Source organism: Myripristis murdjan, chromosome 24, assembly GCF_902150065.1.
Source record: "Myripristis murdjan chromosome 24, fMyrMur1.1, whole genome shotgun sequence".
NCBI lineage: Eukaryota > Metazoa > Chordata > Actinopteri > Holocentriformes > Holocentridae > Myripristis > Myripristis murdjan.
In genome coordinates this window covers 28472244-28544332 of record NC_044003.1, presented here as the reverse complement: position 1 = coordinate 28544332, position 72089 = coordinate 28472244, and the positions used below count along the sequence as shown (strand labels likewise).

Below are 72089 nucleotides of genomic sequence, written 5' to 3'. Positions count from 1 at the left end.
GAAATACAATGAGGGATATACATGTTAACAGTAACACATATAGTAGATTTTACTGCCATAACAACTGAGTGTAAGGAACCATGACCCTATCTCTAACCCAAACCCCATTTATACCCAGTCTTTATGCATTGGTTTAAATTTGCATTATTTGCATGAAAACCTTACTATAAATAACAACAGAGACCATTAAATTTCTCACAGAGACTACGAGCCTTGCCAATGGTCTGTTGAGTGGAGTATGAGGAAGATGTGAGGATGAGGAGGCTGCTGGTATCAAATGGATGAGAAAGTGAGAGAAACTTAGGGATGACAGGAATGCATGGTGGCGCCTGAAAGATGCTCACAGTTAGCATTTGGAGCATCCAGCCAGTAATATAGAGCCAGTAAAATAAAGTTGTTGTTTTTTTTTTGTTTTTTGTTTTTTTTCAAAATAGCTGAATTATGAACTTAAAAAGAAAACCAAAGCCATTGGGTAAAGTATGAGGTAAATAATAGCAAATAAAAACTCTCAATTAATTTGACAATATGACGAAGGAAAAATCAGTTACATGGCATTAACACTGTAATGTCATGTAAAAAATATCTAATCTTCATTTTTCTTCCTTTATTTCCAGCTCATTTCTTTCAAAGATGTGGGAAATAACATGAGCACACATTAGCAAAAAATTACTGGGAAATTTGTAAAATTAGTTACAAGAAAATTCCATGAAAATGACATAAAAAGGATAAAAACGATAGAGGAATAATGACATAAACGTTCAGAGAAAATGAGGATAAAATTATCTTTATTGTTGTTGTTGAATAAGACTTGAATAACTGAGTAATAATGAAAACAAAGTAAAAAAAAAAAGTCGACTATACTTAATTTATTACTTATCACTTAATAATAATTGAAATTACATATTTAAAATTAAATTACCCCACAAAATAGTCACACAAAAATGACAGAAAATTAGCATACAATTAGTGAACATATTAAAAAAAAAATTAACAAATTAATTATCTTAATAGTCTATGTATTTTCTATGAGCATATGTATGTGTGTATATATCGATAGATAGATGTAGATGTAGATAGATAGATAAAGATAAATAGATATAGATATAGATATACACATTTTTTTTTCCTATTGTGTATATATATATACATATCTACACAATAGGAAGAAAACAAATCTATGAATTTTGGGCTCATGTGCATCATGTACAGAAGTGCATCATAAGCAGGTATACAGAGGGCCATACAGATGCACACTTCGATGTATTCAGTTTGCACCAAACATATAACACCAGCTGTGCACTTATTTACAAGCTGTGCACATGATCAAACCTCTGGATAAAGAAAGGAAACGTGGTGAACGTGCCAGGGCCACGTCTGTGTAACTGTCATTAAAACACACGGTGACAAATTCCAGGCCGTCCTCCATCGCGGCTTTTAGTAGCAGGTTTACCGTTGGTGTGGTCTCCCTCTCGTTCCACTTAACACAGGCCACATGTGACACGTTAAGGGCTTAGCATTGACTTAACAGCAGTTAGTATGTACGCAGCAGAATGCGGAGGAGACTGTGGGAAGCTCAGCCCCATCGCTGCCTCCTCAGCCCAGAAACCTTAGCAGCAGCTACTGTATGAAGTTACCCGTGTTAAAACTGTGCCGCATTCGCCAGATTGTGTTCTGCATGACACGGATTCCTGACACAAAAACCCTCCATTGGTGTCTCAATAAAAAGTGAACAGCGCAGCCTGTGCCTGTAAACAAGGAATTTGGCCTTTCGGCAAACGAGTCGTGTTTTAATCGAACAGAACCGCACTTGAAAATGCAAGAGACGAGGAATTTGCGGCTTTTCACAGTTCTTTTCTTTGTTTCTTTTCTTTTTTTTTTTTTTTTAATCCAAAGAAGGTTATGCATGAGAATATGACAAATACAACTCTGTGCTCGGTTGTTCCTGCACACCTCAAGTGTCCACGCATATTGAAGTGAGGATGAGCAAGAATTGTGGAAATAAGCCCCCCTCACATAATCTATGTATCTGAAACAACTGCAAGTTTCAGCTTTCCTATATAAGACACATACAATACATTTTTATTGCTTATTTAATATTCTATTTTATGCTTATATTTTGTTTTGTGCTCTGTGTCTTTTCACGTGTTTGTTGTGACAACCCGGTTTCTCCACAGGGATCAATAAAGTGTCCTCCTCCAGTCATACAAGAAGAAGTGACTCAGTTAAGAGGGCGAGTAAATGTAATTCAAGAGCCTTCTTTGCATTACGAATCACTTGTCTCCTAAATGAGGCAGTTGGACGTCGGCTGCTCCATCTATAATTACCCACAGCCATGTTCGTTTATGTAACCCATGGCAAAATAGCCGCGTCTCCACCTCATCAAGAGCAACAGCTTATAAATAATCTCCTCAACGACACGGACGTAATCCCTTCAACTAAACACAGGAACCAGCGCTCTAACGGGACCCGCAAACTCGTGCTGCAACCTGCCGGCAAACATTACCAAACAGCAGTTAACATCTCTGATTGGAGTGGAGTAAACAGAAAAACTGCGTGAGCGGTGACGGCTGCCACGGCTCGGTAAAGAAAAAAACGCCGCGTACACGAGCAATCCAAAGAAAACGACAGCAGTCCCTCACAGTTTGGTGATGTGTGGGCAGAGAGAAAGCACCACACCAGCAGAGATGGAGATAACATAAAACTAAAATGAAAAAAAATAAAAAAAATAAAAAAATAAAAATAATAATAATAATAATAATAATAATAATGTAACAATACACCGTAACACTGTTTTCTCATTTCTGGCAATTTTCATTCTTTGAGGGTTTTTTTTCTCCATTTTTTTCCTAGTAACTTTTGTATCTTTTTTCCTGATAACTTTATTTATTTATTTTATTTTATCTTTTATTATTATTATTATTATTATTATTATTTTATTTTATTTTTATTTTTTTTTAATTTATGCTTTGGTAATTTTCTTCTAATTTTTCACTAGTTTCTTCCTAATTTTCTGGCCATTTCTTGCTAATTTACTCAATTGCCTTTTCCCCATGCTTTTGAAAAGAAATCGAGTGAATTTGCTCAGGTTTCAAAGGGTTAAATGCACCTTCTCGCTCTCTGTGCACCAAGGGCCTGCCCATATGTTGAATCATTATTAAGTTAAAGGTATCAGTCGGTGAAGAAAATAATAAATTGTCTTGTATTAACATGAAAATGCTGCAGCGATCATCATTCATGCATTGAGACGAGAAGCTGAAACCCCCTCCAGTGTGGCAGTGAGAGCCGTGATGATAAGCGGCAGCACCTTTGGGTGACTGTGTGTGCCAGTAAGTAAATCGTTCAGGAATCAGAGACAAATGTGGCAATGGAAAAGAGCAGGCAGGCCTCCCAGCCCTTAGAGCCATCTATCAGCAGGACAAGACATAACTTTTAATGTGATATCTCACCTCGCCAACTTGATCAGGTTTCAACTCAGTATTTAGAAAAGACCTTTTATGTGTGTGTGTGTGCGTGTATGTGTGTGTGTGTGTGTGTGTGTGAGCTTAGGATCTATGACAGGCGACAACTCTTGGGTTAGCCAGAGGCCATCCAACCACCATCTTTAGGGATGAGGTCAGACTCTGTTTCTCACTGTGTACGTGTGTGTGTGTGTGTGTGTGTGTGTGTGTGAGTGTGAGAGACACCTGCCTCCAATGTGACAGCTCTATGAGCGTCCTCATGAATCACAGAGTCATGTGGCTCCCCTCGTCTCGTGTACCCAAGTTAGAAACGGCCCTGAAATCTGCTCCTGTGTGTGTGTGTGTGTGTGTGTGTGAGAAAGAGAGAGAGAGAGAGAGAGAGAGTGAGAGAGAGTGACAGGCACCAAGTTAGAAGCAGCCCTGAAACCTTAGTAGGGCAGCTGAGGAACACGGGAGGAAGAAGGAAGTGAAGGATGGAGGAGGGCTGTGTGTCTGTCTGCATGCACCCTTATTCATGTGTGTGTATGTGCATGTGTGTGCGCATGCGTGCGTGCGTGCATGCGTGTGTGTTTGTGTGTGTGTGTGTGTGAGGCAGAGGTCAGGTGAAGGTTTACAGGGAAATGAAGAGGACACTATTGGCTGACCACAGACACACCCCCCCACAGTGGACAACACAGAACTGTCCTCATCTGTCTTCAAGAAAACATCCAGGTTCATCCGACTTCTTAAGCGGCTCCATTAATGTCCAAGTGCCAAAAGCACTGCTATTGCACTGGATTCTGTTCAGTGCTGATTCCAGCTGGTCGCTCATAATTTCCACAGGTGATCCAGCAGAGAGAGAGATCAGTGAAAGCACAGATGGACACCAGTGTTGGGGACGCTGCCTCGACATTGCAGCTTGACCGGCAATAAGCTGCTCTTGATTTAAAGTAGCTAAACCACAGCCCAGCTACTTTGACAGGAAGGTAGTTAGCTACTCTACAAGCTACTCAGAAAATGTCACGAGCCACACTGAAGCTGTCAACGATCAAAACAAAATCTGTGACAATCATGGTTCAAGCAAAGTAAGAGCCTTTTTTTCTCAAGGCTTCTTTTATTTGGACAACAGTGTCAGACGACCCGAACTGAACCAGGATGTCATAGTGATGAATGGAGTCGTTTGCAATTCACTGATTGAATTCTAGCTCCATTTAATGTCTACTTCAGTATTTGCTCGTGCACAAAGTGAAAGTGCACGAGCAGATCCGTTTCCTCTGCAGAGAAGCCTTCCTTCTTACCTGGAAAATCCACCATTATAATGGCAATCCACTAAGGTGTGACACACCTGACTTTTAAGGGGATTGGGAGATGGCATTTCCATTGTTTTTTTTTTTTTTTTTAATCTGTTAAATACAGTCCTTACAGAACAGTGTCACTGTCTGATATAGGCCACTTACACCATGTTGTTGAGTTTTTATTTTATTTTATTTTATTTTATTTTATTTTATTTTTTTCTCCTCTTTCTGCTTAGTGCTGGTGATCCCTAGCCCTGGATTAGCCTGTATTGTCTTGTCAGCCTTTGTCTTTGTGAAATGGTACCCCTGTGTGTGTCTATGTGTAATTGGTGTCCTTCTGTGTTTGAAACTTTCTTTATGCTGCCATTTTGACCAGGACTCCCTGGAAGAAGAGACATTGTGTCTCAATGGGACCTTCCTGGTAAAATAAAGGATAAATAAATAAATAAATAAATAAATTACTGCATGTTACGCCCAAAACACGACAAAACATGACTGATAAAGACACTAAGTACAACCCTTTTGAACCAGGCTCCTGGTGCAACGACCGTTTTTTCTGCCGTTAAAATAGCAAAAGTGGACACACCCTAAATGCACTTGTGCTCTTCAGGCCGGGCGCTTAGATTGTTAAAACGGAGCCCTGAGTGTCTTTCTGACGCAGTGTGGTGTTTCTCCTTAGAGGGAAGTTGGGTGGGTTTGTTAAATGTTACCTTTTATCAAATCCATGAAACGAGCGGTTGAGAGTTGCCTCTGATGATGTAGCGCTACGTCACTACTTGGCTGCAAAAGTAGCTCACTACAAGGAAAACTGCATTGTTTTAAAATTGCTAAGCTGGTTGTGTTGCTACTCCCCAACACTGGTGGACAAATATGGATATACAGGGTGATCCAAAAAAAACTTATTAACAATCCAATAAAACCAAGAGTGATGGAAGAAAAATATTTTATTCATAGTAATTGAAACCTGAAAACATGCCATTTAAGAAACAATGATGGAATTTTCGTTTTTTTAAAAATTGTGCTGCCACTTGCTCATGTCTGCCAATACGCACTTCAGAAATTCCCGTTTTTTTGGGTCACCCTGTATAAACTGAAATCATAAAAAAAAATATGTTACCTTAAGAAAGGGTTTTCTTTACCTAATATAAAATACTGTGCTAAAAATAAATTAATTAAAATAAAATTAATAATTTATCTATACCATTATAAAATAATGACTACAGAGAACAATAGAGTGAGGCTGAACATGTTTTCAAATAAAAATAAAGTCAGACAAATAGTTGTTTGTTTTTTTTAATCACTGACTTTATCACTGACTGTGAGCATTTTAGCAGACTAGAAGCTTTCAGACCTCTGTAATTCCAACTTAACTCAATTGCACTTTTCCATGTGCCCAGTTCAATGGAAAGGTCTGTCAGGCTAAACTTTATGAACAATAATTACTTAAGGCCCTGATCTGAAAGATTGTTTCTATGTAATCACTGCATGACGGTCACAGGAGCTGCAAAAAAACAAACTGCAGAGAGGACGGCGATGTGGCAGTTCAGCGGAAATACCACTGTGAATACATTAAGCACATGATTAGCATGATCCTCTGCAGATTCCTGATTACAGCACATACCTTTTTAATTATCCGTCCCCCTCCACATCTACTCACTCCACCCCTTTCTTCTCCAGTGTCATGCCTCTGACTAACCTGTCATTGATTAGCTGAATGGCTCTTCCAGATAAAGAGAGCGAGCAGCCGCTTGGTTCTTGTTACCAGGTCGCAGGCTTTGAGGTGGCAGCTGGGCGGAGCCAGCACTTGTTGGGGAATATATTCCATCACCTGGGAGTCCAGCTCCGCAAGCCAGCGCTAAGAAGTCATCCAGGCCATTCAAACAGCACAAACCAGTAATTATGCAAGGAAAAAGCAAAGCATTTGAAAAACATTTCTGACATTTCGGCTTTGCTCCTTTCCGCCGTTCGGATGCTAAACTGGAGCGTTTTTGTTTTGCGTGCTCCTGACTCCCCGCGCCTCAGCATCACCTCGCAGCATCTCGTTAATTTGAACAGCCTCGTTAGCTAGATCTTCCCCCCTTCTTAATTAAGAATCGTTTTTTACCCTCTTTTCATTGTCCAGCTGGAGAGAAAAAAAGACCTTTCTTTTCTTTTTCTTCTCCTATTTTTTTTTTTACCCCCTTCACGATGAGGAAGGTTTTTTTTTTTTTTTTTTTTTTTAAAGGTTTTCTTTGAATGGTCAGATAATGCTGGCGGCTGAGGGGATGAGAGCCGAGGTAGAAGAGGGAGAAGAACGAGAGGGAGAGGCCGGGTAATGAAAAGATCCGCATTCACCAAGGACCCAGAGACACCTGATAAATTGGCTTGTTAAGAGGAGAAAGATCACTATGTGACGTATTCCTCCCATTCATTCACGGCGACACAGGTGCAAAACAGACAACACACAAATGCGAATCAATCAAGTCATGCTAGCTGGTGCTTGTACTGGTATACAAACACCGACGGCCACTCAGCGGGGAGTTGATCAATTCATTTTTTTTTTAGGGTTGTGTGGATTCAATTTAGTAGATTGTTGCATATGCAAAATCACACACACATACACACACGTGCGCGCGCGCACACACACACACACACACAGGCCGACAGAAATCAAATGTTTTACAGGGCAAAGAGGGTCTAACACACAGCCATCCCAAGGCCAGCGTCTTGTGTCTTGTCAATGAGAAAGTGCGGACAATGTAGAGCTCTGTGAATAAAGGCTGTGTGCACGCGTGTGTGTGTCTACATGTACACACCTTATTATCCGCACACAGCCAACATTGTATGGGATGATGACTTAACGCGGTGAATGCAGGAGGACAGCGAGAGCAAGTTTGATCTCTGTCAGGGCTGTTAGAGAAAGAGGAAGCATTAGTGACACAAGGAGAAAAAGACAGAAACAAAGAGGGGCCGACACGAGGGGATACAGGAGGGAAAAATGGGGGGGTTGGATGGAGGGATAGATGGATGGATGGAGGGAAATATATAAATGACTGGACAGGACTTCTTTCTGTCAGTCTCCAAGCAACTCACAATAGAAGGTCAGGACAGGAAGAGATGGGGGAGACGACAATACGGAAATACAGATTACACCTTTATTCATCTACAGACAGGCAGGCAGACACACAGGCATGCACGCATGCACACACACACACACACACACACACACACACACACACACACACACAAAGTGGACTGTTAGACAGGGCTAGGGAAAGCCTTGTATTAAACCATTTAATAAAACAGCTCAGGAACACATCTGTTCTTTAGTTTCTGTTTTCCATTAAAAGCAATTTTATTTATTTATTTATTTATTTATTTATTTATCACTTAACAGGGATAATGCACAATTATCAAGCAGCTAATTTTCATCTGTTGTACCTGGGCATAGCTGCTGATGATGTGTAATTTCTGTAAAGATAAGATGTATTAAAACACATGTCAAGGATTAAATTGCAAAAGCCAAACACAACTACAATATTGAAAGTAAAAAGTTCTTAATGCCAGTACATTTACCTGTGGGTAACGGTGGCATGACTGATTTGCTTTAGGTCAGTTTTTAAGGGACTTCAACAACAACAACAACAACAAAAGAAAAACAATTAGTTTTCTAGGCCTTTAACATGACATTCCCCTCTGGTGGAGGCTTTTGTGGACCTTAGCTCACTTTTATAGGTTGTTACAAACAGTGTCAGTGGAGGTGGGGCAGTGCTGTGGAGGATAATGTAAAATAAGGGTAATCATGAATACAAAACTTTAAAATGTTAGAAGATTGTCCTTCTAACACCATTACAGTAGTGACAGGAACAACAAATCACAGATGGCAATCAAGAAAATTTCACTGAAAACCACTCTGACAGATGCCAAATCAAGCCTCAGACAAGGTAAATTTCACACAAATGTCTCAGGGTCATTAGGAAACAGGACAATGTAATAGATACAATAGATGTAAATAAACCACACACTGACATGTTGGATGGTTAGGAAAGAGACGGGATTTACCAGTTGATTCTGTTGCTTGTTCCCCTGTAATATTGTAGCCTGTGATGATGATCTGATTTAAGTCATTACCCACTTGAGTTATGATAAACTGAGTCTCTTGTGTGTTAAATTTATGAATGAATGTAGGTGTCAGATCAGTATTTTAAATATGTTGTAGGCATACCGTATTTCCCTAATTAATAGCCCGGGCGTTTAATACGCAAAATCAACTTGGACCCCAGGCGTTTAAAAGAACCAGGCGGCTATTCGCTGCAGGCCTTTATTTATTTTTACACAGACCTGCACCAGGCCATTATTGTGATGACAGTTACTGTCCAACATATTTTTTGGTACAAAAGTACTGTAAGGCATAAGGTAAACATATCTGTACATACAAACTTAGTGCAAACCGCTCGCACCGTGAGTCGTTCCCTCTGACACTTCCGTTTTCTGTCAAAATAAGAATTACTCGGTCGATTTAAGATTACGGTACACCCTTTTTTCTAATGTTAGCTAGCTCTCTTATTTTGACAGAAAACGGAAGTGCCGCACAGTTATTGTGCGGCTAACTGTTTACTTCTGCAAAAATAAGGTGAATAGCCTTATTTTGGGTTTACCTCAATATAATGCAAATAATCGCCCCGGCGGTTATTCGGGTGGGCGTTTAATACGCAAAATGGGTGCAGACCCCAGGCGTTTAAAAGAACCAGGCGGCTATTTGTGGCCCAGCGATTAATTGGTGAAATACGGTATTTAGGGCTCTAGAGCAGTGTTCCCCAACCCAGTCCTCAAAGACCGCCTGTCCTGCATGTTTTGGTTTCAGCTCTGCTCTTGCACACCTGACCCAATTAAGGCCAACGCATCTTCCTGCACACCCTGTTCAGGTAGATCTGCTTCAACCAGTCAGCATGAAGCCCTTAAATGGATCAGGTGTGAAAGAGCAGAGCTAAAACAAAAACCTGCAGGACAGGCGGTCCTTGAGGACTGGGTTGGGGAACACTGCTCTAGAGTATGCAGTTGTCACATAAATACTTAATATATTGTCTGGTATTCAATCTGCTTTCTGATCTGGTTATGGCTATGTCCCTGCGATCCTTCAAGTCTTCAGTGGCATTACCTCTGTGTTAGATTCTAAACAATTTTGTGCAGGAATCTTTATTAATCAAGCTAAGGCCTCTGGTACTGTGTGTCATTCGATCCTTTTTGACAGGCTGGGCAGGATTGAAGTTTCTGGTCATTCATTGGCATGGTTTTCCAACTACCTCATGAATGGGGTCCAATATATTAAATCAGAGGAACTCCTCTATAAACCCCTCCCTGTCACTAAGGGTGTACCCCAGGGCTCGATCTTAGGTCCTACTCTATTTTCTGTATATAAATGACATCACTTGCTCTGTTCAAGGCTCATGTATCCACCTTTTTGGTGATGAAACTTCCTCAAATGCAGTTCTTACATCACTTCAGGATAACTTAGGGACAAACAGGCTTTCTCCACCATAAACCTCCTGTTAAATATCACCAAGACCAAGGTTATGAGGATCAATAGGACCGGTTCTGTGCCCCTCGTAGCCCGAGACATCACTACTCTCGACTGGCTATTCCAGACCAGGTCACTGAATATAAATACTTGGGCATCTGGATAGATAGCACTTTGTTCTCACACCATACTAGCAGGTTACATTCTAAGATCAAATCTAGAATTGGTATCTTGTACAGAATATGCTCTACCTTCACTCACTCCTTGCTATATTGGACTATGGTGACCTTATGCAAGGGCTTACTCCAGAAACTTGATGTGCTCCAGACATTAAACAAGTTAATGTCTAAACACAGGAGGGTCAAATCCTCAAGTCAAGACTCAGCAGTTTACCTGCACCTGAAGGAGAAGGGACACTCCTTCATCATAACGTTCATACTTTGGACAGGGAGACAACCTAACATGTTGTCCACTCATCTCTTCCCAGGAAAATGAAGCATTCAGTTTCAACCTCTTGTGATCCTACCAACCGTTGTTCACTCCTGGGCTCAAGCATCTCCACTGATGCTAACAGTAATGGTCACAACAGGGAGGAGCAGTAACAGGCCAGTGATATCAATAACCTGGATAACAATCCCATACAGGTTTAAATAAATGGGGCAGTAGTCCCCAGTAGTTTCTCAGAACTGAGGAAACTTCTTCACCATCTTCAAGAATCTTCAAACAGGATCAGTTGCCCTTGTTTCAACTCTCCTTGGATGTTGTCAATCATTCTGTTCTCTGGTTTGCTGTTAATGCCTCTTTCAAAAGATATCACTGCACTATTTATTTCTCTGTCAACTGGCCATCCTTACACACCTGTTGAAATATTCATTGCTTCTTATTTACATAACTCTCCTTGGGTTGTCTGCTTACTGTTTGTCTGTTGTTATATTGCCTGATGCTGTTGTCTGTATGCTATCTGCACAATGCTTAAATGCTACAATGCATGTCATTTATGTAATGCATGATTTTTTATGGAATAAAAAACATGCATTACATAATACTTGTTGTCACATGAATGCTTATTGTGATTGTATCTATGTATGTATGTATGTTAGCCCCTACCGCCTTGCCTCAAGAGGCTTTACTTTTTGCCAGGATGCCATTGTAAATAAGAATTTATTCTTAATGACTTGCCTGGTTAAATAAAGGTTAAATGAAAATAAATAAATACACTATCGGGCATTAGTGAGAGTGTACTGAGTGTTATAAAATTTATTAACTTCAGCATTAACACAATTTGCAGTTATCTGCCAACTTACTTCTGTGGCCTTGGCTGTGGCAACAGTATTGCTTTTAGACACCAATGTTTAAATTCCTTGTATCCTTCAAGGATTTTTTTTCTCATGAAAAATGAAATAGACAAGATAGAAATGGAAAAGCTGCAGATTAAGTCAAACTTTTAAGACCCAGTCCTGCCACTCATTAAACCCTCAAAAACTCATCTCTGTTCAACAAAATTATATGGTAAAAGTTTTTTTCCATGAAAAAGAAATCCCTTCATGCCTTAAAATGAGTTAGATATAATTCTACAACAGGCTTCAACAGGCAACAGGTTGCAGTAGTTGCACTAATTAAAAAATCAATTAGGAGAGACTAATTTGAGTGAACAAAATCAGATACTTTGCTGAATAAAATTAATTCCCCCTGTTTGTATCGGGGGAATTGGATGGACTGTAATGGGCAGATAAGCTGACAGGTCGCTGTAGAAAGTAACCTACAGGGGAGCTGACTTTCAGTAACCCAAGGACCCCCATTTGAAGTGAATTTGCTTTTAGGGACCTTTATACGAAGAGATATTTTGTTTTGTGTTCAATATTAAATGCTTTTAAACAAAAGAAACCTACTCCAGCATTGGTCATTGGGCTTTTAAATATATCATTAAAAAAAAAAAAAAAAAATCAGGTTTAAAGTTTCAAGTTATTTTTTCTGGTAAGTTTTTGCTACCTTTCTGGCAATTTTACTTGTTGTATTTATTTAGTTAGTCATTCTAGTTTTATTATGTCCCAGTATTTTTATTAATTTGCTCATCACATTTTTGTCCCATGTTTTTGAAAGAAAATTGGTGAATTTGTGCAGGTTTCAAAGGGTTAAATTCTTTAGATGTCATACTTCATCACTGACAAATCGTGGTGAGATTAGCCCAGACAGAAAATGTTAAAATGACCTCTCATACATTTTTCCTGAGGAAGACCCTCAAGGACCCCTGTGGGTCCCCGGACCCCACGTTGAAAACCACTCTTCTAAGGTAATGTGGTAAAAGTTAAAGGAACGAGTGAAGAGATTGCAGGTAGTCTCCCTCATTGAACTCACTTGAATGTTAAACAACTTTATTACACATTACCTATGTGTGGCAAAAACAACATGAAACACAGTTAATAGGCCTGCTGTAAAATAAATGTTTGTTCATTTTCTGTTTTTGCAAATTTTTTTGTAAACAGTTTTTATGCAAATTTCTTTATGTTCATAACATTATTTTTTTCTTTTAACTAATGGTCCAGTAATTCTTTTGGATATTTGCTTCTCATATTTTTTAACCATGAATCTGAAAGAAGTGGGTTAATTTACTAATAGGCATCACCACAACAAAAATATGTATGAGTGATTTACACCTGAACAAACTAAAATATCTTTTTCATATTAGAGTCCCGAAGGCAAAATCAGTTCAAGTGGGGGTACGAGGCTTAATGAAAATACTAAAGGCTCAACATCAGAGAGGTTTTAAACACCCCAAACCAATATATTCACTTTATACTCTCAGGTAGCATTTGGATAAGTATATGAGGTACATCAGCTAATAGATAAATAATATTTAATCTTAATATTTTGTAACAGGAAGTTCAGTTTCAACAAGAACCATACTGCGATTTTATGGTACTGGCACTTCACTTGAGTTAGTGATGCACAGTATATTGGTGGCAGATAAATTATCCTCCAATACATGAGAAAACTCAATCATTGTTATTGTTGCCATAATGGAATTTCAGCAGATGATTCCTTTCAGAAATGTGAAGCCTTTTCTCCCAGCAGCGACGGTCCTTCTGTGGCTTTTTACCGTCACATCTCAGACACTGCATTAAAGACAATCATGTAATTCATTAATGTCTATCTGGTTTGCCTGGCTGTCATTAGACGCTGTTATTTTAACCAGGCACCACATGCTGGGTGTTATGTAGGCTAGTGGTTTCAAAGTGAGGTCAGGGGACCCCCAGGTGTCCTTGAGGATCTTCAGCAAAAAGAGAAATAGTTTAATTTCATTAAAACACACCTTTTCCAACTCGTGAGTAACTGATTCTTTTCATTTGTTTATTAGATTTAATTTTTCATTTAAATTTTTTTAGGTACTTTATGTATGTTTAATTTTAGCTTTCAGTTTTATCTCTTATCACTTGTGTGTTTTTTCATATTTTGTCTGAATTTGGTTGTTTCATCCTGTACATTTTCCATTTGATTTTCTTTATGCACTTAGCAACAATTCTTAAGAAAAGTACTATATAAATCAAGTTATTATGACTGTTATTATCATGATTGTACCATGACTGAAATTTTTCTTGCTTCCCTCTCAGCAAAGCGGTTGGAGGCTCATAGAATTTAGTTTCCATCTGGAGAGAGCAGCAGAAAGTCTTCAGTTGCAGTGGAGCTGGTGGTTTTCAGACATTTATTCACTCCAACTCAAAGACGAGGCTTCTCCTTCCTAAGTGGCAACCAGTGTCCTCTCCACTTCTCAGATGATGGAAGAAAACATGCCTGTTGTTTGCTCAAGGACAAATAATACTAAACTGTACTTATTTCTTCTCTCGGTGAATGAGTTGTGTTAAAAGGGAATCATTTCTATGGGATATATTTGAAAAAGTTGCATTTTTTGTATTTTCTTATCACCAGACGGTCAGTTCAATATCCATTAGCAGGGCAGGTTGAAATGTATTTTTGATGCATTAAGTGGCATTAAGAAATGGAAACAACTTGTTCAAGGTTCAAGGAAGGAGTTTTTTTTTTTACAAAAGAATTGTCCACCATTAATGTGAAAGCCTAACAAACAATGGGAGCCCGCAAACATTTTTTGTATTTTTTAGATTTTTTTTTTTTTTTTTTTTAATGTGTGTGAATGAATTGTATATGTGCGTATGTTTACAAAAGTGTTTGCCTCAAATTGCCCCTTGAGGGACAAACAAAGTGTTTTGAATTGAAAAAACAAGACTCAGTGTCCTCGGACTCAATATTCCTTCAAGTGAATACCCCATCATTCTTTTACTCTGCTATTCAGACGGACAGGACAGTATGTACAAGTGTCAGTTCAGCCCTGCAGTCACTTTTAGCCTCTCCATCTTCAACACAATGCAGAACACAACTGACGGAGAATGAATGTCGCTTAACGCAAACTATCTCTGGACAAATGAAATGTGGCAGTAATTAAGTGTCACTGATATCTGAATTCTGTCCCCTGACCCCTCCAAATAGAGATGTCTGCATGAGAAAAACATGGGCATTCAACTTTAAAGCTGCATTACGTGATTTCTGAGCACCAGAGGGTGATGGGAGCTCAAACCCCATTTGGAAACAGAGTCAGTCCGGCTTCTGGGTTCACAGCAGATCACTTGTATAAAACCAAAAGTTCAGGCTAAAAAATGTGTTTTTAGGATGGAAATCAGGGATACATTTCACTCTCCCAAGGATCTATGTTGGATGACTTTTTTGCCTCAGAGCTCCAATTTTTATAAAGTGGTGAAGCTGCAGATTTTCATCAACAAGATAAACAACTGACAACTGCACAAAATTCAAATTTGAAGGACCTGTCCTGGCCTGTTTACTATAGTTTACCCAGATTTTACATTGCAACAAACCATTTTGCAAATCATGTGGGAATGCTAAAGATTTCACAACATGCAATCAAAAACCATTGATTTTGAAATTTGAATTTTGGGTTGAAACAGACACCTTATATTTTTTGGCTTCTGTGGCTGACACAGTCATCACCATCCATAAACCACAGAACTGATAATCGGCTTTGGAAAGTAAAATGTTTCCCTAGGGAATATTTTCAATAGTCCAATTTCAAGTCATCAAAACTCAACAGTGCTGCTGCTTTCAGGAAAACTAATATGGATGACTTTGTTATGGTGATGAATAATTATGTGAAGACAGTTTAAAGTCTCTGAAAGTTCATTTTCATGTGCCATTTCTAAGAGGTAATTAACCTCCTGCTACATAACAACTCTCCTAGAATGACTTACTGTATGAGGATGCAGGGTCATTGGAACATGATTACCAACATCAGTGTCATGGCTCAAAACATTTCTCTGTGTTGACTGGTCACTAACAATGATAAGTGCTTTTTGATAAGCTCAGACATGTCTGTTCTGGCCAATTCAGGCAAATAGACAAACAGACCATGTTCAGTATTTCCAAGGGATTCTGAGTTCTGTAAACTCATTAATGAAAACAATGGAAACAAAACAACATTTTTACATTTTATTTAAATGAAATTAGCAATGCAAAATTTGAATTGAGGTGCAGGCCTCGATGATGCTGTAGTGTGGGAAGGCACACTGATCACTCACTCCTGTATGACAGCCATAGAGTAGACCTCCCGGGCTTGCAGAGGGAGGGGTGGGGGAGGGATGGGCAGGGGATTCTCTTGGAATGCCGGTTTCCTGACTGTTTTTCAAAACCAGCTGGCTCTCCCATCCTAGATTGCTTGATCGATTACTGTCAGCCAGGAGTGAAATTTTTCATGCATCAACAGCTGCTCCATTTGCGACAGTGCAGAACAATAAAAGAATTTAGGACAAGAAACTAAAACTGCATACGTTTACATAACGTTACAATCACTGAGGACAACGCACAGTGCAGATATCAAGGTGCTTCAATGTACATTTGATCTGGGATTTATGATCCACATTTCATTTTCATTTTAGGATTGACAATACACAAAAGACTGTTTCAGTCTGACCCTACTGAAACGTGAAACCTTGTATCTCCGGTTTGACATTGGTAGATGTGAAAGGGATGCTGCATGCCTAAAAGGCATTAATGTACTTCTATGGGTTTCTGCAGGAGAATTCCTATTCCAGTATTGCCCAAAATTTGATGAGTAATTGATGAATTTTCTCACAACATTGCTCTGTTTTTCCATTTATGAAGAAATGAATGTCCAGAGTTGGGATGTGATTTGGAAATGGAGGAAAAGGAAAAGGACAATTTATTCTATTGTTCATCTTGGTCTTAATAACATAAAAGAAGTTGAAATTCTTATACTAAGTACAAAGACAAACCAACAGCTGTAGAGAGCCGTCACTCCCAGTTAGCCACTCCATCGAACAGATATATCATATTCTGCCTGCAGAGGAAGTGACACACAGTGAGAGGTGCAACTCAAATAATAAATATGAGAAATATAAACTAATAAATAGACCTAATTATTACAACAGCCATTGGTAATAACCGAGTTCATGTGAAGTCACTGTGTAGAATCATTTCATTTGCTCTGGAAAGCTATCCATGTATGCTCCACACTGGATACATAGTTGCATTAGTGCAGTTGTTCTCAAACTATGGTACATGTATGCTCCCTGCTGGTATGCCAGGTAACTGTTTTTTTTGTTGTTGTTGTTGTTGTTGTTGTTGTTGTTGTTGTTGTTGTTGTTGTTGTTGTTGTTGTTGTTGTTGTTGTTTTCAGCACAGGGAATGAATGAATGAAATTATTAAAATAATGAAATCCTTTTTTATATACCATTTTCTTTATCAAGATATTACATTTTGTATTTTATTTTGATTATATGCAGCTTACATCATCAAGACCGAATTGCCCACTTCCGCCGCCACTGGTGGCGTAATTCAGAGATCAGTTCACAGTTGACAGGCGCGGTAACTTAGCTAGTAGTCTTTGAAATGACTGAAATGAATGAAAAAGCATCAAGCCTTATATCATAGCTGAAAGGAGTCATCCAAAAGAGTGATGCCAGCCTGGAACCAAGCCAGCCCAACATTATCACCGCTGCTGCAAAGGCTGAGTCAGAGACAAAAAATGTAATATAGAGACAGTACTCCCTACCAGCTTTAAATGGAAAGCAGTCTGTCATTTTAGTTCCCTTCCAAAACCTTTTAGTAGTGAGTAAGATCATTTTCCGCTTTTTATTATAAATATTCTTGGGTGGAATATTCAGTGGGGAAAGATGGAATGTTTTGTTTCACTATGTCTTTTACTCTGAAAGGCATCAGCAAGTGGAGAAAGCTGGATGTGAAATTCACCAAATTCAGAGCATCGAAGGTCCATCAGGACTGCATGATCAAATGGGGAGCGTTTAAACAAACTGGATCATCTGGGTCAACAGCAACAAAACTATCTGCGTCCCACAGAGCCACTGCTTAGAAAAACAGATCATACCTGAGTGAGGTTGCTGATGCAGTGAAGCTACAATATCATCTGGGATTATTCTTTCTTGGTTGCCGGGAGGAAGTAGACTCAGATTCATGATGTAACTTCCATGGATGTCCAGTCAAGTCACTATAATGAGACCATCCTGATCAGCAGAACAAAATCACTTGCACATTTAGCTGGTACTGGAATTGCAGGGGCAGTTGACAACACTGACTTTTTACTGTAAATGCGGCTGAAGTGATAAGTCCTCTAAAACTAAGCAATTATCAGTGTGCTTGAGATATGCAGATAAACTCGAGATCAAAGATAGGTTTTGTGTGCTTCACTGATTGGTGGCTGGTGTTGTGGACTGTATTTAAAAGGGACTGGACACAAGTGGTTTTAAATAAATTTGCCAATTGTTGCCCAGTGTACATGCACTGCATGGTGCTAAGTGCTCAGTATTTGCAGAACCATCAAACTACCACCTCTTTATCAAAATGCAAAAATTGCATGAAACTTGCTGAATGGCCCAATGGACACGCAAGTGCCAATGCATCAGTGCTGTCAAAACACACCATTTGGCAATGACTGGCAGCCTAAAAGAAATGAGGGGTGGGGGAGAAAAGTGAGGTTGAGGCCAGTGGTCTTTCAGAAGGAGCTGTAGGCCACCAACTGTACATTCACAGATGCAGTCATGGTTACCGACAAGCTCAAAGCCATTCTGCAGGAACAACAGTGTGTCAGTACCTGAGGATACCCAAGATGCCCGGGTCCCCTCGTACCAAAAAGAAAGCAGGTGATAAAAACCCCATCATTCCTTGACCAGTTTGTGGTCACTGCTTCTCTAAAGAGAACAGTTGACTCAGAGACCAAGATGTTCTATCATTGACACCATGACTGCTGAACTGGGCCGCCGATTCTCAGGAGAAGTGAGTGTTTGCGTGCAATGAAGATGGAATTGAACCTCTTTCGCAAAGGTATGCTTGGCCACTGAGGATTGAGCAGCTCCTTGTTGGAGCAGGGATGGACCATTGCTAAGGCCTCTGCCACAACAGTGTCACTTGAATATCTCCCAAATGCCGTGAAGAAGACGGCCTAGACAAGCTGCTACAGCTGATGAGATGACGTTGACTCTGCCGCCTGGGTCTGCTACATTGGAGAGAAGCTTTGAAGCAATGAGGAGAATTTGGAATTGGCTGCATTCAACTGTGAGCGAATCAAGATTTTCATCACTTGCGGTGCTGCACATCAAAGGGGATCTAATGGCAAAGCTGTCACCAGAAGAGATTGTTGAGGTCTATGTGGGTTGACGGAAAAGGTATTTACTTCTAAACTAGATAAGTCATTGGTTATTTTTATTCTAATGCTGCTTGTGAACATTAATAAGCAGCTGTGCTTATAAGTGACTCAATCCATGTGTAATTTCACTGTTTCAATAGTGCTGTCACAATGTCCGTGTGTGTCCGTTGTGTGTGTGTGTGACATTTGTGTGAGTTGCCTACTCTAATTTCATTGTGTCAGTGGGTCTATGCCTAACCCTGCCTGTGTGTAATTTCCAATTCAGTGCTTGTATGGGAACTTGTTTCTCCACACTGTATTGTGTCTGATAGTGAGGTTGTCTAACTATGGCAAACTCATCTGACCTTTAAAGTGCTGTATCTTTGTGTGACTTAAAGTCCTCCTCCAGCCTATAATGTGTTTTTCTTATGTTTATGTCCCCTTAAGTGTCCGACCTTGACTTTATTGACTTCATACTGACCCTGTCTGTGCAAAGTCTGTCACTAGAGAGGAGTTTTCACAATCCTCTACTGAAGGTGGAGGTGTCTGTGCACGCCCTTAAAATCTGAGATTCAGATGAACCCAGGGCCAGCTAGATTTGGTATATCACAAATCCCATAGCCAATCCTGTCAACCGACAGGATTGGCTACCGTGTTGCTTTCCATATCATTATCAGCTGTGACAGAGTTGGACTGCTGGTGGTGTTCTGCTTTCTAGAAAACCAACAAGACCTACCCGAATTGGCAGCTTCACATGAACAATATTAGTGTAACAATGGGATTCACAAATTTTTTTTCATGGTTAGATTATCAATTATGGCACAATTTTCACAACAGAGCAGAACAGAGCTCTGCTGATGGGCCAGTGTGTGAGCAGGTAGCGTGCTGGGCGGGACTTGCATATTCATAGATTTATACATTTTTAATGAGGCCAAGATTTAAAGTTACATTTAAGACCTTTTAAAGCACTAAGGAATATTTATATATATTTTATGAAAAAAAAAAAACTCGTAAAGATGAAATATTGATGAACAGAGATGATTTTTTAGGGGCTGAATTAATGGACTGAACAGGGAGGGGGTTAACCAACTTACCCTGATCTTGTTGGGTGTGTGTTTGAATTTAAGCACAAAGAAACTTACTGACATGTAATGTTTGACTGTTGCCACAATGAGGTGGCCTGTTGCAAATGTGTGCATGCAGTGATGTGGTTGTGGGTCACATATATTTTGCAGCAGCTGTTTGTGACCTTATAGTGAGATTGTGGGGGTTACCTGGTCCAGGAAGTTTGAGAAATACAGTAATAGCACATAGAACATGTTTGTCCAAATCACTGATTTATTTGATCACTTGGACATGTGGAAAGGCAGAAAAAGCAAAAGAGAACTAAAGGACCATGCCGGTGATTTTGCATGTTTAGCCTAACATCTATAAAATGAATAACCTTCACGTTCTTGCTAATCTTTTCCCAAAGCAAGCAGTTGTATTTTCGAACTGTGATATCATTTTCCCTCCCTTTTATCCGGCCACTGGTTTCCATTCATTCCACTACGAGATGAAAATGAACTTTCAGACACTTCAGTTTTTCTTCACACCAGCATTCATCACTGTAATAAAGTTGTCCACATTAGTTTTCCTAAAAGCAGCAGCACTGGTGTGTTTTGATGACTTGAAAATGGCCAGAGTGAAATGCTCCCTCCGCCAGGGAAAATAGTCCCTGGAGAAACATTTGCTTTGCACAGCCAATTATTATAAATTATTAGCCACAGAAGCAGAACATTATGAAGTGGGTGTTTCAACCAATTTAATATAATTTATGTATTTCTGATTGGGTAAATTGATGATTATTTTTTCTTTTTTCTGTTTTTCTGTTTTATACTAAGATCTAATGGCACCGGCAACAGTGTTTTCAGTGTCACAGTCTTTTTCAGGCCTGTGTCGAGGTTTCTTGTTTAATGGATTTACATGTCCTTGTAACGTTGCTGATGTAAATGCTAATGGCCTTTTTTTTTATGTCGTATGACCTTTCTGTATTATCAAGCTCCAAGCCCATATTATTTACCATGATTTGAAAGACCTGATTTCTATAGTATATACAAATTGGTTATCGAGCGTTTTTTTTTTAATCCTGAAGAAGGTATTATGTGCTGAAACGCTGGTCTTTAATAAATAATACTGCATCAAAGCCATGAGTGAGTGGTTTCTCTCTCCTGTCTACAAATCCTGCAAATGCTGGAGACACTGGGACATCTGAAACCTGGTCTGTCGCAGGGAAACCATGCAGGACCGTCTTTTTTTTGTACGTAGTTCCAACGATAAACATGCTGCATTAGGTATGTAGAGCTGAGGATATTTCATTTTTAAAATGCACTCTAAGATGTAATCTACAGGCTTCCTGATAAAAGCCACTAACAGTTTTTCCTTGCATTGGAGTCTATCATACATTTCACTCTCTGCTGCTCATTACCAAACAGGGCAAAAAAAAAATCACCATTAAAAACTAATGTAATCATTTCAAAAATAAAAAGGTCCGATGAAAGCAGATCAGAGCAGCATGTGTGGAGTGAAATCCATCACTCGTCATCCAGCATTCATCAGCCTCCTGCTTGTCCCACAGCCTCTCCTCCCATTCAAAGAGAAGCCAAAGCACTTTGACTCCAGCAGAATGAATGGCACCAGCTTTTAAAAGCTCATTAAAGGGCGGACGTCTTGTTGACGGCGGAGAGAACGAAGGCTTTGCGCAAAGTCCTTGCTGGAGAGGGTAGAAATATAATATAGAGAATGAAGAAATACGAAAAAGACTGTGTGTGTGTGTGTGTGTGTGTGTGTGTGTAAGAGAGAGAGAGAGAGAGACAACGAGAGAGAGACAGAGAGAGAGTAAAACCACACACTGAGAAAGCTGGAGTGTGTATGTTATATGTACACATCCTCACTACATCAAGGTTGTGATGCACAGAGACAGAACTTGAATACTTGTGATTTTTATCGTGTCCTCCACTGGTGTACCTATTCAAAAATATATTTTGCTCACTGCGCTATGTCAGTGTGTAAATGTATAATGTGACATGTAAAGATATTTAAAAGTGACTATCATAAGGCAAACGGCCACCAGTGCAGGTTAAAACGATCAGTTTGAATCACCATGATGAAATTCAAGTCATAAGGATTTTTCGTGCCCTAAAAAATGTGTCAAACCTGTTACTATTACTGGAAGTGATGACAAACTATAACTGATGAATGAAATCACATACACACAGAAAGACAATTACACTCTATAACTGTGTTGAAAAAGAAAATACTTCAATAATACCAATATATTAGCTGTAAAAAGAGAGGAAAAACTAGAAAAAGCGCTCAGAGGCCAGCACTTATCACACCCCGATTTGGCCAATCAGTGTGCTTCCTTGTCACATGACCAACCTCTGGACTGGCCCTGCGTTCCAATACTCATACTACCATACTATTTAGTAGGCAAAAAAAGAATTAGTATGTCAGATGCAGTATGCCAAGAGTACCAGGATGTTCTACTACATCCAGTCAGATTTCACAGTATGGATTTCAGCATGCTGCTCTTGCCATTCTGACCCACAATCCTTTGTGCAGCGGAAGTTATGTTGCACTGACTGAGCCACAGGCCACGCCCACATACGGACGCCAACATGCATATCGCACTCACCTCGCTCAGTGACAGCAGCAGCGACCAGAAGACAGAAGATCAGAAATATGACAGATGACAGCGCAGTATGAAACAGCACCGACATTTTGACAACAACATTCAAATGTGGAGCTACGGACGGCAGCGGAAGTAGAGTTGTAGATTTGTAGATTTATTTATTTTTTTAAAGAAATGGGACAGTACATGTTAGTGCACAGATAAATGTAAACACGTGAGATTGTAGCCGTGCGGCTAATTTCCATCTCTAGTCCCATTGGCAGGTTGGTGTTGTACATAACGCTCATACACAACAGAATAAAAAGAAACAAAACAAAACAAAACAAACAACATAGTTGATCATAAGACATACAGACCAAGGCTCAGGGGACCATGCACATTTCACCACTGCTTAAACACTAAATTATATGTCGAGGGGCTGATTAATGCAAAGTGCTAAAGTGTAAAGTGCATTATTATATTGCAAATTGCCCAGCGAATATAAAGTGCTATTTTGATTGCCCAATACTCAATTGCATATTACAATAATTTAATACCAACGATGGTAAGTTGTGATACCTAGAGTACCTAGATGTATAGAAATATAAAGTGCTTGTTGCATTGCACATTGCCCTACTGCCTAATAGGTGAGAATTGCACACTACTCGATTACATATTGCAGTAAAGCAAGAGGGTTGGACTTCAGGGATGATGTATGTAGTGTGTCCCATTAGTATGCATACGCATGCGTACTGCATACTAAACTACATACTTTGTAAGGGCAGCTACAGTACATACTAAAAGTAAAAAGTTGAAGTATGAGATTTGGAACGCAGGGTAAGTTTCATGACGCTGGGTGAATCCATTTGAAAGTCACATGCATTTTTTTTGGAAGCCACGCCCACTGCCATGTCCCACTTTGGACAATTGGTGTGAAAAATCACTTTATCCTTTGCCTGTGGCCTTTCATGCAAATCTGTTCATAACCTTCTGAAGTATCCTGCTGACAAAATAACAAATTGAATGGGGCAAAAACATCACCCCTGTCCATCTCTGCTGATAGAGGGAATTCTATAGAAAGGAAACGATGTCGTCTTCTGTTGAACCCGGTGATACCAGGGTCGAGGCAATTGCACCTTTACTTTTCCCGTGACAAGTTTTGCAGGGGCGGCTCTGCCATGTCAATATCAGGCTTTTCCTAAAGAAACTCGCTTTAAATGGCTCTTTACTTGTGCGCGTGATCCCACACACATACACATTATACATGTGTTGTTCACTGTTTTCTGCTGAATCTAATGATACCAGGGTCGAAGCAATCTGACATCTACTTTTCCCGCGGCAAGCATTGTAAGGGCAGCTCCACCATGTGAGAAAAGGCTTTTCCAGCAGAAGCTTCCTTTAATTGGCTCTTTATTTCTGTGTTCCTTCCCCCATTTTACACAAAGATAGACGTAGACATAGTACATTGAAACTGCTCAGCATTTTCTGCAGAATTGAACGATGCCCAGGATGAAGCAACTTTTGATGCTACGACCTTCGGAAATCAGGAACATCATTTTCAAGGCAGGTTTTGCTCGCAGCTTTGCCCACACAAAGGTCTCGCTTCGCCACAATTTCCTCCAGATTCATCCCCACACTTCTTAACAAACATACACGTTATACGTGTAATTTTTCAGCGTATACCTCTGAATCTAACAGTGTCAGGGTTGAAGCAATTCCACCACCACATTTACCATGACAAGCTTCAAAAAGGGGGGGTTCATGGGTGCCATGTCTAACACTGGATCAGCTGGCGCACCGGATGTTCCAAGACAAAGTGAACCAAGTAAGTAAGTTACACTTTATTAATCCCACAAGGGGAAATTCCAATTTAAGTTACATCCCGTCCAAGAGACACAAAAAAGACATGACAAATACAGGGTTACAGGATCAGGAGAACTTCGGGTCAGCCACCGTGCGCGGCGCCCCTTACGTTAGATGAGAAAGGAGGACATTAGGGAAGGAGAGGGGGAAAAAAAGGTCAAATGTCAAACTGGGCTCCTAGGGGAGCACAACATGGCATTAGCAAAAAAACACACCCCAGCACAATAAGCACATTATAAACAACATGACTCGAGACATTGCACATGTGGAAGGGGGAGACGACCGGAGGGGTCGTCTTGTTGTCATGGAAAATAAAGTGAATAATTAGGGGTCTTCATAAAAAGTCTCCATAAAGCGCAGGTTAATTTCAAGATTGATCATGTCTTCAGACACAAGCAACTGAGCCGGTGAACTGCTTGCACAATACACTGCAAACAGGAAACACAAGTCACCAATTTAGCAAATTAATCATTTAATCATGTTCATTCAAAATATTTAGAGGTGTGACGTTTCACTGATACCTCTACGTGCACAGGGCCTGCAGTGAAAGATGCTGTTACTGAAGTTTAGCTGGAGGTGAATAGAGTAAAAGGTCTGTGCAGCACCTAGTGTATTGGTACATATCAGTAAGACACACATATTTTATTTTTGGCACCAGATGACTTCCATTGTTGTTACTTTCACATTGTGCGCTTGTTTCCTGTTGTCTCCCCCTGCATCTCTCTCTCTCTCTCTCTCTCTCTCTCTCTCTCCGTGAGTGTAAAGGCTTACATCAGGTCACGTAACAGTGCAGAAATGTACGACGTACAGTACCACCAAATGCAGTGCAGATGAAATAAAGACAAAGACCAGGGTTTGGGCGCCTTCATGGGCAACAAGGACAGCCACTTTTACAAAGAGACTTGGAGGTGAGAAATTTCCTTTTTCAAGTTGTTTTCATGTCCACTCTATGTCCAATCATGCAGCTAGAAAGCCAAGATCTTCATCCACTTTTGGTACACACTGCTGGGCAACCCAGACAATGTCACAATGTTTCGTCATCGCTTAAGTCCAGTTATTTGTGTTCCTGGCCAGTGTGACAAATCGGCTTGTTGTTTCCCGCTCACACTACAAGAGTAACCACAAAAATTTCCAAAATGTTCTGGGTGGAGCTACAAAGCCAGAGCTGACACTTGTTGCTGTGTGTTGAGTGTGATGAGCTACAAAAAAAAGTGGCGCTGACTCCTTTTTCAGAGCTTCAGTGATGCAGCCAATGAGCTGTGATGTTCATCCTCTGATCCTACTGCTCTGCTACCTGCAAAGTTCCACTACCTCCTGTTGAGAACAGAGGAAAAACAAATTGTTGCTGTCAGCCAGTTTCCTGTTTCCAGTTTCAGCTTCCCCTCACTGATGCTGGACCCTGATGGAGAACACAGCTGGTGACTGATGCTCCACTCAGCCGAACTGAGGTAACGAATGGCCGTGTTTTAGGCAGGTCAGACCTCGAACCTGAGCCGAGTCAGAAGTTCTCAGTGTTTAATTTGTTTATGATGCAGCATGAGGGTCCACTGCCTCATTTAGGAAGTAAAGTAAGTCTCTATAGCTCTGTATGGTGAAGAAGAAAAAAAAAAAAGAAAAGAAAAAACAGTTTGAGGCCTCAACTACGACTTCTGAGTCCAAGTCTGCGTTACAAGTCCTGAAAAAAGAGTCTGAATCCTGAATTCAAGTACTGCAAGTCTGGCATGTGGGAGGGGAACCCAGCAGAATGTAAAACAATTAGCCCTTTGTGGGATCAATAATTGATGGTAGGGACAATTAAACAGTCTTTCAACGGTGCCTACCTAAAATTATACCCATGCATGGCAGACAGAGGGACTAAATGTTGTAGAATGATCACTGAATTTGATTCAAAATGTTTATTAGTGACTTTTACTGTCATGGTTAGATGGCCCAATATTTTTAATGAAGACATAATTATGAGATCAGGTGAAATCCACGGTTGTAAAATGTATTTTCTGTTGCCTGAGTGGTTTTAATTCACTTAAGCACATAGAAATATGGATCTTCTTAACGAATATACGAATATCTCATCAATTTCGCCAGTGCACTGGAGAAAGATTATCATCATTTAGAGCCACGGTTCTCAAAGTGGGGTCCGCGGACCCCTGGGGGTCCACGACACATAGCCAGGGGGTCCGCGAAAAATTTCACGGAAATCGTTTTTTTTTTTTTTTTTTTTAATTATTATTAATTTTTAAAAAACTTTTGGGGGGGAGGGGCGTTAAACTGTGAAATAAACACTTTGATGATCAAGTATGTAGTTTAGTATGTAATATCCACGCTAATTCTTTTTTTCCCCTACTAAATAGTATGGTAGTATGAGTATTGGAACGCAGGGCTCCTCTCAAGTAGAAGTCCCGCCTCCAACCTAATATCGCTCATCGATTGGCTCTGTCGTTGCTTGCTAATGTGTGATTGGCCGTCCCCGCTGTCACTCCATGTGGTTGTAAAAAAGCGCCGGAGGACGCGTACAGTGGAGTTTGTTTGGCTGGTTGGCCAGCAGCTACGCACACAGACTGATTTCTTCACTGTTTATTTCATCAGGTGGCAGTTATAACAATAGTTCAGCACGCTTCTTTGAAATGAAAGCTTTTATCAGGCACATTGGCCTGTTGTCTCTAGGGAAGCAGGAATTATCCATTTTTACTAACCATGATTTTAAATGTCAAGCTTATAGAACTGTAGAGCCACAACAACAGAGATTTTTTTCAAATAAGAGCAAGGCAATGGACACTAATCTGTTTGTAATTAGGTGTTTAGTGTCAAACATTTATTTTATTTTATTTTATTTATGTTTCATATATGCAGTATAAACATTAATGTCAATCCCTTACTAGTTTTTATTTTTTCTGATTATGATCGTTTGCTTGTTTATTTGATCAGCTCTACATGATGTGAAATTGCAGTCATAAATGCAAAAAAAACCCATCAACTTTCAGGGGCGCCACCCTGGAGCGATTTTATTTCCCCACCAATGTCCAAATCAAACCTACGCCCTTGGATGCGGCTATGTGCTAATGCTGCTAATGAACTAGCTATGAGTACAAATGTGGTTATAAGTATTATGCTTATCGGTGTTGCAAGTGTCAGGAGGTCCCCGGAAAATTTTGACCACTCCAGGGGGTCCCTGGGCCAAAAAAGTTTGAGAACTCCTTATTTAGAGAGCTGATTTTCTGAAAAAGACCGTTTGACTGCTGTTAATTTGACTGTTTAACCCAGATTTAGTGCTCTATGTCGCCCCCTGGAGGTGGAAATGCATATGTATATGCATATCTCTGATGGAAGTGACCTGTGCCTTACTTTGCTAGTATGGCAAACAAAATGGTTGCTTTTAATCAGGTAGCAAATACTAATTTACTCATACAAGTCATAATGCAGAGGGAAATTTCTGGAACCACTCAACAACGACTGCATCAACAGGAAGTAACGGCATGTGTGGTGAACGTTTCCTTGTTACCTTCCGACCACCACATAAAAGATGCAGTTAAGTCTGCAAAGAATAGCTAGAGGTTTTACCTTGGAATGGTTAAGGGCTGAATACACAGGACATATATCGGACATTGTGACATCAAAGAACGATGTCTCTTTTGCTCTGCGTCTTTCTTCCTCTCTGTCTTTCTCCCATTGATCCTCAGAGAGACTCTATTTGCCCCTAGATGGTATTCCAGCCCTTCTTCTTTCTGCCATGTCAGAGAATGACAGAAAAAATGTTATTCAGACTAGAGATGATGCTAAATGAAGATTAAACATCTGCATTATGTGTCGTCCTCAGGCCTTTCAGTGCTGTGCATATGTATGTATGCGCTTTCATTGCCACTGTCTAACAAAAGTTTACAAAATGAAGACTCCTACTCAGCGCGAGCAAAAAAACACTTCACTTATGTGCCGCATTATGTTTAGTTTAAGTAACCCAATAATATGCGCAGATTGATTGGCAACGCTGCTGCTTTCTGTCTTTAAGAAAGTGTTTATGCAAATACACACTTGAGAATGTGAAAGAAGCTTGTGAAAAGTAAAAAAAAAAAAACACAAAAAACAACATGAATCACAAGGCCTCAAAAGGCAAAAGAGCGTAGGATCAGAGAGACGATCACCAAAAAAAGCAGAAAGCGCCCGTTTTTTTCAGAGTCAGACTTTGAATTGAACTCTGCTGTGATGAGGCGGCCGCTGAGGCACAGTTGAGAACGTAATTAGGAGTCTTGTTAATGTGTGCGGGTCTTGCCAAGGTGAGCCAAGCCAGGAGAGGGTCTTACAAGAGCACGAGCCACTACAGGCTTTTATGCTGGTTTCTCTGGGGGTGGGGGGTGGGAGGGGAGCGCTATGCCATGTTGAAGAGCTTGTTTCCTTCATACTGAAAGAATATGGATTTCTGTGTTAAGGGTAAAAAAAATACATGTAATAGTCCATGTGTCTTGGCACACACACACACACACACACACACACACTGATATACTCTCAGACACTCAGATCTGAGCCACTCAATCCATTCAAAGGGCAAAGTCAGATTTGAAGTTATCCCATCAAAAAGCTGCCATCATCATCACCACCACCATCATCATCGTCATCATTTGCAGTTCTGTCTCATCATCTGGGCCCACACGCACAACAGCTGGCACGTAAACACAGCATGTATGTGCACATGGAAATACGCAGTGACACACACAGAAATAAATCTAGACCTTCACACAGACACGCACACTCCTTCCTAGACATCCTGCTGGGAAAAAAAAAAAAAGATTTTTAATATGCAAACTTATCATGATCCTGCACATTTTTTTTTGCACATTATCTATATAAGCTGTCAGTGGGCTCTATATATATATATACTTTGGAAAACATAAAAAAAAAAATTGCCTGTCCCTTGGTGTTTTAGTCCATTGATACTGAAACATTTGTTGCTACTGTCACATGGAATCTATGGATGTGTTGTTTTTGCTGTGGGGAAGGAAAAAAAAATCCTGGTTAGTGCTGGTTAAGAGGGTTTGGGGTTTTTAAAACCGCTTTGATGGTGAGCCTCTCAAAGGCCCTTCGTTCCCTCTTAAAAACAGCGGCAGCTACCTTTATGTACAATGGATCTGACTCAAACAGGTTTTGGAGTGGAGACCTCCCTTGACTTTTGTACTTCAGTCAGATCAGTGCAGAGAAACACCTGTACAGTCTGATCAAAAGAGATTAATATTCAAATAAAAAAAAAAAATCATTTTTTTTTTTTTTTTAAATTCAACATGGCTTCATAATAATCCCATACCCCGTTCAATGAAAGCGTTTTCAGTTCATTCTGTTGTGCTCTTTATTGGAATACTTTGCCCTGCAGTGCATTAGATTCATGATGTCTGACCAATATTAAACTGGTTTTGAGAGGGCTTTTTTTTGCTTTGTTTTTTGTTTTTGCTGTAATTTTTACGTAAGGGTCAGCTCCATTTCACTGATCTCTGCTCCTACAACCCTTCTAGTGGAAAGATCTTTTGAAAACAATAAACAGTGAATAGTTGGTGCATTTTTGTGAATTTTGTGAATGGAGAGTGCACTGATGCATTGAAAGGCATTTTCAGAGGACTCCCCTCAGCTGCTGAAATCAAACTAATAGACTCTGATTTTGTTTTAGTCGCTCCTCAATATGCAGAGAGCGCACAGTACCAAACATGCTCCTCTGTCAGCAGGGCTGTCCTGGGTACGCTGATGACGGCTTACTATGAGTGTTTGCTGCCCTCTTATGGACATCTGAAAAACTACACCTTCTGACAACCTCTCCTCAGTTTTGGCTGTGTGGAACAAGAGCGCCCACACAAACTACATTTTCCACCCAAACGCAGAACTGCAACTGATAAATGTAAATGAAGAAGGAAAGATAAAAGACAACAGGGGTGTTTTGTTCAGCTCAAAACCAAAGCAACATTGTTTTTTTAGTGTTTGCCTCAAACTAGGGCAGGGTATTGTCAACAGCGTCACAATACGATACATATCACGATACAGAGGCCATAATACGATATAAATCATGATATACATTGATACTAAATATTGGCCATGTCAAAAAAAAAGAGTTTTTTTTTAAACTTAAAGTGGCCTTTTCTGTTTCTGTATATTCAATTGTCTGTAAGTGCATGCATAAGGCATGACTCATGTCCAAATCCTGACTGTGTGGCATTTGCAAAAAACAAAAATGCTCTAATAATAATGTGTTCAGTTTTGCCGGCGGTGGATGGACTTTCTCCTCGTCCATGCCCCGAACTGAGACATGCTGCACTTGGAAACAGTGTATTAGACCTACACTGCCACCTATTGGCTTTTTGTGCATTGTACAATGAGTGCCCTCAGTTTTCAACACCATCTGTGGACCTTCTGTATCAATACATGCATCATCACCGTATCAGTGTGTTAGCAGAGCTCTACCTCAAACATAAAGGTGCTTTGAATGAAAATTGAGGAGTGTGCCTTTAAATGGATGGTAAACACAGTTTTGTTATTATTTTATTATGTAGTGTTATTCTTGAGTACTGTCATCATCATTTGGCTGCATTTCCTACAATAACACATCCCAGCAGGACTGAGTGGGCGCTCCTTGTGGTGCTGGTGGTGGTCACACGCACACACACACACACACACACACACACACACACACACACACACACACACACACACACACACACACACACACACACACACACACACACACACACACACACACACAGAGCAAAAGCTCGGCCTGGGGTCAGTGTGTCCTGCTGCTGTTTGGGGCTGCTTGTGGTCTTCAGAAATGGGACCAGATCCAGTCTTATCTTAGCTACTGTTGTGGGAAGCCTTTAACCTGAACTCATTCACTTGTTTGATCAGATTGCAAGGATGCATGATTTCCTCTAACGCTTTCATGGTTTTATGTAGCCTTCTAAATAAAGTGAAGTTTTTTCATTTATTTTTTTAATATAATTTAATTTTTTAATTTTAATTTTTATGTTTATTTATTTATTTTGGAAGTGGGTGATTTTGTGGTATTTTTCTTGCAATTAAATTTTAAATATATATTTATAATAACTGATTTTTCAGCAAATTTGTTTGAGTGCAAATTTTATGGTAATTTTCTAATCTTCTTCTTCTAGTTGAACTGTCATTGTCTTGTGATTTTTTTTTAATGGTTGGTTCAACCCACGTGGACCAATCAGGTCACATCGCAGACTGACATCACCCATTGAATTTTTTTATGAAATCCACATGGACCAATCAGGTTATACTCTAGTATAACCTGATTTGTCTAGTACCTAGACAAGAAAAGAGAGAAAAACAAATATGTGCCAGTTTTGGGCGCTTTTTAAATGATCATCTTATTATATGATCTTTTTGTGCTACATTTAAACTGTTCCTGTAAAATAACCTTATGAAGGTCTCTGTACCAAAACATTGTTATGAAATTTCTCTGATTGTAAGTGAAGTGGACAGCGCATGGGAGTCTTTGCTCTGTCTCTTCACAGGTGTGCAAAAGTACTGCTTTCATTTATTTATTTACTTATTCAATCAATCATTTTATGGGGGGTAAATTTTTTGTATTTGATTTTTAATTTTTAAAAAAAAAAAAAATTAAAACAATTTTTGGGGGGTAATTTTGTGGTAATTTTCTTGTGATTTAATTTTAAATGCACAATGTTTTTCTCAGAAATCAAGTGAATTCGCTCAGATTTCAAAGGGTTAAAACTATTTATTCTAATTCTAGTTATTCATATTCTATCTGTTTTGTCTAAATACTTTTTCAAAGACCACACAAACAAGTCAAGCTTCATCATCATACATCCATCTTCCCATATTTTACAGGCTGAACTATATCTTATATATCGCAGTAATCCATAATGTAGAGCACTGTAAAGTAGTAGTAAATTAATGAAAGTTAGATAAGGATAAGGCCTTTTAAGGCGAAAACAGGTACAGATGATGCTTTTATTTTCCCTAAAAGTAGCTGATGTTTATATTGGTGGTTTGTACTTTATGTACTTTAATTTAAAAGACAACACATATAAATCAACTTTCATCTAAATGTGCCAGAAGACTAATTTCCAACTGCAGTCTTTGTCCTACAAAGAAAAAACAATGTTATATTTTAAACAACACAGTTTCAAAACTGAACAAAGGATATAGTAAAATACAATTTAGCAATCTGACAATTTATTGAAAATCTACATGATATATTAATTACATGTTAATTATTTAAAAAGTATCTAAATAAAAAACTCTAATACAGTGCATTAAGACAATGGAGAAAAAGTATTTGGGTTGTTTTGTAACAACTGAAGTGTAACCCTTATATAAATATTAAATATTTATTTAAATACATAAATTATTTGATGGCAGAGTGTTCAGCAATAGTTTAGCCTCCTTTTCATTTTCTCTTTTTCCTCATCACACAATGCTTGTAAGTCAAGTAGGCTTTCATCACATATTACAACATAAAAATGAGTTCATGTTCATGTACCTAAATGAAAAAAAAAAATAATAAAATGCTTCCAACAGATATACTCCACATTATGACTGTATCATCTGGCCCCACAGCTTGTCTGACACTAAGGTTGATTCAGAGAGAACTAGACAGACAGAGAGAAAGAGAGAGAGAGAGAGATGGAAGGAGGGAGAGAGAGAGAGGGAGGGAGGGACAGACAGAGAGAGGGAGAGAGAGACAGAGAGAGGGAGGGAGGGAGACAGAGAGACAGAGAAAGAGAGAGAGAGAGAGAGAGAGAGAGAGAGAGAGAGAGAGAGAGAGAGAGAGAGAGAGAGAGACATATGGAGGCTGGTTCAATGGGCCCTAATGCAAAGTTCTGGTTAAACATTGGCCCAAAGTTTGCCTTCCGCCTTCTGTTGTTTTTACACTAAAGGCCCGGCAATTGTTGGAGGCATTATTGACTTAGTAATTAAAGTATTTTAACGTGGGGATTCTGTAATCATTACATATGCCACCATCTGTCCCTGTGTCGTAGCATGAGGACTTGAAATGGATTTTTCCCCCTGAGTAGATAACGTATAAAAACCGATCGAGAGGGCAAGATCATACTGCCACCATTCATTTAAACCAGTCTGATTCCTAGGCTGAGCTGCTGTATTTCAACCACAAAAACAGTCTGGGAAACTTGACGGGACATTTGTTTGCACATGCACATTTATTTTACTGTATCTATTCATTTAAATGTTCAATAAAAATGATTTCTGTCAATTAAGTTCATGCAAAGGCAGAGTTCTTGCAGGGTGGGTCATCTTCCTTTAAGAAACTGCTAACCGTAAAAGAATTTCATTAGTCTGGTTTTCAGTGGAGATTTTTAGAGTCTAAATGCTGTCTCAGAGGTTTTTCCAACTTAAATAAAGAATAAAGTCCTCAGGGAACCATTGAATGCCTTAATAAGAGGCAGTATGCAGTCCACTTTAATACACTTTATTCCCTAAAAACCAATTTTCCTTATGTCCATGAAGTGAAATTAAACAGAGAATTCAGCTCCTGAAGGATAGGGTTATTTTTTCTTTCACTCAAGTATATTTTGCTTGGGGAAAAGGATGGAAACAGCCTGTCGCAGTCTCCTCTGGCCTCATGGTTTTATGGGGTCCAGAACTATCAGCTGCCATGTTGGAGAGGAGGCAGCTTTCTGTGTTTCCCTGAGGTCACCATTGTGTGATTACAGCAGCTTGCTCACCGCCCCTCTCTTTCTCTCTCTGTTGGTTCTCGTAACATTCTGGTCAACACTTTTATCAGAGGCATATCTCCCTCCATTGTGCCGCAGAGAAACCAAATAATTGCAAATAAAAAGCTGCCCCAACTTTGATCCGCAGTCTTCAATTGTGCTTCCGTCCTGTTATCTCCCAGTTTAACCATTAAAGAGTCATGTGTTTAGGGGTTTGACACAGTGTTTTTCAATCAGGAAAGATAAGGATGCTGTATTGGGGTCTAATATTGACTGGGAGTCAATCTGGTGAGGACACAGACCGTAGAAAGCACACAAAATGTTCCCTCCTCTGCTCTGTCCCCTCTTGCCATTATTAGTGAGAGACTGAAAAGCCCAACATAAAACTGAGAGTAATTTTAAGCTGTAATAATTCATAAAAGCCTCCTGTAGGTTTGCTCATAAATTGTTAGATAATGAACATGCTACGCCACGTCCTCCTGGAGAAAGCACAGAAAGTCATAAGCATTTGTAACTGTTTTTAAATTCAGTGTTAGAGAATCAGCCTCTGCATGTATTGCAAAAGGCAAAATGCAATCAAGATTTTACTATGAACTTAAAGGGATAGTTCACCCATCCTATGAAGTGTACAAAGCTGGAACTGATATTTGGTTTAGTCATTTGACTCCATAGTTCACACAACATAATTAAATGAGGATTTTAGGCGGTATCATAGTATTGTTTGTCTGTTATAAAAGTTTGCATTTATTAAAGTAGTAATTTGTGACACTTTCACATAAATGTTGTTTTTTGGGCTACTGTCTTATCTCTAATTGATAGTAACACAATAGTGAATCAACATATAGCTAGTTGATGTAAGCTTTTACTCCTAGTGTCTGGTAGGACTTGAAATATTCAGGTGTAATGAGGAACTGATGTCTTTTCCAGCTCTGGTTTGTTTGGAACAAATAGAAGAAATGGACAGTTAGCATGAGCAGTGATGGCTAAACAAAGAAAAGAGCGCCACCCAAAGCAAGTCAAACTCCATCAACAGAAAATTCAACTGGAAAGGAAGTCACAGTACTGGACACTGTTTGACAGCTGATTCTTAGGAAAGGCGGTGTAGAAACAACACAGCAACAAACATGTAAATGAAATCAAAAGAAAAAACAAAACAAAACAAAACAGGACCTCATGGACTACCAGTTTCAGAATATGACTTTCAAAAAAATCTAATATCAGTGTCCAGCACCTAATAGTGGATCACATGTTCTTGTCACAGTCCTGCCAGGTGTGATCTTTCATTTCAGGTAGACTGGCACTTTGGTCAGCTTACCTGTTGTGAGAACATCGTTATCAAAGTCATCAATGGTTCCCCAAGCAGGTTGAATTTACTGAGTCGTTGCCAAGGGAAAGAACTCCAGCATATATATTTATATGCACATTAGCATATTGTATCTGGTAATGTCTAGCAACTTTAAAGCAGCCAATACCTGATTTGCAACATGACCAAGTACATTTTTGGCCATGGTGCTCCACACTAATACTCTGTTATACACTATGTTGACTGATAGTACACCACTAGTATCACAGAACGAGACCTTGCAGCAGTCTTATCTTAAGGCTAAATGCATTTTATCTGATTTAAAATTATATATGCGAACTTGCATATTGTTTGTGGCATGGCTGGCTCTTTATTAGTGGCATTTTTGCTGAAACACTGAGCCCATCATATGAGATGCCGGAGCTCTCTGGGGGTTTCGTGGGTTTAATTCAACAAAATATCCAAAACAAATCAACGCTGGAACATTTAAATGAGGTGACTAGTGAATCTCCCAAAGTCTACTCCATTATAACAACCGAAAGCACAGAGGTGCCCTTCAAACAGGTCATTCAGCGGCACCATGCTCCTCTTTGTTCAGCAGGAAAAGCTTGCTCAATGTGAGAGGGGCACCTGAGCAAAAAGGTGAGGGTTAATTGCCTCCTTGCATGCCATTTAGTAGTTGCCTTTATCCAAACGGCCTCACAGTTGCTGAGTGCATACATACATTGTGAATGTGTTGCCCTGGTGGAAACGGAACCCTTAACATCAAGACTTTCCAGCAAAGGAGGCTGGTATCTTCATAGTCATGGTGCTCCTCCAGCACCCATGAAAACGGTGTTGATAGGTGGCAGTGATGATACCAGGTCCCGCACCTCCGAAGATGACGCCACACGCTGGGAGAGCAATGAATCCTGGGAACTGAAGTGGGAGGGTCCGCCGTACATGCAGGGGGTAGATGCTGAAGGTGGGAGGGGAGGGTCTGTGGATAACACAATAGTAATGTAGAAGTATCAGACAGCATTCATCTTTACATATACAGTTTATGGAAAATCTGAAAGAGATAAAAATAGTTGAAAATGCATCAATCTGTCTTTCTGTCTTTCATTCAAAGCCAAAAGACTTATCAGCCTTCTAGTTCCTGTTGGAAGCTGATGAAAGTTAAAGATAATTTAAAGGGCCATGCCAATGATTTTTCATGTTTGGCTACAAAATGTATATACTTCATGTTGCTGCTCATCTTTTCCCAAAGTCAGTAGTCATATTTAGCAAATCCTTTTTGTGTCCAGCCATTGGTTTCCATTCATTCCACTGTGATATGAAAATGAACTTTCAGAGCAGTGCCGGCTCTACCTATGTTGGCGCCCTAGGCAACTGCCTATACCGCCTATGCCAAAAGCCGGCCCTGTTTCAGAGACTTCAAACGTTCTTCACACCAGTATTCCATCACCGTAATGAAGTCGTCAACATTAGCTTCCCGAAAAGCAGCAGCACATTTGAAATACACATAGAGTTATCAGTTGTGTGGTTTATGAATGTTGATGACTTTGTTAGCCGCAGAAGATGGGTGTTTCAACCCAAAATTATAATTTGAAAATCAAACGATTTTGATTACATGTTGTGAAATCAGGAGTATCCCCACATGATTTGCAAAATAATTTGTTGCTATGTAAAATGTGGATATATTGAATTAAATGGGCCAAACATTCAGAATCACTGGTATGGTCCTATGGTATGGTCTATCATAGGATACATGAAAACATAGAGGTTTTAATGCATTCCACTGGTACTGACAGCAACCTAATCACCTCCCCACATGCCTGTACATCCATCTGTGAATATTCGGATGCTGACCTGCCCCAGTTTCTGCCTCAGTGTAGTACGGTGCTGTTGTTTTCCTTCCTGGGTCATCCAGGATGTTGAGCGGGTCGTGGACCTCAGAGTATGATGACGGAAATGGACGGAGATTACCCACACTGCTGATGACAGACACATGCTGGTCAACCAATGATGTCATTCGCTGGCTGTTCAGGTAACTGCTGTTGCCATAGTAACCTGCCAAAAGATGGATGTGCAGCAGTCAGTTGCCCTGTTTTGTAGAACTGTGCTAGTGATTTGGTGCACTTTGGTTACTCAGCCATCTAAATATGTTTCACAGCAATGACTACCAAAGACAGAGACAAAAAACAGAAAAAATAGGAATTGAGGAACTTGTCCTAGTCTTCCATACCACTGTGTCCTGCAGCAGAGTAGCCGTGTCCCTGACAGTCGTTGCCTGAAGGGTTCAGGCCAGTTCCCACAAAGCCATATGCCCCAGCTGAGTCCAGCATCTGAGCTGCCCCTTGGGCCTCCAGCCCCTGGTCTGGAGGAGCCTGTACTGGATCTTGGCCAGAGCTGTAGCTGGATGTGGGCCGGACCGCAGAGCCATAAGGTGTCAGGGAACAGCTATTACTGTTGGATGAGTGATGGATTGATGAGTGATAAGTGCTGCTGAAGCATATATCTTTAGCAAGGTGTGGGTCACTGAAGGAGGGGTACCGGGAGAGTTGGTAGGCCAGTGATGAGGCCTGGGACTGAACTGAAGCCAGACCCTGGCTCTGCGTGTGAGGCCTGAACACAAATAGAACAAATCTTCAGCCACAACGACGACAGCATGAGATCTTTTTCATTTAGTTTAAGCTGAATTGGTTTGACTGAGAATTCCATGATGGACACTTATATTAGGGCTCAGTGACTAATGCCACTGCGAAAGTTGCTGAATTCTCTGTTGGCTCGTCTCTTACAATTTGAATGCAGTTGAAAATGTTTCACTGTTTCTTCTTGGAAGCTTTTATAGTTATTGTAGTGGAAGCACAGAAATTCTGTTGCTTTGAAGGGGCTATAAGCAGCAAAGACATGGTAACCTTTTATTCCCTGCACTTTACACATTACAGTATTATCGATGGGCCAATACTGATATTTTGGACCAAAGTTGCTCGTAGCTGCTCATTCATTTCAATATTAGAAAAGCTCTTGGGGTGTCATGGTCATGCCCTTATCACAGGGGCCCGGGTTTGATCCCATCCCCAGCCCTTTGCTGTCATCCCCTCATTCTCTGTCCTGTCTTTCATGCTGTCTCTCTCTACTCTAACTGTCCACAGAAACATTTTTAAGAACCTGAAAACAATTTCTCAGGTTGACAAATCCTCTGGCTTGTCTCTCAAGCAGAATTTAGACTATCATGGGACACTAGAACCCTCCACAGGAGCCAATGTAACATAATAATCGTTTCAGAACAAGTTCTTCCAGGGACATCAAATGTAGTACCAATCACTTCCATGTTAATTAAGTAATCAGTCAAACTGCTTCATGGTCTGAAATATCAGCAAACCATCACATGATGCACATAAAATGATGCTAATGAAGCTGACCTGAGAGCAGCCTGGTAGTTGGGGGTGGAGGAGGCGCTGGTTGAAGGGTAGTAACTAGAGCTGGTCTGGGGTAAACAGTGGTACAGGGTCTCTGGATAGGAAGAGCAGGGGCTGGGCTGGGTGATGGCACTGAGGGAGGAGAGGCAGGAGGAGGAGGAAGAGCAGGAGGAGGAAGAGGATGATGTCAGGGGTCTCGCAGCCATGGGTCCTTGGTTGATAACTGACCCTCTGTGCATTAGCGTGGCTGGAGAGATAGGGGGCGTCATCAGTGGACCACCGACCTGAGAGAAGTCCATCTGGCTACCTGTGTGTGTGTGTGTGTGTGTGTGTGTGTGTGTGTGTGGACATGAAGTGGGGGAAAAAAGGAACAAGGATATTAAAATTAGCATCTGGAAGGAGTATGTAAGTATATAAGGAAGTTCAATAATACATAAATGATATAACACAAGAGGATGATTTTCATAAATTACAGCCATAGTTATATGGGACTATAAACTGAGACTGGTAATAATAATACTGAGATATAACACTGCATGTAAGTATTCCCTGAGAGAAGTGAGGATTTTAAAGCACAGATAAGTTATTCTATTGAACAAATCCTTACTTGTTCTGCTAATAATCAGCCTGAAATTCAAACTGAATGCCACTCCGTTTTCACTCCATTATTCAGTCTGAAATTGCCTCTGTGTTAGATGATGTCTGCAGGTGGAGGGATTTGAATCCTGCTGACCAGTCACTAGCAACTGACATGTCCAGCTGCTGTAATGTAGCTTTCAGTTGACACAGCCAGTTTACCCAGTTTAGCCAGTTTACGGCGCTGTTACAAAGCAGTTGAACTTAGCAACTTTAGCACCTACAAAAATGTCAGTCAGTGTTGACACTTTGTGCCAGTTATGCAAAGTCAATTTATTGGTGAATGGTCTCATAAAAAATGCAAGAGCTCTCTGGCTTTTTGGAAATATAAATATTTGGATAACCAATTCAGTGACATCAGGCTAATTCTAACAAAAAGGCCATGGGTGTTTCACAGCAGGACTAGTTGATAAGTTAGACTTTTGCCACATCCTGTCATCACACTGCAAAAAACATTTTCCTCTTTAAGAAATGCAACATGTTCATTTAAAACAACATCTTTGTTAAAGATTAGTTTTTGTCATTTCTGACAGAGACAGGAAAGGCAGGGGAGAGAGAGGGGATGACCTGCAGCAAATGATTTGAGGTCAGATATGAACCCAGGCTGCTGTAGCAAGGACCCCGCCCTACGAAGTGGTACGCAATCTGCCAGGTCATCTACCAGGGGCACCCTCCTATTTAAAACAACATTGATAGCAACGTCTATAACTATAACCAAGGCGTTCCCAAGCTAGGGGGATATATAATCCCTGCATAGTGTCCTGGGTCTGCCCTGTCTCCTCCCAGTTGGTCATGCCCGGGACAGTTCCAGAAGGAGGCGCCCAGGAGGCACCTTAACTAGATGCCTGAGCCACCTTAGCTCGCTCCTTTCAATCAGCAGGAGCAAAGTGCTCCTGATATAAAAATGATATGTGATAAATATACATTTATACCAAACATACAGGGTGTCCACAAAGTCTCTTTACAATTTAAAAAATCTATTACAAAAGCAACTGATGAGATATGTTAATCAGATTTGTTCTATGTACTCAGTGGTTATCAAAGTTTTTAATCACATTGCATTTGTGTATTTCAGCAAAAGATCACTGATGCCACTGCGACCATTGATGAGGCTATGCTACAGCGAACATGGCAAGAAATCCAGTACCGTCTTGATGTGCTTCGTGCAACTAATGGTACCCATATAGGGGTGTATTAAATGAAGCAAAAAAAAAAAACAAACAAACTTCAATATCTACTGTCTAATTTGTCTATTCATTTGCTTTTGTAATAAGTTTGTTAAATTGTAAAGAGACTTTATGGACACCCTGTATTTTTATATTTATTGCTGCATTGCATGTTTGTACTTTGTCCTAGGAATTAGTGAGAGTAAAAGTACTTCAGTTTTGACAAATAAATTGAAAAGACTGCAACATCATGTCTGGAGTCTGTTTCTTACCTGAAGCTGAGGTGAAGGCAGCAGGTTCTGTGCCCTGGTAGAAAACCATGCTGGTTTCCAGACCCTGCTGCTGACTGCTGGACAGAGACATGTAAGGGTGCTCTGCCAGAGACTCATTCTTCACTGACTGGTCCATGGCAGCACTGGCCTTGTTGCGATTGGCTAGGAAGCAGGAACTAGGCGAAGCCATGAATGCTGCTTTACTGGCATCTGTAATGGAAGAACAGTGTGTCAAATCAAAGGTTTATCAAACATTTTCACATCACAGAGCACCAAACAGACCCATGTTAGACTAAAGATGGAGTACCCATGAACGCTCCTCAAGGATTTCTGGGATTTCCTGGACCTAGGCACTTTGACTACTGTCTTAAAAGCTTCATGGACAAATATTAAAACCAAATCAAAAGTAAATATAACCCAGAAGGCCAAGAAAAATATGAATACAGAGCAATATCTCTTTAAATCTTACAAAAAAGGGACCTTACCAGTTATTTTCAATGTTTGGCCCATTTACTACCATTTAGCCACATTTTACATTTCAACAAACCATTTTGCAAATAATATTTAAGATTTCACAACATATAATCAAAATCCCTCATCTTTTAAATTTTAATTTTTGGTTGAAACACCCACCTTATTATGTTCTGTTTCATTTCTGTGGCTGACAATGTCATCACTATTCATAAACCACAGAAGTAATATTTGCTGTGTGAGGAAAGGTGTCCCTGGGAACTTTTTTCAGGGCCAGAATTACTATTCAGAGTAATTTTTAGTCCATGGTTCATAAATAACAAATCTGAAATGAAACTATGTAGTAGAAAGCCACTTTTTAAGATACAAAGCAGCGATTTACCGCTGCGATGGTACAAAGCAAACCCCTGGATTCTACGGACTGTCAAAAATAAAAAATAAAAAATTGAAACTAGCTGCAGCAGTGACAGAGAAATGCCACCTTTCATTCCCTAATAAGCTTCGACCTTTAAAAACTACAGATACTACATTACCCAGAATGCCAATCACTAGCATATCTCCCTTCGCACGCCTACCTCTTCCTGGAATAGTCCAGCTGTTCGTTTTGAGGTAACTTTGCCTTTCAACTCCATTTCCATTGAGATGGGCTTCTAATTTCAGATTTTTAATCTCCAGTAGCCAATTACCTGAGTAATGTGGGAAATTTTTTCACACTTCATGGAGCTCCCACAAAAGCCACAGAGCACTTTGCACAACTTTTTTCATGTTTTTCAAGAGTCCTCCTTTAAGACATATTCTTGATTTAATCTAAACACTGTCTAAGAGAAAAACTAGTGGAGGCAGCCTAAGGTATCCATTAAGTAATTACAATCAGTTAGTGATAAATAAAAAGGAGGGTAAACAATGAACCTCAGTCGGTGACAATCAGGTATCATAAGCCACCAATATAAATAAACTAACTCTGCGAGAATAAAAACGTGGTTAACGTGGGTTTAGCCTCCACTATTTGCCTGATTACAATTTTTGTGCCTCTAAATGCCTGTTGTAGATTTGCCATGGACTAAATAACAGCTTTTCTCCTGAACATCCTGGATGTATCTGAGCTGCTGTCCTTTTCTGTTGCATGTCTGTTGTGATGTTTGTTACCTGCGTTTCTCATGTATCTGTCCAGGAGGTTTTGCAGGTCCTGTTCCTTGTCATTGTTGAACTGAGTTTCCAGAGCTAACAGGATGTATTCATCCAACAGCATCCTGATCAGATGAAACGATCCTACCAACAGCAAAACAAAAAAGTGAAACGGGGTAAAGAAAGCCACCATTAACATCATTCATTCATATCATTTACACATATATTAACACTGATGATACCATGCTGTGTGCTCAGTGAAATGGCTTGCAAAAAAGATGATCAATCTCTCTTCCCAAAGTTAAACATCAATCATTCTTTCTATTGTGGAATGGAATGGTTTTGTCCATTTTGCACTACATACATTTCATCTGACTGAATAAAAAAGATCAAATCTAACTCCGTTTGACTTTCTTTTCATGCCAGTTCATCTCTCACCTGGCCATTCCTCCATATCTACTGTTTGACCTTTAGGGTCAAGCTGCTCTGTTTGCCCACCAGGTCACATGCAATGTTTGAGTTGGATTTCACCAAAGGATCCACCAAATGGCCGGTGTTTATTCACATACACGTACTCTGTGTGTGTGATAACACCATGCTGAAAGTATATATATATCCATGTGTGTGGGGCTAGCGTTTAAACAGAGAGCACGCGACCCGGTGATAAGGCATTGTTTACCCAAGGCCAGTCGGGCCATTACAATTTATGGTCCTGTTGGGGCAATCTGCTCCAAGCTGGCTTGAATTAAATGTCATTGTGTATGTGTGTGTGTGTGTGCGTGCACACATGTATATACATATGTCTCAGTACATAGTCTGAACAATGGAGCACAAAGTGAATTAGTTTAACTTCTTCTATTTTATAGCACAAACATTAATCAGACTTTTACTATGTTTAAAGGTACAGTTCACCCATTCTGGAAGATATTATATTATGTCACTTCCCCCTAGCTGTTCTGTAGGACAGTAGTGGTGCTATCTTCCTCTCATTGTGACTGAGTGCTGGATACTGGCTGGATGCTCCAAATGCTAACTGTTAGCTTCCTGCCATTGAGGTGGACTTCCCCCCAGCTAACATTGTTAAAAATAACCACCTAAATCCACTCAAAGAAGGTTTAACAGCACTTCACAAGTGTCACATTCAGAAACTAAAAGTTACTTTGCATTTTAATATTGTTTTGTGTGTATGAGAAACATTTATAAACATTTAGATTAAATTTACATTTATAAACATTTCTATAACAAAACTGAAGAACAAATAAAGACCTTCAGCCTAGAATTGAGATATATATATTATATGACATGATTTAGTGGTGTAAATGGTGTATGTTTAAAACCGTCTTGAAATTGTGAAGCTGAACCTCTGTAGTGTTTTATGTTTTTTTTTTCTGTATGTGTCATGTGAAAAACAATATAAGATTTAAAGGAACATTTTGGGCAAAATACCCTTTTTCTGACTTACCATTACCATCACTTACCACCAGACCTTTATTTCAAATACACATGATGCACTGCATAAATGTGACAGCTTCAGAGTTGCTATAAGGTTTATTTTTTCACTTTGATGGAGCAAGGCTAACGACTTCCACAGACTTCAAGTCATTATGCTAAGCTAACATGAAATGCTACCCACAGAAACTGACCCACTGGATGTACAGAGGTGAAAATGGTGTCAAACATCTTGTTTCTATCTGGGTAAGACAGAAAATTTGTATTTTGCCTAAAATATTGGGATATTCATGTCGGGAAGACAATTTCCCCATATGAATACTGTGGCAGAGGAAAGCATTTTGGTTGTGCAGAAACAAAGCAAATGGTGTCTCTGCCTACACGATTCTGAGGTGCCTCTTACCAAAGCTGGAAGCATTGTTGAGCGTGAGGTTGTGCATCACTCTGGCGCCAAAGAAACTCCACCTCAGCAGAAAGTCCTGAGCTCGCTTCTTCACAGAGCGACTGCTCTGCTTACCCGGCTGATCAGAGAGAAAGAGAAAGTCAACAATTTCATAAACTTGGCTTCCATTGATTTTTGAAGGCAAGTACTTTTTCTGGCATTTTGAACCAATATTCAGTTTTTTCCCCACATAAATTTACTCTTACCGGGGTGGAAAAGGGGAGCTAAAAATGTACTACTACTACTACTACTACTACTACCAATAATAATAATAAACAATAGACTTCCTCAGAATTTACGATCGTAAAAGATAGATGGAACTTAAATATACATATAAATGTTCACACAGATAAAATGCTGATATAACACACAATCGACTTTTAGTGATGCCTTTGACTTATAATGCCTTTGTATAACAGAAGTGATCGCATCCACATTGTGGTGAATTATCCTCATGATACTGATAATGCAATATCTATCTTTTAAATAAAAAGAAGAATATCAGCTAACTGATATATTAAACAGTGATACTAGTGACTATAGACGTAATGCCTATCCTGACATGCACTGATCAACAGCAAACTGCCCTGTGACATTTTCTTACCAGCACTGTTCCACTGTTCTGCCACTGTATATTCTCTATCTCTGTCTCTGTCTCTCTCTCTCTCTCTCTCAGTCTTTCAATAGGTAAACAGCAGGTACCTTGATGACCTTCTGCTCCACAACAGTATCCAACCATTCAATGAAGGATTCAACCGTGGCGTTCTTTTTCAGCAGCTCCTTCAGCTCCTGGAAGACGGCAATAGAGTCATCTGGAGGAATAGAGAAAGAGACGAGAGGAGGGGCAGGAAGCTGTATGGTCAAGAAGGAAACATGAGGAATCTTTCTTGGATTACACTGCTATGTAGTTTTGTTTATATATGGGGCTGATACAGGACTTTTATTAAAAGTCCACACTATTCAATACTGCAGTGCTTGTCAGTGGGAAGCCTTAACTTGAGTCTACTGTAATAACACATTCAGATCAGATTCCACACAAGTGCATGAAAATGTATAATTATAACTAGCAGTAGTAGTAGTTGTATTTGCAACAGCCATAGCAGAAGAACTATCAGTAGTTGTAATATTAGTAGTTTTGTAGTACTGCTAATAGTAGAAATAGTAATAGCTGAAGTAGTTCAAATTGAATCATTTATTCAAATACCATCAAATATGAATTTGATGGCTACTAGTTGGCTTACATTCAGAGTAGATGTCTGGGTCCTGATCCCCAGTGGTGGTGATACTGAGCAGCGGCTGAGAGCTGATGCTGCTGAGATCAACCTTTTCAATGTCCAGCACCATGCCAGTCACTACAGCCTGGTCGAACAGTGCTGGACGGGCTATCTGAAATGATGGGAGAAAGAGAAATAGGACGGGAGGCAGGAGAGAACACAGGGGAAAATGTGTTAAACACTTTAATTTAACTGCGATTTCTTGGTCAAAAAACTGACTGGGCCGATCAGCATCATTGAAAGCAGCTGGGCGGAATGTAGCCCAGCTGTGCCTGAATCATCAGTGATTATAGCTTATTAGCTGACAGAAAATGGATGATAAAGTTACAGACACCGCTATGAATGTTATTCTAAATAAATTAAAATTAAAAACACTCACATCAGAGCAACACTGTGAACTTAAAGCATCTTCTGAGAATGTTTTGACAAAAGTCAAATTTAATTTATCAACTAGCCCCAGTGGAAATGGTGCCCAGGCTGTTTGTTAGAATTAGCCTGACATTACTGAAATCTTTCGTTCAAATGTTTTTCATTGGCTTTTTGGCTTTTTGCATTTGTTATGACCAACAAACTGATTTTGCATAAATGGCACAAAGTGTCAATATTCACTATCACTTTTGTGGGTGACTAAAGTTGCTAAGTTAGACTGACTTGCAATGGTGCTGTAACTCAGACTAGTCTGGACATAAACATTTGAGTGGAGGGGTTCTCTAAATTCTCTCAGTCGAACTACAACACTAGTTGCCCCACAGTGCAAATTCCATTAGGGGACTATTTCACATGAACAAATTAAGAGGAGGGGTTACGGGTGATAATTGGCCCAGGTCAGATCTCTGGTCATTGTATTGTTTTGTACTGTAGTCTACTGTACTCAACCCAATCCTGCCTTTTTTTATTTTCTTTTTCACAAGTGATCTGTAAATGAAAAAACCCTTGTATTATTTTGTCTCTGACCTGTAGTGAAGCTGCAGACTTTCAGCTATAAGATAAGTTGCTTTGAATTAACTTTTTCAGGGGGTGAAGAGGATGAGCTCATTCAGTCCAATACAGAAACTTAGAAAGCTCAACAGGCTGGCTGTAAATTGTATGGTGGTAAGAAGGCACAGCGATGACTCTCACACTGCAAGAGGCCATTTTTATGCAACAAAATGCATGTGATATTTACTAATGTACCTTTAACTATTCAGTCACTGTTGTACCTGTGCAAGGTGTAGGAAGGAGGTCTGTCTCTTCAAGGAGGAGACAAAGCGCCGTGCGATGGGGAGCTTACTGGCTGCAAGGCATTCTGGAAGGTTCTCTAGAGAGGAGACCAGCCAGTGCTCCCAGTGCTTGGCAAAGTTGCGAATGTCTGCCAACAGACTGAGGAACAAATTGGTCTTGACATACACAGGCTCGCAAACCTCAATCAACAATCAATCAATCTTCCCAGTATAATTAGAAGTTTAACACTGCTCCAAGCTGTAATGACACAATAGTCTTCTGATGACCGACTGATGACTGGTTTATGCAAAAGAGGAAACTGTATCATTTTAACATCAAAAACTCATTACCACCAGGTTTAAACATCAATAGTATCATTAAATTAAAAAATGAAGCAAATGAGACCACTCCTGGGAGGACTGGCTACTTTGCTCTACAGCACAAAAGAGAAGGGGGGCGCTGTTCTTTCAGAGCTTCAGTTTTCAGAGTTTCTGGCAAAGGTAGGTTGAACAAGGAGAGAAAGCCAAATGGGAAAATCACTTTCAACATGTTTATCCTCTTCTGTGTGAGGGAGGGGGGGCAGGGAGCAGTGGGGTTTACAAGAAACGTGGTAGTAATTTTGATTAATTCAACACTTGCAGAAATAACACCTCTGGTAGAAATACAAGCTGTCCTAATGATGCATGGATCAGCTGTGATGTCATCTGAATTCATATATACACCTAAATCATCCACCCACCACCCATCCAAAGAATTATTTTCTCTGATTTTGAGACCTCCTGTGGACATTTGAAGCTGAAAATATGTTCACCTTTTAAAGAATGTACTTATTTAAAAAAAAAAAATCTATCTATCTATCTATCTATACACACACACACACACACACACACACACACACACACACACACACACACATATATATATATATATACATATATACATATATAGATAGATAGATAGATAGATAGATAAAAGATATAAAAAATATATAAGATAAAATCAAACCTCTCAGGCATCTCCTGCATCGTAGCAGGAATGAGAACGTCTGTTAGAACCTGACAAAACAGAGAACACACCGATCAATACACTGCATTAATGCAGCTGCTGATGTCTAGCTAGAGACAAGAATAGGGTGGTTGATGTTGCCATGATTCATGACAAGGAGGCTGGGCTTCACCAGTGTAAAAAAGGATCATTGGCACATTTAGATGCATTTAGATACATAGGTAATTCACTGTTAGTCCCTGCAGGTAAAGTTTGACTTTCGCTGTCCATGGCAAATAAAATCGTATTTTGAAACATCTCTAAACGTCATTTTCTTGTAGCTTTTTTAAAAGAATGTTTTAGCTAATTTTCCAGTGATGTTTTTGTCCCCTGTCTCCCTGTGTGAGGTGTTGCTGTTTCTCTGTCTGTTTAATGAGCACACCTGCCAGTCACCATGTAATCACCAGTGTGCTGCTCAAACCCTGCAGCAGCCAGCAGACCTGCAGGATCACTCTGCATTTTTTTTTTTTTTTTTTTTTTAATTTTCTGGTAATGTTAGGGTAAAAAACAATTGCTGATTTTCTGGTAATGTAAGTTTGCCAATCACATTTTTTTCTGAGTTTTTGAGAGAAATCAAGTGAATTTTAAAAGTTGTTTTTTTCCCCAATAATCTTGTTCTTTCAATGATCTTTTGACACTTTTCCTATCACATTAATAGTCTGGAACTTTGTATTTAAACATTAGCTTTATTAGCAGTTAGTCGGTGGAAGTTTTAGGTCTGAACAACCCTGTTGTTCTATAAAAATGAAAAATCAGAAATACTAATTAATGACTACCTTATAAAGAATGGAGTCACAGACACAGAAGATGTCCACAATAACAGGGTTCTCCAACAGTGGGAGCAGGTGGTCCGGCATACCCTGCCAGAAGTGGAGCAAGAAATTCTGGATCTGAAATAAAATAAAAGGCAACTCATCAGTGGGTTAGCTGCTTTTCTGTCCTAAGACTGCAACGGCTTAAATCCTCTCAGCTTCATTACACCCTTCTTTTTGTAGATTTCTCTCATCAATGATATGAAAGATCCAGAGCTAACATTACATTTTCTAATAAGGAAATAATCACCTCTTCAAAGTTGACATTAATGGCATTGTCCAGGATGCACTGGCAGTGGGTTTTATACATCATGATAAGAGTGTCCACCTACAACAGGAAATAGAAATCTGACATTTAATTAAATTACAAACAAGAATGATGAAACCAGCTGCAGTCATCCAGCCAGGTAGCTATTTATCAATGTTATATTGCTAGCAGTAATTAAAGGTGCTATTTGTAGTATTTTGTGTTTCTCAAAATTAATTGCATATTAATCATTCCTCCCTTTCCCCCTCCCTGCCCTGACTTCTTTGCCTTTACTGAAAGCAATTTTTTTCCATCCACTTTTCACTCTCTCTATCATCTGCCATTGCCTTGAAAGCTTTAGCTCTGTTTGCACTGGAACAACAGGGAACAACATCCAGTTGTGCAGTGTAATGCCATTTCCCTTTGTACCATAAAGCAATAGAGCATATTGACCACCAAATTCCATGTCCTGGTGAATGACCTTCAGTTTCCACTCCATTATTCAGTCTGAAATTACCCCCGTGTTAGCCGCTTTAAGTAGGTGGAGGGATTTGAATCCTGCTAAACAATCACTTATGACTGAGGTGTCCAGCTGCAGTGACGTCGTTTTCAGAAAACACAGTTGACGTTTCATGGTAGTTATGTTCTAAAGCACAAATAAATAATCATCAAACACTCAACAGATCATTTACTGTTGAGGCTGATGCTCTTAGTTTAATTTCCTCTGCATTTCTCCTCATTTTCTCCCTCACACACACACACGCACACACGCACACACACACATACACACATACACACACAGGAGAGAGCAGGCCTGTTTGCTGTTTGGTTAAAACAGATTAGATGGCCTGATGCTTCAAGACTGTAAAAAATTATAGGTAAAACTGTCGCTGTTACATAAGTCAGCGAGCTAATTTGTCAAATCTTTGCAGGTCTTTAGACCACGGTGGAAACACAGACAACAATGAGCTGAAGGAACCTTTTAGTTCCTACTTTACAACACCATTACATTTACAAGGTGCAAATATAGCACCTTTACATATTTGTTCTTTGTGGATTACAAGTAGTGGTACCATTAAAACCAGTGCCAGAGTTTGTCAAAAATAAGACAACCTTTTTCATAACTCCTGTTTCTTCCTGCTGCAAAATGTAAGTTTCTTCTTGTTTCCTCTTTTCCTCCCTGGAGTCGTTTGTGTTGAAAAGCAAGAACAAAGATAAAAGGCCTAAATAACAACCAAAATACTTTCTGAGCAGCTGACCTAACCTAGTTAAAACTATGCAGTCAGAATAATGGAATTAGAATAAAGTAAAACTTTGCAAGCAAAGTAAAAACAGTTCACATTTTGTGCCAAACAGCAATACCTTTGTGCTGGAAAGCAATCCAGCAGATTTAAGACCCAGTGGCAAAAACTGTAAAATGCTGTATAGAAGCCAGTGGAGGATGAAAGTCTTCCTAGTGATGAAATTTATGCTTATGGCAATATGCTAAAGTTTCTAAATTAACATGATAATGATATATTGGTTTTAAAATGCTACACATAGCACCTTTAAATAAAAAGCTACATATCTTTTGCTGTTTATTCCGTACTCAACCTTTTCTCTGGAGATGTTTCCCTGCAGCAGAAGATGTTGAGCACTGGGGAAATCTGGTAGCAATGTTCCAGTTTTAGAGCTCAAAGAATATTTCCTTGTGAAGCCTCCCTGCCAAACACATTATTAGTGGATTATTTTTTGATGACCTTCAAAATACTCTTAGTATTTAAGTATAATTAAGTATTTCTGGTTACCTCATTCTTGAGCTTGCTTCCTGAAAATCTGTGATCACAGAAAGAGATTCAGTGTGAAATCTTAAGAGAGACATTTGATATGACTAATAAAATATACAAAGCTTTCGATACTGGGCAGTATTTGTACATAACATACATCTATGACATTTTCATATAAATATGAAAGTTGCATCAAAGTTCAACAACAGAAAATCACCAAAAACACCACAGCAATGAACGCTTACAGCAAACTGAAAACAAAAATCAAAAAAGCGAAATTAAAAAAATAAATAAATAAATACATAGCTACAAGAGGAGAATGCAAGGGATGCAAAGGATTGCCACTTTAAATGTGCATATAAATTGATCTTACCTGGTCAAACCCTTTCCTGAATACACAGAGTGATAGTAAGCACTGCTTTCTTTGATGCCAATACCGTAGTAATGATATCTGTAGAAGGTCAGGATCATAATATCAATGATCATAATATACTACAAAACTTATAAATGAATTTCAACTCAGACTGTATGTTGTCTGCAGACACATTAGACCAGATGAAAACCTGGAAATCCCAGATTACATGACATCCTGTTCACAAAAATCAAGAATTTGCAACATTGTTATGAGTATCTTTGGCATTTACTTTGAGTGTCCTCTGGTGCCCAGTCTTCTTGTTGTAAGAAGAGGAAACTTCTGGCGGATGGTCTGATGAACAAAAGGCATACAAAGTTCTGGTTATGTCAGTGTCAGCTTTTCTTGCTAAATAAAGCATGCATCCATTTGTTTCATCTCAAATGTCTGTAAAATGACTGCAATGACACCGCACCAGCTAGTGAGTTGCAGTCACATACAGACTACCAGTGTTTCTCCTGACATGAGGTTGGCTAGATAATGACAAAATTTTGGGGCAACTTGGAATAAAAGTTAATGAGAAACAGAAAAGCTAACAAGACTAAAAACAGAATATATTGTATTGAGCATAGCTCATGACAGCTCTGAATCTATAAATGAGATTATTATTAATTAATCTAGAAATTACAGGAAACTAAATGTTAAAGGACATGACATCCAATATGTTTGCCATATTTGTCATATTGAACAGTAATGCAATATCATAACTAAAAGTGTGCCAGTCATATTTCATATTGCTAAATTAAACTGCTAAGTTACATAAACTGCTAAATTAATAACAACTGTCTTACTGTCCAACTCTGCCTTAACTTGCTATCAACAAATATACAGAATCTGTCAATATCCTTAGACCTGGACTATGGTGAAAAAAAACATGAGGGCATTTACTTTACCTGTAATATACATTTTCAAAATTTTTAAAGCTCTTCAGTTTTAACAATTCAATTTTTCCAACTTTCTGAGGACACACATGCACGCACGCACGCACGCACACACGCACACACGCACGCACGCACACACACACATACCTTTCCAAATGTAGCAGCACAAGCTGGTTCAAGTTTCTCTTTCCTACAGAAGTCCAGGTAATGGGCATAAAGGATACAGCGAGGCAGACACACTCCTTCACACACAATGTAATTCTCCTCCAGCCTGTTGAAAAACAGAGAATATTGCTCAGGTACAGTAGCTGTCACTACACTTAACTGGAACTCAGCGTGTGTTTGCGCACCAGGCAAACATACACTGAATGCAATAAGCTCCATGAAAGGAGTAAAAGTGATGGATGTTGCAGGAAATGCAAGAATGCATAATCAATACACTGGGCAAGAGCACATTTTATAGAGGGACCTATGGCGGGATTGGATGGAACTCCAATGACCCCTTATGAGAAACTTTGTCATTGCAGCAGCAAATAGTAATAGGATATAACAATAACAAAACAAAACAATACAAAAAAAATATATAAAACTCTTCGGCTTCCTGCAATTGCTGGAGGAATTGTGGAGCACAGCTGGGCAATTACATGCATACATTCTGGTCATGCCCAAAAATTGCTGGAATAATGTATTCCAAGTTACTAAAGAAATAATGCTCGCTGACATCCCACAAGACCCAAGATTCTCCCTGTTAGGAATGACACCTGAAGGGATGGGAGGAAGGAGTCAAAATTACTTTCTCTAAATTCTGTTTACAGCTGTGGTGAAATGTATTATTTTATGACGAACACATGGTTCAGTGTAAAGCAAATGTTTTGTAGCTTTGTTCAAATCACCAGTGATAATATCTTCCATTAACAATCATTTTAATTATGCATGTTTTGTTGTGATAGAACTGACAAAAGTTATTCAGTTGGTTCCCCAAAGATGGCTGCCAGTTGGCCAATTAGCAAATGTAAACTCCCCTATACAATGCTCATTCTACTCACTCCATTTCTGTGGAAAGGTCATAAGGTCACCAAAATTGAAGGGAGCTCATCCTATAAGGAGCATGAGTTGCGCTATGTGTTTCAAGATACAGTATGTTGCCTTGAAGAATGGGATAGATGGTGGGATATCTGGACAGACCAACACAGTCATCCTGAAGTCCGACACAAACCTTTCAAGCCAATCCAATGTCATGCTTGGCTACAGCCAAGTATCAGCGAGTGCTGGGAAGAAATTCAACGATGGCAGCGCGGTTTCCTCTACCACTGTCAATGTGCCAGTGCTTTGTTTACATCTGCTACATTAATGTCAGTGCACTCGACACTCTGCAATTTGCTGTGGAGACTGAGGGAAACTGGTCAGGCAGGGTCTGGTTAACCTGCTGCTCTTTGCCGGGACAGAGACACAGCAGGACGGCTCACTGCACTCAACTCTCCAGCCAAACAAGCCGGTGGAGTGTAAGCACTGAGAGAAACGATGTGTCAACAGAGACTCTTAAACTTGTCAGCAATTTTCTGCCATGGGTTTTCTTTAAACTCTGCATTTTTATATCAGCTATCCTGCTTGTTTGTGCTCTGTTAGTCACCAAAACGATGAGCTGTTTATTTTCATTGCTTACAGGAGCAGTTAACATAAAATATTGCATCACTGCACAACGACATCACATATAACCATACAGGTGTTCAGAGAGATGCATAACTTGTTTGTTAATGTTATCTAAAACTCATTTTCATGCATAAATGTGGACTTGGTGTGAAAAGGCTTTTAGACCTTGGAAAAAAAATCAATGAAAGTATGTTTAACAAGAAAAAAATTATTTAAATGCATATGCAGTATAAAATCACAGACAATTTATGATATAAGCAATATATAAAAGAGAGAGTTTAGTAATGACATGGAAGCAAATGAATGAGAAGCTCACATGAATGATGTTCAAAATTTGCATAGTAATAAATTCATATTTGCACATCACATCAGCAGAGGGCTATGTACATTGTCTATGTGTAAAAAAAAAAAAAACTGTATGTGCAGATGTACATTATTAGCTTTTTAAAACTCCAGATGTACACAAAAAGTTACAGTGAGGAATGTATCTGTATATTATTATCTTTTCTCATTATCATATGTTAATGTAATTATAGCAAGGCAACATTATGTTACATTGATGTTTTAAAATGCTGCACATAGCACCTTTATTGGTCCAATATTGATGGTGAACATGTAATGTGATTCAGCTGGTCTTACCACTGCAAGGTAAGCTGTGTCTGTTTTTTCTTGTCTTTGATGATCTGAGTGATGGTCTTCCTGGAGGAGGAGCTGCTCTGCCTGATGGCCAGCTCTGTGTTGTAGTCCGACAGGTCCTGCTCTTCCTCAGAGGACGGTGTCTCATTACTGTCCTCGGCCTCTGAGGAACCGTACAGACAAACACAGCAGACAGATTAGGGTGGAGCAAACAGGAAGAGGGCAAATAACAGGTTACAGGTTTCCTACACCGTTTAAACTTTGCAGTAGTTACATACTTTTTCCTGACCTTCATTTCATGATTTGATTTGAAGATTTTGATGTATGAGTTACCCAAATAGTTCTGCCACTACTAACTATACCATGTCACTCTGTAGAGCTGTCCAGTCGCATGGTAGGTTCAACAAGTGATTTTCCCACATTAGCCACTGGTCTAACTTCATTCCATTGCTTGCATGCAACTGGTCTATATCAAATGGGCTTAATGTCATCTAAACACTGAAGCAAGGTTCCATAATATGTTTTTTTTAATCATCAGTCACTACTCTCACTTTGTATTCTTCTTCCTCATGCATGCCTTTAAGGTATGGGTGAAATGCTGTACAGATGTGGACACAGTAGCTACAGGTCTGTGCATATTCTCATTCGTCCAGGTCATAGGGATCTCAAGGAAATTGAATCAGGTCAACTGGACTTAGTTATGTATATGTCTAGAAGACGTTTCGCCCCTTATCCGAGTGGCTTCATCAGTTCATGACTACCAGTCTTCTAGACATTTAACTAACATAATGTCTTCTAGACATATAACTAAATCCAGTTGACCTGATTCAAATTCCATGAGAGTAGCTACAATCCATCACAGAACACCATTTCTCCAAATAGATACAGCTGATTGATCAAAAAAACATTCATCTAGACTATGGTCTTCCATTGTGCTGTGGTTATATATGCAGCCTTGTACCCATGATTTTTTGTATTTTCCTCAAATTTAAACCTGCAAATGCTAGGCTATTTCATTAGACATTAGTCCTGCACCATAAATTCTACATTTGATTAAATGTGTGGCATTATGTGGAACCAAGCCATTTTGATATCTGGGTGCTACCAGTGAACGACTAAAGCTCTTTTGTTGACTACCTTTTCTAGCTAGATTTCTAACTAGCCAGCAGGCTAATTTAATGAAGTGACCAATGCTAATGTTAGCATGCCATTACAAGACACAAATACAAATGTCAGATTCTAGATACATAACATATCGTACAGATCAGATGTCCAACAAGACAAACATGGTTAGCTGATCAGATACAGTGGGCAGTGAGCTAATCCTAACCTTAAAACCACAGAAAATGTGCGATTGTGTCTATATCAGGACAGTGCAATAATATTTTCCATACTTTAACACACTTTTTAAAAAAAAAAATGCAATTTATATACTCATAAAGACCTTGAAATTACAAAATACTTTTCTATACATTTCCAGGCTATCCAAACCCTCTTGAGAACAGAGAGGACTAAAATGACATAAATACGACATTACATGAGGCGTGGCAAAAACAAAGAAGAATTTAACAAGAAAAAAAATACAACAAAATATAGTTGGTTTACTATGGCAAGCAGACTATGTTTTTGGACAGAAAGTAACAAAATAGTCTGTGAACCATGGATTTACTATGGTCTAAACACTGTTTCTGCAATATTATTATAACTACACTTACCATACAGCGCTATCGGAAAACCGTGCTGGTACCACAGTTAAAAGTGAACATAGTTAGCATGGTAAAACTTGAGGTATTGAATAAAAACCATAGAAAAGTTGATAGTTGATTTTTATAAGGGAAAGCATAGCATGGAAATTAACATACGATGGAATAGTACACAATAGAAAGAAATGTGCATAGTACAGAAAAGGCATAAAGACACATGAGAGAGAGAGTTAGTTTTATAATGTAACCTTTACTGTGCTGTGTGTTTAAATGAAATGAAATTATTTTAGGAAGATGGCAGCAGTTATGCCTGAAGTGGAAAACTAAGTAGAGCATACCAGAATATGTAGGTATGGCCAACCTAATTATAAGAATAATAACTTTGTTTTATTCTGTAATTTTCTTTTTTTTTTTTTTTTTTTAATTGTATTTTTTTAGTTTACCATTACTTTGCACCAATAAGAGTCCCACTGAGACAGATGTCTCTTTTACATGGCAGCTCTGGCCAAAATGGCCTCAGAGTCAAACATGTTTGTTCTTAAATTTGGATATACTGAAAAGTATTGCTTCTGCTACTACTGATAATAGACTACTTTTACTAAGGTGAGACTGATTCTTTTGCTACCACCATTAGTGCAGCTACTACACTCGCACTTGGACTGGTGCTCCATTACCTGATTTGATCCCACAATCATCTTCTTGGTGGAAATGTGTTTGTCCGTTAAAGTCTCTGTGAGTTTCCTCTGGAGAGCTGCACGTCTTGGCCGAGGACTGAATAAGAAAAGCTCCGTCCCTCACTGAACCTTCACTGTTGCGTTTCATTGACATAATAACATAAAGAACATAAACCAAAAAATCAACCCAATTAAAGCAGGAGAAAACTGAAGTCAGCCTGCTGTGAAAAATAGCCTAGTCCACTGCAGATCATTTGTCCTTCAGATTGTACACACAAATGAATCCTTAAATGCAGCTTGCTAAACCCATCCTCACAGAAGTCCACAAAAAGATTAAAAAGAACTGCAACACTGCAGTGTCCAGCTTTTTCTTGCCTTGTAAGTTCATAACCGCAGATCAGATCTTGGCCAAAACCAGAAAAAGTCTCTGTGCCTCTCCGAGGCCTTGGTCAACCTGAGAGAGACTAATAAAGCAGTGCTGTGGCAAAGCAGAGCTAATGAGGCTGTGGATGCATTCCTCATATTTACAGAAGACTGGGGCTGATCGAGGTTATCAATGATTAACAGAAAAACTCATCCATCCATCCATCTGTCCATCCATCCAGCCTCCCCTCTCCAACCTGACCATCAGCTACTGGAATAAAAAAAAACTCAGTGATTTAGGCAAGAATAGTCTACTGTATTATTTATCCTTTCTATTTATCCTCTCTAAACAAATTCATAATTCTGCTATCAGTCACAGCGCTTTTAAGATAAATTTTACAGATAGAGGAAAAGTACACACACACACACACACACACACACACACACACACACACACACACACACACACACACACACACACAGACACTAACGCACCAAACATCAAAGTGTAAGCCTATAATGTAAATTTGAGTATCTTCTCCGTTAATAATAAATTCTACATCCAGTATTGATTATGGGATATCAATGTTTACATGAGATGCCCTTTCTAATTGTTTAAGCATGAAATCAAATAATTTATTTCATGTATTTGCATTTGTGATTATGATCTCTAGCAGTTACAATGAGAATATTTTCTATGTATTTTAGCTATTTAGCCTCACGTTCAGAATACGGTATTTTACAGTCAGTGGAAATCTTAAAAGTTTTCCTGCTCCGCCAGTAAGTGGGCAGGAAATGAGACAGAGCGGCTGCCTGTCAGACTGACACACTGACGGGGATCACCGCCAACGGCAGCTCGCGGTCATGGAGAGGCGATGGACGAGGTAGGAAAATTAACTGATCTAACGGATGTCTCTTGTCAAACTGTCATCACCGAGTAATGTTAATCAGCCTCCTGTTAATTAAAGTTCAGACAACTCAAGCACGACTATCGACAAGTACATTTCTCTTGATGTCGTCGGCTAGCACGTCGTTAGCTGGTCTCTGGGAGCTGTTTTTGCCCCGCCAGCTAGCGCCTCTAGGGACAAAACTGTTAGCCAACAGGTCAGCTCCCGTTTTCCTACGTTTTAGTTACAGTTTCTATCTGTCTGTGTTGTTCCGTGTGGGCAATTCATTTTGTAATGTTCCGTGCTCATGTTAATACGGCTTCACACCCCAGCTGTTGTGTTAAGCTTGACCTGTCGCTTAATGTCAGTTTTTGTCGTTTTGATAACGTTAGCTAGTTTTTAATGTCATGCCTAGCCAACCGTACAGCGGTTAATGTTAGCTAAAACTACTGAGCTAGATAATTAATGTTGAATGATCTTTGCTGGCGTTATAAGATAAATTCAATACACTGAAGTGTGGGAAAGACGGTGAGACTTACCGGTGACGCTTAAAAAAGTGCAACTTTTTTGTAAGAAGCCACCTGTGTCATGATGTAGTTACAGGTCAGTGCCGCAGGGAGGCGCTGTACACGCAGATACAGTGTGTACACACACACATGTCAGCTAAAGATGAGAAATTGTGGCTCAACTATGTAGAGCAGTGGCCTTTTTTTGTTTTTTGTGAAACCCGGAGCGAATACTCAGTAAAGATGTGGTTTATCAAACATACATTGATATTTTTTATTTAACTTATTACAACATATGCTATTTATTTTAGGAATTATGTATGATTGATTTTTAAAATTAATATTCTTAGTGACTTTTTTAAAAATTAACAAAAATCTGTGTGTGTGTATATCTATCTATCTATCTGTCTATCTATATATGTATATGTATATGTATATATATATATATCTATATATGTATATGTGTGTGTGTGTGTGTGTGTGTATATATATATATATATATATATATATATATATATATAGGTGTGTGGGTGTGTGTGTGTGGGTGTGTGTCATTCTGTATTTGGGGTGTGGAATGGATAAAATGCTAAGATTTGAGGATCAGAGTGCTCAGGAAGTTGAATGAGAAATATGGGCAGTATAACTGGGGGCAAGGTGCCTCTTCAGGTGACTGAAGAGGCAGCACACAGTCGTTCACTCAGCTCAGAACTGGTAGGTAAATCAAATAAAACCTCACAGTGCCAAATGAGAAAATTGTTGCAAAATGACAAGTTTTCTAATGATGTTACTAAACGTTAGAGCTGAAAGCACAGAATTGATGTAGCGTTTTGTTTTGCCCGTATTATGCTGAGGCCTAGGTTGGAGTGTCTGTGTCTGTGCTCACTTAATAACTCTGAAGTGACACAGGCACATAGCATTTGTACTGGACCACTGAACAAAGTAGTGAACACATCTTTTTGGTGAATTGAACTGAATCTTACAATTGAATGATAATTCCACCACTACCCTGCTCTCTGTGTTTCACCGATTGAGGGGTTTAGCACCTGCACACATACACACACACACACGCACAGCAGTCGACACACATTCTTAGAACCTAGTAGAGGAGAGACACGTGAAGTGAAGACAACATTACTTGAGTTGATGACAACTGGAGTAACTTTCTTGTGTGCAGTGAAGTGTAGAAAGAGAGATCTATAATGCTATGCAACCTCCATTTACAGAAGCACATCTATCTGTAAACAAACAGTCCCTTCACCAAGCATCAGCACTGTCCCATCATAGCAACTAGGGATGGCCATTTTCAGTGATTTCAATATTCAAGTTCTCAAATTACATTATGAATGAGTAAACCAAGTGCAATTCCAATTGCATTTATTGAACAACTGACACAGGTCCATTAGCCACGTTGTTGTAACATTCAGCTGCCAGACATCACAGCAGTATGGACTTCTGCTCTTTGTTGCTTAACACATAACTCTTAATCAACAGCCTAAATCATAAACACAACGTTCAAATAAATCTAATCTTCTCCGCTCTGGTGTTGTCACATTGGCGTGTGCTAACAGGACTAGCAAAACATGTAATGCAAAGCTGCCTGTTAGCTGTCTCCACTGTTTTCTCCTTGTCCGCATGTCGTTAAGCATCGAGCTAGTATTTCAGTGATATACAAGTTTAACGTCACATATGCACATGCACTGCACGTTATCATTGTCCTTTTTGTCAAAGTATTTCCAGACATCACTCTTCCTGGTCGCAGCTGAAATGGTGCATGTAACGCCAAATGAGTTGTAGTCAAAACCAACACACTGCACAGGTGCGTGAATAGTAGGGCGTTACTTGAATACTGACGTCAACAACGAGTACTTGAGTACTTGAGTAATCATGCCCATCCCTAATAGCAACCCTCACATTTCTCAGGAAAATTGTTAGCGGGTTACGCTAATATGGTGTTATGCACTGCTCCCATACTTTCACTGCAGCCTTCTTTGCAAATGATTTACAACAACCTCTTTGCAAACAACATCTCAAAAATGTGGACAGTTGTAAGAAAAATGGCTAACATGACTCAAGTCCCATGTGACACCCTGCTCTCCGCTGCCAGCCTGGGCTCTTCTTTATCAGTATGGCAGTTGACATAAGTAAGTGCTGCAGCATTTCCACCACCTATGGACTGTAGGTGAAATGTCATGTCTGTAGTAGACCTAATCAATGGTCAATTGGCTGATATTATTTTTCCTAAGTAAATATCTTATGATAGCACCAGTAGCCATCCCTACAATATCATCACAATATTTATATACAATATTGAAGTATTAGCTTAGGTACCAAATGGTGTGATATTTGATTTTGTCCATATTGCCCAGCTCAATGCAGAGGCAAAGAAACCCTTCCACTTCACGTCAGGGCGTTCCTCCACACAGGTATTTGTCAATACAAGACAACTACATGGCTTGTTGAACTGCCTCCACAGCTATGTCAGTAGTAAAAGCAAAGAAATTACAGTCAAATTATTTTTCAGGTGGCAGAGCCTTCCTGTTTACTTCCTAAGGTTGTCAAGTAGCTAAGGGAGGCAGCCAGCTAGGGGAGGCTCTCACCTGCTGCTGTGGCCTGGTTGGAGGAAAGGATCTTGCTCCACTTTTCACTGACTGTGCTGATGGAGATCAGTCATTTAGTTAACTGAGGTTCACAGTTGTCCCGTTTTTTGTTTTGTTTTGTTTTGACAGTGGCTGTTTCCAGTAAGCTTATGATGTGACCTCTTTCTGTATATGCAGCTAGCGTGCAACATTAGCGTACAACACTCAGCAGCATAGTTTTCTTTGAAGTGTATTCATTTGTAATGAAGATACAGTAATGGGCTTGAAATTCGTCAGTTATTCAGACAGCTATTTAACACCAATTTAAATAGCCAAAGGTTACCCAAACATAACCAACCACAGAATTCTTCAATCGGAATAGAGTATTAAGTGTAGCTGTGTAAGAAACATTTGTATTACCTTGGTCTAAAATACACTTTTCTTTTTTCCTGTTTTTTAGGATTTAGCTTTTCCAGTTGGTGCTGCTATGAAGTCAAGGCTAGCCCTAGAGCAGCAAAAGTAAGTAAGACAATTTCGCAAATCTAAAACTATCTTAATTAGGATAAAATGGTTTAAGGGTTGGGCTCAAGGATAATTATATTGAGATTTCCAATAATGGCCAGCCCCCCTTGCCTACCCCTGCTCGATAGTGTTTTGATGCAGAACATACCTCTTTAACTTTTGTATGTTTAAATGAGAAATCCTTAAATGGTTACTGTAAAGGGCAATTTAATTCTCAGGTGTGAGGATTCAAGCCCATCTGCACCATGTGGACTTTGGCCAGTGGACCTCAAACTAACTCACTTGGATTGCAACCGTGAAGCAACCCTGATACACTTCCAGGGACAGTACCCCACTATATGTGACCTAGACTATAACATCTTGCAGGGAGTAATACAAAACACACCAAAAACAAAAGCTGTGCCAGATGTAGGTGACTTTTGCCTCGTCGAAGATTTGACTTCAGCCCGCTGGTACAGAGGAAGAGTTCAGAACAGAGGAGAGAACTTGTTCGACGTGTTCCTCATAGATTATGGAAATGTGCTGAGTGTCGACATAACCCACTTGTCTTCCTGTTCAAGTGATCTCTTCATTCTTCCTCCTAAGATAGTATGTGGCTTTCTTGCAAATGTGCTGCCACTTGGGGACTGTTGGGATTCTGTTTTGGAGAAGTATTTGTCCAGCCTCATTGGTAAAAATGTCACAGGATACATCCAAGCCATCCTTCCCCACAAGGTCCTTATACTGGAGGCCCCTGACATCAACAACAACCTTGTTAAACTGGGTTTTGGGAGGCACGTGGATACACACACTTTTCTCCTCTTGGTTCAGATGCTTACAGAGGTGCCACTTAAACAAACTCTAGAACCTGTTCCTGACCTACTGATTGAAAAGCCAAGGGGGCAAGAGTTTTTCTTCAAACCATGTAGTGTGCAGCCATTTGAAGATATCATGTCATTCTGTGGGCCTAGATTGATTGCTGGGACACATGCTGAAGTGAAAGTAACTACTGCAGTCAACCCTGGGCTGTTCTTCTGTCAGATGGCAGGTATGGAAACGGCTCTTCAGGCAATGTCAGAGAAGTTAGCCAGAGCTTGTGAGTCCAGAACTGAAGATCCTTGTCAGAAGCCTCCGGACAACCTTGGCCAACTCTGCTCAGTCAAAGGCAAAGATGAGAAATGGTACAGAGGCTTTGTGCAGTTTCTTCCAGTGAACTCTCAAGTCAGAGTGCTGTTTGTTGATTATGGTTTCTGTGAATCTGTCAAAGTTGAGAATATCCAACGGCTGCCACCTGATTTCCATTCACCAGCCATTATGGCTTTCCCATGCTCACTCTCCTCTTTGACTGATCAAGATAAGGCAGTGAAAACTCAGCAGTTGGCTTTCCTCAAGAGCGGCTTGCTTGGACGAGTGTTAGAAGTGGAGATCAGCAGTTATGATGAACAGCAGAATCTATACTCTATCACAGTACTTTCTGTAAAAGATGGTCATAAAAAGGATATTGGCCTAAAACCAATCCAAGAGCTTCCCAAGATAAAGATCGAGATGGCACTCAAAACTGGGCAAATGGCACCTCAGAATAGCTGTTATGAAACACTCTTGGCTCAAGCCTTTGCTAAAACCGTTCAAGCAGAGAAGGTGCATATGGACTCGCCAGTTGTGGGCTATGTGGAGTACATCCTGAATCCTTCCCACTTTTGGATCAGAACACAAAAACGCAGTCATAACTTTGAAGAAATGATGGAAAAAATAGCTGTTCACTTCAGTCAAGTAAAACTGGATGAAGAAGTACTGACAGATCCTGAGCTTGGCACACTTTGCTGTGCAATGTATGAGAAAGACATGCATTTCTACAGAGCTGTAGTGATTGACATTCTTGAGCATGGGGCTGAAGTGCTTTTTATTGATTTTGGAAACATTGAGAAAGTGCCACACATGTTAATCAAAAAGATACCAGAGAAGTTTGCCAGCGAACCAGCATTTGCCACCTGTTGTACTCTCTGTAATGTTATCCCTACAAATGGTGTTTGGACCACCACCAACACTGACTTTTTCAGGCAAGCAGTGTCAGACAGAGCTCTACTGGTCCATGTTGCCCACTTGAGAAAAGACAGATTTGTTGTTGATCTCCAACAGATGGGAAATGACAATCACAGCATCACTGAGCTTCTGGTCTCTTCAAATCATGGTGAATATTGCAACATCATTCCCACAGAGCCTATGATGCAAAATAAAAAAAATATGAACAAAAGAAGAGACAGACACCGGCCACAATGTAGTGTGACAGTACACAGTACACTGAGTGGAAGTAAAGTGCAAGGGGAGGACTGGGAGGCCACACAAGTAACAACTGAAACCTTACAGGAAAAGGACGTGGAAAAAATTGAAATCGGAAAGGCCCAAGTTCCTGTTGGATTCAGAACTATTAGTTTGAAACCAGGTTGTGAGTTCGGTATCCGTTGCTCTCACATCAGCTCTCCATCAGATTTCTGGTGCCAGATTCTAAATAAGGTTCCTGCTTTGGAAGAACTGATGGGTAGGATTCAGCAGTATTACACAATGCACACAGTTCCCATTCAGCAAGGTGTTTCATATTGTGTTGCCAGGTCACCTGTGGATGGAAGATGGTACAGGGCATGCATCAAAGGAAGACAGAATGGTCATGTTGAAGTGATTTTGGTTGACTATGGCATGACTCTCCAAATCAAGGAGCACAATCTTCAGACAATACTAGCAGAACATCTTGAACCTGAAGGACAAGCTTTCAGATGCAGTCTTACCAACATGATTGAACCCACTGACCCAAAGAGCTACGGGAATTGGAATACCAATGTGTGTAACTCATTTAGCGATTTTGTGCAAAACAGCTCTGTCAGTCTACAGTGCAGTGTTGTTTCTCAAGTAAATGTAGAAAACAAAGGGCTATACAATGTTGTGGACCTCTATGATGCTGAAACTCAGCAGAGCATCACAAATATGCTTGTGGAAAAGGGCCTTGCAAGAGAAGTTAAAATTTCAACACAGCTACTTTCAACTGTATGTCCTGATTCTTTCATCTACTCCTCATTTAACCTTAGTGCTGGAAAAGAGGAACAAGTGTACATCAGTCATGTGAGCAGTCCAGGGGAGGTCTACTGTCAGCTGGAAAGAAACACTGACACCATTGAAGACCTTCAAAAGAAAGTCTCTGTGGAAAGTGAAAAAATAATGATGACACAAGATGACACAAGAGCTGTCGTTGGGAAGTTGTGTCTGGCAAAATACTTTGATGGCAAATGGTATAGGGGATTGGCATGTCCTGTTCCTTCACCTCAGCATCTCAGTGTGTTCTTTGTGGACTATGGAAATGCCAGCATCTTTGAAAAAAACAATGTCATTTTTATTCCCAGGGATTCCATTGACTTGCTGTGTACACCTATGCAGGCTGTGAGATGCAGCCTTGCTGGAGTCCTGAAGGAAGATGTCTATGCAGAGGTCAATGAATGGCTTGATGAAGCCATCCTCAATAAGCAAGTGAGAGCCCTTGTAGTAGGAAAGAATGAAGATGGTTCATTTGTCATAGAATTGTTTGATGGAGATGTCCCCATAAACGAGAAAGTGAAGGAACTCATTGTCAGTCTAACGCCCAAACCAAAGATTGTTATGAGTGTTCACACAGAAAACACAAAGAAAAAACAGAAAACTTACATGTACACAAAAAACATGAAGTCTCCAGTCAAGTGCTTCAACAGTCATGCTAAAAGGTCATCTTCACTGTACCCCAAATCTAGTAAGCTTAAATCCTCTCCTGTTTTGACAACATGCCGCAAAAGTAACAAGACTGCAAAGAGCTGTGCTCCAGTGGAAACTGAGAAAACTAGAAAGGGAAAACAACAAATGGAGCATCATGATGCCAGCACTATATCAGAACCATCACCGCAGACACACAGACGTCCCTGTTTACCTGACAAGAAAGTGACTGCAGGGTTCAGGGCAAAATGTTATGTCTCCTACATTGATTCAGTCAACAGCTTTTTCGTTCAAATGAAAGAGGATGAACCAGCTATTTTGAAAATGGAGGAAGACATCACCTCAGGTCTTTGCAGAGGTTCCTTGATGAAGGCTAACCCAGAGAGTCTTAGAGTCAGTGACCTTGTTTTGGCTGAATATCAACAGGATGGTGCTCTTTATCGCTCTGTTGTGAAGGGCTATGAAGGGAATGATTGTTTCAAAGTTGAGTTTGTGGACTATGGAAACTCGGCAGTTGTGGGGAAAGAAAATATTTACCTAATGACAAAGGAATGTCTCTCTCAGCCAAGATTCAGCATACCTTGCTCACTCGACACTGAAACTGATGCTTTTTTCACTGACTCTGTGATGGAAAAGCCTCTTGTGGTTGACTTTATCAGGCAATTTGGCTCACAGTGGAAAGTCAAGATTGAAATCCCTCATGAGAAAACATCTTCTCCAGTGACACCTGAAGCAACTTTTGAAAGTAGCAATGTAACTGAAAAGGAAGGGGAGGCCTGTGCTTTGTCCATGAGCTCATCTGAAACAAAAAAGACGTTTGCATCCTGTGAGGAACGCTGCTTTACCGTAAAAGAGGGACATAATAGGGCAAGAACTGACTATGAAAGTGTCATGCTCACTGTGAAAAGTGAAAAAGTCATGCAGAAATCACCATCTACCACACTGTCAGCCAAACGTCAGTTAACAACGTGCAAACGTTACCGTTGTCGAAAACCCTCCAGTAACACCAAAGACTCTCTCAAAGTCCCTGGAAAGACCTCAAAATCCTCTCTTGAAATGAAGAGAGATCACAGGGCTAAAGTTAAACCTCCAATTGTTCAAGCCAGAGATATTGAGAACACAACACTTCTATCTGTCCTGCAAAATGGTGATTTTTATGTGAGACTTCATAAAACCACAGACCTACAGACTAAACTGGAAAGTCTGATAGCTGACAACATACACCAGTGTGAGGTGGTAAGTGAGGAGGATGTCAAAGAAGGGCTGAGGTGTTTAGTGAAACTACGCAGGGACAGTCAGTGGCACAGAGCAGTTGTTCACAGTGTGGACCAAGGCAAATGTCAGGTCTTTCTTGGGGATGATGGAATTACAGAAGACATTTCTACTGGGTCTCTCAGAAGGCTGTGTAATGACATTGGCAAAATCCCCAACCTTGCAGTACTCTGCAGGCTGAACAACCTTGGCTTTGCTTTGGGGGAAGGTGCTCAGAAATTTGGGCTGGAAGGACTCAGACCAATGATAGGCAAGGATGTAAAAGTGGTATTTGTGTCCTACTACAAAGCTGATAACATTTGGAGGGTTGAAATAGTCATGAATGGACTGTTCCTGATTCACAACAGAATGACAAACTTACAGAACCATGCTGAAGAGATGGCCTCATTACCCTCGAAAAGACTCACAGCTGGGAGAGAAACTACTTCAGATGCAAGCTCTACACATCAGCTGTTCTTTGCTCCTGTTCATATGGACAAGGCATACTTTGGCTTTGCTGCTTCAGTGACCACTCCCTTTGAGTTTTTCGTTGTTTTGGAAGACTTGCTTCTCATCATGAACACTGTGTCCATGATGTTGGATGACATCTCCGGTGACATGGCTCCTCCTCTGGATGCCCACCTCATCCCTGGCTCCTGCTGCCTGTTGAAATCAGACACAAAGAAGAAGTGGTGCAGGGGCGAAGTCACACAAGCCGACAAAATGGTGGTCGTAAACCTGGTGGATTATGGCCATTGTGTGGAAATGCCATACGAAGACTGCTTTGAGCTGAAAACACTTCCAGAGGAGCTAAGGAGACTCCCGAAGGTGACCTACCCATGCAGCCTGAGGGGAGTGAAGCCGATTCCAGGGGAGGGGCAGTGGACAGATGAAGCAGTGGTTTTCTTCCAGGAGTGTTTGTACCAGAAGAACCTGCAGATATACTTCAGGGAGTTCGTTTCAGATACACACTGGGAGGTAGACATCCTGGCAGATGGTGTCCATGTTGCCAAGGAGCTGGTGGATGCTGGACATGCTAGCTATGTAGACATCATGCTAGGACTGAGGTATGATTATCTACCTGTATTCATGCTTATATGGAATACATCTCCCACAATCTGTCATTTTTGTATTAAGTGCTTCCTGTGTGCTGCCCTCAACCTTCTATGAACAAAGTTTTGATCGCAAGCCTTCATGGTAAACTTGTATTCCAAAAACACTAGCCATCTCTGATCCACAAATTGAGGTTGTAATTGCACAATTGTACAACAGCATGAAACACTATTGAAGTTTTATTTAAAGAGCTCACACTCAAGCCATTGCAGACCAAATTAGATCAGAGGTGGCTAGCGTTTTTGGAATACAAGTTTACCATGAAGCTGTGAGAGGAAACTTTTCTTCATCAGGGATTGAAGGCACACAGTGAGCATTTGATACAAAAATTATATATTAACGGTCAATTATTACTTATTTATTTAATTATTTATTTTTCTGGAAATAACAATCTGCCTTTTTATTTCTTCATTCCCTCACATGTAGTCAGTGACTTTGTAGTGTGTATAAATTTACTAGCTTAAGAGATTCACGTAAAAATTTAAACAAAAGCTATATATTTGTTTTTAATCATTCACTCACCCATTCACTCACTTTTCAGTGTCTGAAAATAACAGGTTTAATCTCATGCCTCATGGAGAAGGAAGGTTCCACAAACTGGAGACATTCATGTTAGAATTGAGTTGATCGATGGCCTCAACAAACGGCAGTAAAATGGACATGAAAACATCTTTGTGCAGCATAATCGAAGTCTTGTCTCTATTAGTATGCTCAGTACCTCCTGAACCAAGCAGTTTCTGCTCACTGACACAGCAAAAGTACTTTGGTTTGGGATACAATGAATGCAAGGGAGAGTCAAGACATGGATTACACTGCATGATAAGTTTGGCAGTTTGAAGCAGGTGTTTTGATATCCTTGAACTGCTGCTTGTCAAAGTCAATAGTCAGCTCCATTCTAATTACGGATGCATGATATTGAATTTTTTGCCAGTATTTTGCAACTTCCAGCCTATTGCTGATACCAATATGTGCACATATTTTTCCAGCTTAATTGCAGAGAACATCAAGTCTCCTTTAGTGGAGTTAACATATTATGCCTACTTTTATTGTAGTGACCCACTAGCAGATGCAGACATAAAATCAAAATGTACACATGCACCGGGCAAACTAAGAAAACTCCTGAGGCTATGTAAAACATGCCATATTTATTTTTATTAGGGATGCACGATATTGGAATTTTTGCTGATATCTGATATGCTTATATTTAAAGGTTTTTTCAGCCAGTACAGATGATGTTATCATGAATTTTTGTTCTGCGTTGGGCATCAAATCTAAAACTTTTTCCTCTGACATTTAAGACAATCGTGGGCCAGTAAATGACACAAAATACACAGTTTTTGGGTGAAGTATTCCTTTAAGGCAAAATTGAACATTGGTAGCATTGGTTTGCAGAATTACCATGGCGTTATTTGAGTCCACATGGTGGTGAAATCTCCTCATTCTCATCCTATTCAAACGGGAAAATAACAAGAAAATACGTGTTTAATTTCCTTTAAAAAAAAAAGGGTACTCAGACCTGTTTTTTATATTTGCATAATCCACTTTGTTCATGTTTGTTTATGCTCTACAAGTGTGTTTTTTGTGGATTAGCATTGTGGAATAGCAGCTCAGAGGAGCATGAAGCAAATAATGAAGATATTTCACCACAAAGTGAACTGAAAGAGCACCCTGGTAACTATACAACCCAACATTCAATTTTGCTTTAACTGAAGCCTTAAGCCTGTTACATTCCTAATCATTCAGGTTCTTGGAACAAAGCCCATGTGAAGTCTTGGATCAGTCGCCCCCAAGTCAGCAAGATGATGTCCAGAAAGAGGTTGATGAAGAGTGGTGGGAAGGCAGACCTTTTTACTGAGGACACAGACAGCACACACAAACAAGATGCAAGAGGGTAAGAAGCTATCCATCACTGTGTTCTGCTTCAGTCTGTGTAAGATACAATATTATTTTAGTAAACCACCTGTTAGTGATGATTGAAAGGAAGGTTCATTGGTCAGTGAAGCCAAACCCCAAAAAACCCAAAGATGTGCACAGAGTACACAAAATATTAAGGATACTTAATCCTTTTAAGGCACACAGAAGAGGTGAAGTCAGCTAAAAGCCATCATCCATTACTAGTCTGCCTTGTTGAATGCTTACCAGTTGCAGAGGCAGAGATGTAGTTAAAGAGAGGGATGTTTTACGCTTTGAGGGAACTGAGATGGATAGTGCAATGGCAGCTCAGCAGCAGAGAGCCGCCTCTAATACTTTATTCATTCACAGTATGCACTGCTGGCCATTTCCACCATTACTTGTACATGAATATCTGTTAGAAAATGTAATTCCCACTCTAACTGTACATTTCGTCTTTTTTTTCTAACAGGTTTTCAGACGTGAAGCTACAGTTCTTTTTTTTCTTTTTTCATCTGACAGGTTTATGCATGTGAAGCAACTGTACATTTTCTGCTTTATTTTTTTCTCTTGTTAACATAAGTTTTCAGGCTACAGTTACTGAAGTGTTAATGAAAAGGAAAACTAAGTTGAGATAGATGTTTGAGTTCTAATTTATTAGTACAGATTTATTATTGTAACACATTGGGCCACAGTATATTGCAGTTGGATGTTCTGTTTAGTTCATTAAGTTGAATAAAATTTGAGTTGAATGCAGCCATGATGTCTTTGAATTGTCTGATCTGCAGGGTTGTTGCGATTGTTGCGATCTGCAGCTGATTCTGGCCTCTGCTAAGAGACTACTTGTTAAGATCAATTGTGGAGAATAGGACTATTATAGCAGGGACTCTCAGTAGTTTTCAGTTATGAATAGAATAGAATAGAATAGAATACTTTATTGTCTGTCCCAAATGGTGACAGAAATTCTTCTTTGACAGGGTTCACAAACACATTCACACATTCCCATCAAGACACATTTTACATTAAAATTTCCTGAATGAATTTCCTGCGGGATGAATAAAGTATCTACCTACCTACCTACCTACCTACCTACCATAAAAACGAATAAATACATTAAAAAAAAAAAAAAAAAAAAAGAATTAAAACACATGACTAGTGCATGTTGAAAAGTGCATGTTGGAGAGTGCAATGTTCTATTTCAAGGTGTTCAGGATGGTTATAGCAGATGGAATGAAAGATTTTTTGTAGGTGTTTTTCCGGGCCAGTGGGACTTTATACCTCCTGCCTGACAGCAGTAGCTGGAATGATTGGTGAAGGGGATGAGAGGGGTTCTCTGTGATCAGAGTGGCCTTCCTGATCACAGAGCGGTTGTATAGTTCAGACAGGGGAGTGTGTGGTGTACTGCATATTTTGCTGGCCTGGTTTATTATTTATGAGGAAGCCTCAGTAGTGACATTAAACTACAGGCACCCACTTGATCACAATTTGGTCCACAGATCCATCTAGTATGTGTAGTTGTAGTATTTACTACAACTGAGGAGATTGTAGTAGTAGTGAAAAAAGTTACAGTAACCCTCAATGGCCACCAGGTGTCCTCAGAGAACTTTCCTTTTTTATGTTGGAAAGAGGCATACACGGTCAGTTTTTTCACATAGTACACACACACACACACTCCATTGGACGGCTGTCTGGAATGTGGTGTATGTTTGGACAAAAACGTCACTCGGCTGGTGTTGAGGGGAAAAGGTTATTGTCAGAAGTGGGATTCGAACCCACGCCTCCAGGGGAGACTGCGACCTGAACGCAGCGCCTTAGACCGCTCGGCCATCCTGACTTGTATTGCCGTGGTTTTTGTGTCAGTACAAATCCTAATATTCTGACGTATATTGTACAAACGCCGTTATATTTTAAACACCTTTGCTGTTATCGTGGCGTTTATTTCAGCCGTAGACGGTGTAAAACATATTATACAGTCTGTGATTTCAGCTAATAAACCAAACTATGACAACTACAGAATCGCTAAAACGGGGAAATCTGGAGTGCCGTTACGTGTAAGTTCGGTGTTTTCTGAAGCTAGGCTAGATGAGAAGTGGCAGTGAAGGGCAGAGGTCCTCACAGTATCCTAAACCAAACAAACAAACACTGGGTTTGGATTAAGACGTGATCGTTCATTTTTAGGATGTGTTATTTGTTTGGTATTTGAGTAATTCTGTGACGGTGACGTAATTCAGATAGCGTGCATAGAGAATTAAGAAAAAGATACAGTCACAGGGCAAAAGGTATGCTCATCGTTGCGAAAAGGCTGTGTATCAATCACAGCTTTCACAGTTTCGTGTTTACCTTTTTCTCTGTGACGCAGAGAAGCTCACAGACCAATGTCAAGCAACACTGAAATCTTAAATTTAAATGATTTATTCTGTCATTCGTTCAGAGGTTGTTTTTTTTTTTTAAACACTTGCTGTGTAAAGAAACCAGAGATTGAGGAATGGCTCGTGCATTGAGACGGAGGCTGAAAAGCTTGCTGCCTTGCCCGGGAATCGAACCCGGCACTCCCGCGCCCGGTTACTGACGAGCGGGGGCTGAGGGCGCAGTGACA

The 72089-nt window shown here is 39.8% G+C and overlaps 2 protein-coding genes and 1 non-coding gene across 3 annotated transcripts; 1 reads left to right on the top strand and 2 right to left on the bottom strand.

The window, feature by feature from the left end:
• Positions 1–35916: 35916 nt before the first annotated feature.
• On the bottom strand, positions 35917–56831 carry rfx6 (regulatory factor X, 6). The gene is made up of 20 exons (XM_030046620.1): positions 56678–56831; positions 54304–54463; positions 52162–52285; positions 51366–51427; positions 51095–51172; positions 50743–50770; positions 50549–50656; positions 48959–49036; positions 48673–48786; positions 47858–47907; positions 46852–47011; positions 45620–45764; positions 45081–45190; positions 44340–44457; positions 42509–42631; positions 40892–41101; positions 38821–39124; positions 37641–38020; positions 37258–37465; positions 35917–36388 (listed from the first exon to the last, which is right to left on the bottom strand). The coding sequence occupies exons 1-20, from the start codon at positions 56829–56831 to the stop codon at positions 36217–36219; spliced, it is 2886 nt and encodes a 961-aa protein (XP_029902480.1). The 3' UTR covers positions 35917–36216.
• Positions 56832–57825: 994 nt separating this feature from the next.
• Positions 57826–70249, top strand: tdrd15 (tudor domain containing 15). Its single transcript, XM_030046600.1, has 5 exons — positions 57826–57924; positions 61470–61528; positions 61750–67557; positions 69347–69494; positions 69966–70249. Exons 1-4 carry the CDS (start codon positions 57916–57918, stop codon positions 69456–69458), a joined length of 5988 nt encoding a protein of 1995 aa, XP_029902460.1. The 5' UTR covers positions 57826–57915; the 3' UTR covers positions 69459–69494; positions 69966–70249.
• Positions 70250–71244: 995 nt separating this feature from the next.
• Positions 71245–71327, bottom strand: trnal-cag (transfer RNA leucine (anticodon CAG)). The gene has a single exon. It is a non-coding gene; the product is annotated as a tRNA-Leu (tRNA).
• Between the last annotated feature and the right edge of the window lie 762 nt (positions 71328–72089).

Bases quoted from the DNA above. Each gene is read 5' to 3' on its own strand.
- rfx6 (XM_030046620.1), bottom strand. From the start codon at position 56,831: ATGTCAATGAAACGCAACAGTGAAGGTTCAGTGAGGGACGGAGCTTTT. The intron at 52,286-54,303 runs GTAAGACCAGCT...GTTTTTCAACAG, and splicing joins ACACAGCTTACCTTGCAGTG to GCTGGAGGAGAATTACATTG. The intron at 48,787-48,958 runs GTGATTATTTCC...ATTTTATTTCAG, and splicing joins TTAATGTCAACTTTGAAGAG to ATCCAGAATTTCTTGCTCCA.
- tdrd15 (XM_030046600.1), top strand. The intron at 61,529-61,749 runs GTAAGTAAGACA...TTTAATTCTCAG, and splicing joins CTAGCCCTAGAGCAGCAAAA to GTGTGAGGATTCAAGCCCAT. The intron at 67,558-69,346 runs GTATGATTATCT...CTAATCATTCAG, and splicing joins GACATCATGCTAGGACTGAG to GTTCTTGGAACAAAGCCCAT.